The 69496-nt window shown below is 49.6% G+C and overlaps 4 protein-coding genes across 7 annotated transcripts in view; 1 reads left to right on the forward strand and 3 right to left on the reverse strand.

The window, feature by feature from the left end:
• Positions 1 to 533: 533 nt before the first annotated feature.
• Positions 534 to 6491, reverse strand: MGP (matrix Gla protein). Of its 2 annotated transcripts, XM_052774537.1 has the most exons (6): positions 6377 to 6457; positions 4559 to 4642; positions 3538 to 3688; positions 2701 to 2736; positions 1440 to 1515; positions 534 to 909 (listed from the first exon to the last, which is right to left on the reverse strand). In XM_052774537.1, exons 3-6 carry the CDS (start codon positions 3596 to 3598, stop codon positions 771 to 773), a joined length of 312 nt encoding a protein of 103 aa, XP_052630497.1. In that variant the 5' UTR covers positions 3599 to 3688; positions 4559 to 4642; positions 6377 to 6457; the 3' UTR covers positions 534 to 770. The 2 variants fall into 2 exon arrangements, with proteins under 2 accessions (XP_052630497.1, XP_052630496.1); XM_052774536.1 differs by lacking the exon at positions 4559 to 4642 and having other exon boundaries at positions 6377 to 6491.
• A 19996-nt stretch (positions 6492 to 26487) lies between these two features.
• Positions 26488 to 44777, reverse strand: ERP27 (endoplasmic reticulum protein 27). Its single transcript, XM_052774535.1, has 7 exons — positions 44654 to 44777; positions 44353 to 44450; positions 41378 to 41515; positions 37826 to 37939; positions 34721 to 34846; positions 27494 to 27691; positions 26488 to 26762 (listed from the first exon to the last, which is right to left on the reverse strand). Exons 1-7 carry the CDS (start codon positions 44775 to 44777, stop codon positions 26718 to 26720), a joined length of 843 nt encoding a protein of 280 aa, XP_052630495.1. The 3' UTR covers positions 26488 to 26717.
• A 508-nt stretch (positions 44778 to 45285) lies between these two features.
• On the reverse strand, positions 45286 to 53197 carry ARHGDIB (Rho GDP dissociation inhibitor beta). Its single transcript, XM_052774687.1, has 6 exons — positions 53078 to 53197; positions 49294 to 49482; positions 48639 to 48722; positions 47735 to 47811; positions 47010 to 47073; positions 45286 to 46080 (listed from the first exon to the last, which is right to left on the reverse strand). Exons 2-6 carry the CDS (start codon positions 49469 to 49471, stop codon positions 45881 to 45883), a joined length of 603 nt encoding a protein of 200 aa, XP_052630647.1. The 5' UTR covers positions 49472 to 49482; positions 53078 to 53197; the 3' UTR covers positions 45286 to 45880.
• Positions 53198 to 64808: 11611 nt separating this feature from the next.
• PDE6H (phosphodiesterase 6H) overlaps positions 64809 to 69496 on the forward strand; it is a 9119-nt gene continuing 4431 nt past the window's right edge. The window contains exon 1 of one of the 3 annotated variants that reach the window (XM_052774695.1): positions 64809 to 64929. The gene's annotated coding sequence lies outside the window, so the exon portion shown is untranslated. Of the gene's footprint in view, positions 64930 to 66314; positions 66549 to 69496 lie in introns of those variants that run through there. The other 2 variants (XM_052774696.1, XM_052774697.1) reach the window with 2 other exon arrangements.

Raw genomic sequence — 69496 nt, forward strand, 5'->3', positions numbered from 1 at the left:
CTCTGGTTTCTGCAGCTTTCTAGCACTAGCCAGAATCATTCCAGGTGGAAGTAAGGGCATGAAAGGGGATTCCAAAAGGAAATGTGAGTAAAGTCTATACCACACACTCCTTTCTACAGGAGCACCCTGCATCAAGGCCTGAGGGTAGCTGGATACACAAGATGCAGTTTACAGGCTTTTTCTGTCACTAACTCCTGCCCTTTGTTTTTAAGATTAAACAGCACCTTCTGAATTTTGTTTCCCCAGCTGAGGAAAGATTATAGATTTAATTTTCAAAAAGTGCATCTCACCCTGCCTTCTGAACACCACACCATTTTAAGATGTCTTAACACTGGGAACTGAAATTTGCCAGTGACCTCCAAAAGAAGCCACTTGTACAGCCTGGAACAAAAACACTGTAGATCCTTTCAAACTCATGTGATTGCAAGGTAGTGACTTTTTTCCATAATCCGCATCAGATTCTATGATAAACTCAGCTTCTTCGTGGAAAATTGCACACATACACACACAAAATACTGTAACTGATGAGAAGATAGTATCAAACCAGCAATTTATTGTGTAGTAAACACCCACATCCTGAACTCTCTCTCATCTCTACTATATCAGCTCAGCGCTAATTAACACACTGTAGGAATCCATGGCTACATGGGAGAGAAGCAGCAGGCAGGATAACATACAAGGACACAAGCAACTGAATATGTTTCAGAGCCATTGCATTTTTTGGGAGGATACCCTGGGCTCCAGCCCCCGGGGCATGGACAGGTCATGCTTTACTTAGTCCTCCTCCTCCCCATATCATGCCTATAAGCAGCAGCATAGCCATGTTGCAAATTGTACAGTTTGCAGGGGTAGTAGTCCTCGCAGTTCTCCCTCTGACGTTCCCGGGCCGCCTTATGACGCTCCCTGATCCTGCAAAAGTAGGAGAGATGATGGGTAAGTGCTGTCATCTTAAATATCTGTCTACGGCCCCTTCCTGCGCCACAACCCCCCACCAGGATTAAGGGTCCATCACCAGATTCCATCATCCAGCTACAAAGATCTTGGCACACCAACTTCTGTGTTCACCGCACCCAGGGGAGCGATGTGACTACAGCAGGAACGTTTTGCCTCCTCAGGTCTGAGGACTAGAACAAGATCTCAACCTGAGCTTCCTTTCTGGCCATCCCACACTGATGCCCTCTCCTTCTGTTGGCATTTCCTTCAGACAAATTAAGCAGAGCCCTCCCAGCACGTGACATGTCCTCAAACGCAAGGACTCGCTCTGTGCTGTCCGAGTTCTGGCTTCTCCCAGGGTTGGGGACTTCATGGGCACCTCACATTGAGAGAGGGACTCAGACTTCTCAGAAGTCACCATGGCTGCCACCCCTGGTACCAGCCTGTGCGTGGCAAGGAGGGACCTCTCCCACTCCCACCCTCGGCGTCCTGAGGCCATAACATACCTCTCCTGAAAGATGGCTCTTAGCCTTGCATCAGGTTGCATGAAGTCATTAGCTCTGCGCCTGTTGATGAAGGGATCTGAGAAGGCAAGGGGTTGTTCAGAGTAGATAGACACTTTTTCAAGGCCAAGTTTCAACAAAAGCTAGCTTCCGCATTTATAACAGCCTCCTCGTCTGCCCTCCCACACACAGTGAAAACCAGGACCTTTTAACATTCCCTGCTGTCCACCCTGCTGGTTCATGCACAGGCTCTCCCTCAGGCTTGCGCAGCCTGTACAAAGTGTACATGCTGCTCTAGCTTTGCTGTTACTCAAACCACCTGGGGTAAAGCTACCGTGATTTTGCTGCCGCAGCCCCTCTGCATGAGTGGAGCTTGGCCAAGAGGTAGATGCCAAGCTGCGCAGACCGCGGGAGGTCTCGGCATGCTCAGCAGAATTAGCAGAATATTGAAATTATAGGTAAAACCAGGGAGGGCCTCAATAAGTCTACCTGCCCCCAAGGTTAGGCAGTCACTGAGCAGTCTGTGTGGCAGTTTTGGACTGAGGTGCCTGAAGGTCCCTTCTGTCCTTTTTGAGAAACATCACAGTCCTATTGCAGAGTTCAGGAGTCTGTGGATGTCTTTGGCACTGGCTCGCACATGTGCCTTTGTGCTTCTGACTAGCTGCTTGTGAAGTCCCTCTCCCTAATGGTCTAATTTCTTTTTAGTTTCAAACCATCTGTTCTCTAACCTCTCCAGGTTATTGCTTCCGTGGTGAGACCCTCCACCCTTTCCTGCTTCTCCTGTGACACTAACTCTCTCTTCCAGACCAAGGATCCCTCCTGCCCACACATCCCACCTGCTTCTTCCAAGATGCTAGAAGTAAGGCTCTCCCTGTCCTTGGGGAAGTACAAATCATGTCACTGGCTTCTGCAGTGCCTCTTTCTGTGCTCACAGAGCTTTTTGAGCAATGTCTTTTTTAGTGCCACTTAACCTGTTTTAGGTGGATGCAGCAGGGATCTAAGTTCATGATTCTTTGTTTTCCAATTCCCATTATACTCTTTGCAAAACAAATTGGTATGCACTTGTGCCCGAACATGTGAAGTTGTTTCTTTTTTTTAAACTCTCTTCCTATTCATCCTGCAACTCCATCACCCACTAAATTAAATTTCCCTGGTCTCTGAGTGGTTCTGCCTATTTACTCTCCACAGTCAAGTACAAGGAAATGGTCTTGGAGATGTCTGTAGCACACTTCAAATTCAAGAAAATAGTAAAGCAGTCTCTTACTGAGATACTCATGGGATTCGATGCTCTCATGGGACTCTGGGGAAAGAAGGAGTAAAACATGTGGTAAGACACTGTATTGATGGGATTCACAGACTTTCACACACCACAGATCAATAGAAAATGCACACAGAAAGCAGAGAAGCCAGGTTTTAAGGCACCTGTTTAAAAGGAAGAGAAAGGGATCAGTGGCATGACCTAGCATTTATATGAGGAGTTCAGGGTGTTCAGGAGTTTAGAATGAAGCAACCTGCTATCTTAGCCAGGACTTCAAGGCTTGTGCTTGGTCTTCCAGTGTGTGATTCTCAAGCACAATTCCTCACCTTCATGTTCCTGACACTACAGTGGATATGATACCTCGTACCTTCAAAGCTTGCATGTGTGCTTAGGGAATGGATTAGCACAGTGAGATGTGTTTGACTCTTGCTGTTTCATACAGCATCTTAATTCCCACAGTATGGAACTGTGTGCCTGACAAGAAAAGGGAGCTGATATTACAAAAGGAGAAAGGGAAATCTCCCCATTAACAAGTAAGAGTTAAGAATAAGAACTCTTATTGTAGTCCAGACAACAGTCCAGAAAGAGGAGCAGCCTGAGAGGTGAGCTGGAACAGAGAGGAAGGGGCTGAAGCATCCTGGACCACAAATCACAATGACTGAAGCTGCCAGCTCTGGAGCAGGACTAGGAGGGTCTGACGCAAGGGCAGAAAAGCAGGCAAGAGATCAAGTTAAGGGGAAAGAAGACACAAAGCCACAAAGCTGAATAAAAAACATCTGAACAGACCCAAAAATGTCTGCAGGTTTGGAGGTATCTCTCTACCAAGTAAAAAAGGTCACCTACCATAGCAAGTAGCAGCCATCACGAAGACAGCCAGGAGCGTAAGGATGATGAGAGTGCGCATTGTGCCAGTGCAGGGAGGAATCTCTCACTCTGTCTCTCTTGCTGTGTCTCGCTCTCTTCCCACTGAGGGCAGCTGGAGATCCTGGGCCGCCTGCAAAATCAGCAGTGGAATGTTTATTATGAAAACAGAGCCAGGAGGGGGCCCATGAAAGAGCCTGGGGAAGGCAACGGCTGGCTGGTACACACTTTTTATGGAGCCATTACAAAACGTCCTCTATTAGCAGATTGAATCAGGTTTCGGGAAAGAGGGGGCATGCCCCCTTCCTCTCCCAGTTCAGGGCTGCGGCCCATAATTCACAGGCAAGCATGTCGCTAGCACTCCATGCTCAGAAAAGCTGGCCTGCGCAAATGGAAGGAATTTCAGGGGCTGCCGGGGGCCCAGAGGGAGAGGTGCATGCTGATCCCAAATGTAAATGTTTGCCTTTCTAATTTTTCCTCTGATCTGCCCTCTTTGCCCTCACCACCCTCTGTCTGGATACACCCAGCCCAGACTGTTCTGTCAACTTTGCCGACAGAGACATGGAGAATGAGGCTTCAAACGCTCCCTCCCCACTCGACCCCCCTCCCTCCAGCTGGCCCCCGCTTCAGTCCCAGCCTGCCAGTCATCAGAGGAGGAATCCAACCCTACTGTTCCTTCCCCTCTCCTATTTTACTGCTCCAGGAGTGACAAGCAGCAACCTAGAAGAATCCCTTCTGCTGGAGGGATCATGATTTTTGCATTGAGATTACAGCAGCACCCAGAACTCTATCTCTGCAGGTCCTCACTGTGGTTCTACCCCTACATTCCTCTTCCAGCCCAAGGGACAACATCTTGGGGAAGGCAGAGGTAACCATATCTTCCAGGACTGCCGCCTCTCTGGTCTAGCACTAGCAGTCCTTGCACCAAAGTCAGGTGTTAACGGAAGGCTTTTCAGGTGGGATGAATCTCCCAGGCCAGTAGTCTCTGGGAGCATTACCTCACCTTCTAGCACCCAAAGGGCTTGCCTGGGACCGATGTCATGGACAGCAGCGATGGACAAAAGATGGGGCGTTCCCCTCTTCAGCTCTGCGGTACAGTAGGAGGGAGTAAAAGAAGAAAGGAGTTACAGAGATGGCCATCCCTGCCCAGTGAAAAGCAAAGGGGAGTAGTTTGCTAGAGGCAAGACAGGAGGGAAGGTGGGTACCCATAGCCTACCAGCCATCCCCCATGGCAGTGCTGGGGCTGGGACCATGCACACTGCCTGGGGATGAGCCTAGGGAACAGCACCCACTGTTATGTCTGATCCAAGCTGTGGTGACCGCCTGTTTTGTCCATAGGTACATGCAGGCGTCAGGATTTCTCACTCACAGGGTGCTGTCTGAGTGCACTCTGGGCGCAGACCATTCCCCCCAAGCCACTGTGGTGGTGTCACTGCTGTCACCTGCAGAGGCTGGACTTGGGGAACCATGCTGCAGGTGACACAGCCAAGAACTACAGGGACAGCTAGCCAGAGCCTAACACTTCCCCAATGGGGAGTAAAACTTCAGTGGAACAAGATTACTCTGGGCTTTACAACTTACCCTTCCAATGCAAAATTCATGGGCCTTGCCTGAAACTTGTGGTCTCTGGGAGAGAAACTGAACAGGGCCTTCAACTTCAGACCAAAGAGAAAGAATTGCTTTTCTTCCCCATTATCCCACCCCACGCGGAGAGCAGCTGAGTCCTGCACCATCAATGCCCCCCAGACCATCCACCTCCTGCCTGGTCAGCACTCAGCCTGAGATGAGGAGGAAAACTAGGTTGTGCTGGGGCAAAAGCCAGAAGTATGCTATAGACCCAAGGTCAGAGGAGAACTGGGACTTTTCTGCCTTCCCTCCGTGGCCTGCCACTCTGGTCTCTTTAAAGGATTTCTCTGCTCTGGGATTGTTTGCATTCCTTCGAGCCCACGGTTTTGGAGTTAGCGTTGAATGTGGATTTTATAGGCTTCCTGAATGTCATGTACACTCTGGGAGCCCATGGGAGCTGCCAAGAAAGGGAAGCTTGAGGGAGAGGCTGGAGGAGAAAGCACAGCAGGAAAGCACTGGGGCACAGAGAGGAAGATGCTGGGAGTACTTTGGAATGAAGGTGAGGCTGCGCAGTGGGAAACTCCAACACATTTTCCAGCCAAACCCTCTTTATTTATCTGTCTTCACTCAGTGCAGAGCACTCTGCTCCCTGGAAGACTCTGCTCCCATTTCAGAGGGCTCTCATCCCAGAATGCCTGGAGCATACCCTTGCCACCAACCACAGGAGAAGAGCCACAAACACCACTTTAACCCAAGTGTTTCATTTTTCACCACAGAGGCAATGCATTTTCCAAGGGATGAATGAACATGCCAGCTGCACAGCCCTATACCAACAAAACTCCTTCGGGGAACACTTTTCCTTGCAAAAGTACATCTCCTTTCTACTCCCCCTGCACTCCATACTTCTCCAGCACACCTCTCCCCTCCCCAGCATCAGTGGGCTGCCCCAGAGGTAACACACCACACAGCACAGTGAACCCAATACCCCTGCTTTCTAGCAGCATCCACTAGTTAGAAATACAGAAAGAGGAGCTAAGATGAATTGCCTGCAAATGCCAGGGAAATCTCCGCAGTCCCCCAAATAAAGGGGAGAACAGAAAAGCAGTCCTCTGACCTGTCTCCTGCTGGAGAGGAGAATCACAATGTTATGCACGCCATAGCAACCACTCCTAACACTTTGCAGCTGTGAAGCACCAGCAAGGCATTAATAATGAGCAGCTGTCCAGGAAAAGCAAGGTAGTCCCTGCATACTCACTAAGACGTTGCTTCCCTGTCAGCCTGCAGCTCTTGTCTGAGGGGGCAGCTCTCACAGTGTCCTGGACCCAGGACTGAAGAAGATGGGCCTTTTATTTATTAGCATTGATCAGTGACTCCTCCCATCTTCTGTCTCCCACCCTCGATCCACCCCCAGGCCACCACCTTCTCCGTCAAAAACACCTTCTGCCCACAGCCAGGAAACGAACAGCCTCAAGGAACTGAGCCAGGAGGGAGAGGAGGGAGCCAGAGCGGACACCAGGGGCCGGTGGGGGCACAGCCACAGCCCGGCTGCTTTTCTGTGCCCAGGAGCAGTGAGTGGGCAGAGGTCTGAGGACAAGCTCCAGTCTCCCCCCTTGCAGCAAGACCCCCCCTCTTCCTAGAGGGGCTCTAACTAGAGCCGTGCTGCTGGCCAGGGCACCTGTTCTGCCATGGGGAGGAGGAGGCCAGGCCCCTTCTCCCATCTCCTTTCATGCTGCTTTTGCAACTCTCTGATCCCCCTGCTTAATGGCAGGCTAATGTCAGACTGAAAACTCACATAACAAAGGTGTCTGCTTTTGGAGGCAGTTCTGAAACCTCCAAAAGCGACAAACCCTATGAGGCAAAGAGCTGGTTTACACAAACCCAGGCTCCTGAGATGTCCCCTCACTGCTCACACCAGACCCACAACAGTGCTGGACAACACATCAGACAACCCAGGACGTGTGCTTGCTGGACTGGGCTCCTGGGCTTCTGGCCCTGCCTGCATCCGAGCCAAGAGCACACGTGCACCACGCTGGGATGCTGAACCCGTGTGAGCAGGAGCCCACAGCAGCGCTTCCTCGCTCAGCAGAGATCCACGCCTGTTGCATGCTCAGCGTGGGTGCTGGCAGGTCCAGTCCTTAAGTAAGGGTAGGCACAGCCTGAGGGACTGAGCTCAGCGGAGGTGAGATGGAGAGGATGAGCAGCTGCAGAATCAGTGGCTCAGGAGGTTAAGAAAGAAAACCCATCACATCTATTCACTAACAAAAGAGCTGGTGAGTATGGCTTGTCTGGTCCAGAAAAAGATCCAAGTGTGGCCTGACTTACAGCCTTGGTTGCAAAATGAAAATAACAGCATAACCGTGGAGTTAAAGAACCACCAAATGATTGGGGCAGAGGTGGGATTTGCTGCACTTTTATAGGACACCTTGTCACCTTACAGCATTTTTGACCTATGTACTTTTGCCTGGTTCCCAAAGAAGAGTGAGGGGCTTCTGTCCAAGGGCGGGATCTTTAGCTCCTACAGTGCTCAACAAATTTGGGGAAAGTTCAGACCTACCTGTGGCAACAAGGTACCATGTTACGTGTGTCCTTGTACAAGGAGCTCTTGGCCCTGAGAGCCTGAGAATAGCAACCTTGAGCTGTCCTCAAGGTATAGGGCGCATAGTCATGAGCCACCTTTGAAAAGCAGGGCAAACAGGAGAACATTTCTTGCCCTTTTCTACCACCCTTCAGGGACAGCTGAATATTGAGCCCTGTGACATGCTGAACCCTGAAAGAAATCAGGACCCAGATCTAGTCATCCTCATCTACCTAGATATTGGAAAAGCTTTGGCCCCAGTGCCACCTGGCAAGTTTTCAGTTAGGTTGGAGAAAATGGGCATTAAAGCCATAACTGTGAGATGGTAAGGAACCAGAAAAATGGGGCGGAAGCTTGAGCAATGGAAAGGAGAAATGTTGAGAAATTACTAATTGAATTTCCCTTGGGACTACTTTTACTGAATTCTTCCATTAATGACTGGCTTAAAAAGGGAATACTTGTTGAGGAAGTTTGTCGATAACAGAAAGCAAGAAAGCAACATCAGTGGAAAGGAGGCTTGAGAGCTCATATGGGAGGAAGAGGATGACGTTGAAAGTTGGAGTAACAGAAACAGGGTAATATGCAATAGTGCAAAGGCAAGGGCTTCCATGAAGATTAGCAGTAAGAATCCTGCTGTAAATTAAGAGTTCATAAACTGGAAGTAAATGGGGAACAAAAGGAACAAATATGAACCAATAATCATAAAGGTCACCACAAAATACTGATTCTGAGATGTCTACTGAGAATGTGCCGGCAGAGATGGGCACCTGTTAGTGCCACTGGATAAGATATCAGTGAGATTTCAGCAAAAGTCCTCTGTATGGCCCAGGTCACCCATGTTCATGGAAGAAGAATTCCTGTAGGAAGTGGTGTAGATGAGGACTAACAAGGCGAGGAGATCTGCAGTTACCCCCAAAATGACAGACCTTTTCACCATAGCCTGTGGGATTCACCAAGCCTCTCCTTCCCTGTGTTGTCCACAAGGCTTTTCCAGCAGGACAATGGACTAGCAATTAGATTTTGTTTCCAGTACTCTTCCAGGGCCTGTTTCAGAGCCCACAGCTCTCCTGTTTAGGAGAAGTCCCATTTCCAGCCTCTGTGTCTTTAGGGCCATAATCCATATCCATGTATCCCTCACCGAGTGCCCAACTCATGCCAGGAAGGCTTCAGCAGAGTCTCTGAGCACTACGGCAAGGGAATAAACACTATCAGCTCTGCGACAGAGCAGGGTTTCCCAACCCAGGTTGCCCAGAGTATCAAGTAACTGGACTCACCGATCTGGACAGCCCTTTCCAAGCTTGCTCCTGTGTTTCAGGATGCAAGTTAGTCAACCACCACGTGGACTATGGCTTAGGAAGCGATTTCTCAACTTGATAAACAAGTGCTTTTTGGAACAACTAGTTCTACAGCACATGAGAAAACAAGACTTTATTTTTACTTTTTCATTTAGTCCTAAGTAATACCTAGGAACTGATCCAAGAAACAAGTATAATTGAGCCACTAAGTAACAGTGTCTGAGTATCCACAATATAATTAAAGTCAACAACCTCATGGAATAAATCGTGCTGAAAACTAGCATACTGACACTAAGCTTTAGAAAGGGAGATGTTTTTTAAACACAGGAGCTAGTCAAAAGACTATGAAATAAAAATAAACAGAACACATTTCAGACATTTAAAGGTCTTGATATACATATCTGAATGTGTGTTAGCTCTGGCAGCAAATTCACTCAGCTACCCGAAATTAACCCTAAAACTAGTTCAAAAGCTAGTTCAACCTGGGAAAAACAGATTTAAACACTTCAAAACTAGATTTTAAAAGTTCCACAGATTAAAAGAAAGAGGGAGAACATAAATAGGAGAAATCTAGTTTCATAGCCATCAAACAATTTTTTTTCAAAAGAACTGAAATTATTCATTTCCATTTCAGTGGTGGGGTGGGGAGAAAAGAGTAATTTCGTAACAAATAAGTGGGGTTTTTTTCCCCAAAAATACTTAAACACATATCTTTCTTTGAAATCTGTTTCCCCTGAGAAGAATTTTGCCCCCAGCATTACAGCTTTGTGCAAAAATAAAAGTTTCTAGTGCAAAAATATGTATTGGTTCTAACTGAAACTTCTTCTAACAAAGTGAATCTATGTGTAGTCTTAGGAGTGTTGTAGAAACCACCGTCTGAAGCTTACAGATAATGTCAGTCTCCTGTGGTGGAGGAAGGTTCCCATGCCAGCTTACAGCTATTTTCTTTCATGCTTCCTCCAGCGTTTTGGGCCAGGGTGCATTTTAGAAACTCCTCTTTCCATCCTGCGCAATGACTTCCAGTGACTTTCTCCTGCCCACAGATGCAGAGCACACCTGCACATTCAACCTGAGGGGTGTCACCGGACTCTGGGACAACTGGTTGCTCAGTATCCCAGTGCCAAGGAGCAGGACTGAAATTAAACACCATGAAAATGCCCAGATCCTTCCTCCCTGACCAAAGCCAGAGAGTGAGAGGATAATTCTTCTTCCACCTGCAGTGTCCTACAGAATTTGGGCCTGTCTCCACATTAGCCATGACCATAAGGAAAGGTTTCCAGCTGGTGAGCTGTGGGGTTTGGTTGGCTGGTTGGCTGATTGATTGGTTGGTAAATTGGGGGGGGGTTTAGCCACTGTATTCTGTTGGTAGTGGCAAATGTTTAACCTATTGAAATTCAGAGATTAGTGGCCAGACACAACCTCACAGCTATGGTCTATGGAGTTGTGATCCTCAAAATTATTCCTTGTAATCCATCAGACTTCAAAATGAAGCCCAGTGTCCTGGAAAAATCACAGTCTGGGTATAAATACAGGAGCATTTGGGGTCAGCAGTACAGCTAAATGGGAACTCATTGCTCTCCATTTCTGCTTGCTGCAAAAAGTGAGCCTGGCTCAAGCCTTCGACTCCAATACTCAGCAGTCTCCATGGGATATCACTGAGTTACTTTAAAGACTGACTCTCTCTGTTTGGCCAGGACTTCCCAGAACAGCTGTGTTTGGCTGAGACAATGAAAAAAGATTACTGGTAACGGGAAGTTCTTGAGCACAGAAGACTAAAATTTCACAGAAGCCAGACCGAGTTTATTTAATTCACTGAATAAAGCAACCAAAGCATTCAGGGCTAAGGGCTAACTCTGTCACTTCCTTTGGCTTCACCCCCACCCACCCACACATGTCCACATACACTGATCAGCCTATTTCTACTGCTATCTGGAAAGGAAGGAAGAGAGAGGATAATGTTAATATTATTTGGATGTTGAAAAAATTGGCAGAGGCTCCTGTGTAGGGATTAAATAATCCATACAAGTAAGCAGAATTGCTTGTACTTCAAGTATCCTATGAAAAACTGAGCAAGCAAAAAATTTGAACTCTGACTATAAAACCAGAGTGTGCTTCTGGGTTACACTCTTATGGGAAAGGGGAGCAGAAATCTCTCTTCCTTTTCCACCCCCACGGCCCTCGCTTCACCACATGAGCACAAAAATGTCCTGCCTGATTCATTCTTTGGGATCAGATGAGACTTACCCGCCTTATTTCCTGTCCAGACATGCAGAGTGATAAGGCGGCAGCTGTGGTTTCACTCTTCTCATCCATCTGGTAAATAAAAAATAACAATAATGCCTCTTTTTTCAACAACAAATTTAGATAGCATCTTAGATCCAAAATCTGCCAGTCCTTGTGAAGCCAAGATTGGACTGAAACATTTCTGTTCTGTCTTGAATGCAGGAGGCCACTGAAATATTTACAAGCATCCCTGTAGTGTTATATACGTTCCTTTGTTCTATCGCGAGTTCAGCATCTATAGTATCATAAATTTTGTCTTTAGTAAGTAAATAACTTTTTCTGTGGCACACCAAGCCCCTGGTCTTGGCCTCTCTTGTCAATATCTGATAGACTTCAAAGGAAGCCTAGGGGTTGGGGGGAAATGCACGATAGCCAGCTAATGGTGAAATACTGTTTACGGCAAGAAGACAGACATTCTTATTCCTTGAAGCACAAAATCTGATTACTCTTATCTTCCTGTGCATAACTACAAATCATATTAATGTTCCTAACATCACATGCTAGCCAAGTCATTTGGTATGATGACCTTCCTTCATAATGGATTTCACACACTAATTATATGCTCTTTGGATATATATTTATTGTTTATTTATATTAAATTTGACAAGTGATTACTTTTATTAAGAAATTTTGTGTTCTCATAAAGCAGGAAAGAATTTTAAAAGGAGAAGGAAAGATAAATTAGAACAATTTTTATTGTTTTTCAATTAGCTTTTCCTTCTTCCTAAAATGGCACTGGACTCCAGAAGTCCCCACTTTACCAGGGACATCTTTGCCATTAGTAGTCATAATTTCCTTTAAATTATAAAAGAAACAATAAGAATAGTATAAATGGAGAACAAAGAAGAGGTCTGGGTGTGGAAGCACTGGGAAGAAAGGCATAAGAAGGGCTACAAGAACAGCATATATTGATGGCACCTAGATTAGCAGATCATTAAGATGTCAGCATATCGACACATGGATCCTCTGGACACCCAGACTGGGAAAAAGAAAGCACAGTTTAAAACAAGATATGTCCTGAAACAAGGGACGGAGTACACCTAACACTTAATAAAAGGAAAAGTTCAAAACGCTAGAGATGATGGTGCTAAGATAAAGAACAGGATTGAGCCATAAGATACCTAGATGAGGAGACAAAACACGATGAGACCTAATGATACTCAGAGGTGCGAAAAGGTGGAGAGACAAAAGACGATAGTCACTGCCAGCTCCTGAAGGATGTGAAAGATGCATCTAAAATGAGTATATGGAGGTCAAACTAAGAGAAACCCAGCAGACATAATGAGGACTCCAGAGCCCATGCCTTGAATCCTCTATGTATTGCAAGAAAACCAAATAGTATGAACAACTGCATCTTGGTGCTTGTGAATATGTGGTTATGAGAGTCTTAGTCTGAGTGAGTGAAATCAGTGTGGCTTAAAATAAAGTAACCTTCCCTTTCTATAGTGTCTCATATTGACCTCTGTTACTCCAATATTGCAACAGCGTTTACTACAAAATGAAGTATCAAAAGGTAACATGAAGACTTTTTATGACGTCCTCAGTATGGAAAAGTCTTCATCCAAACCCATCTCTCATCATTCTGCAGCTTTGGCATTGGCCTGTGTGGTAAGAAGCTTCTTTCAGAGCTCTTTCCACTTTGGCTCATGCTCCTTTTAGCCAGACACTGGGAGGAAACCCTGGACAGATGCACAAGAAAAAGAGCAAGGCACCAGTGCTGTAGGCATGAGGTCACATTCTTGGATTCAACATCCTCCCTCACTTGGCTTGGTCAATGTTGGTTGGGGTCTGCTGTGCTGAAACTATCATCTGCCCTTTTTTCTCTCCATACCTGATAAAGGATGGTGTTTTAAGACTCAATACAGGTGCCAAAAATCACATAAAATCACACTTATGACTTATAGCATATATCAGTCCTAGAAGTTGCATACAGCTTTTTCCATAGCAGGACCTTTCTTTAAAGACTCTTGCCAATAAAGACACTTTTGTCCTTCCTGGGCTTTAACTGATGTTTTTTCCCCTCTGTTCTACTAACAGGATCTGCTTACAATACTTCCTGGCACCAACTGGGCTGTATTATTTGGGATTTCTCTTCTCACTGTCTCCCACCTACAGCCATGCCTGCACTGGAAAATGTTTCTGTACATTTATCAGCAAAATACACTGCATGAGTCACATATTGGGTACACAAGCATTTATAACTCTGCTGGCTGGCTAAGCTTAAGATTAATGAGGACATTGTTTAATACCATACATTTTCCTAAAGCAGACATTGTATGAGAATCTCTGCTGTGCATGTATTATTTACCAAACATCTGTACACATCTGTAGAACAAGACTTCCCCCATGTTACTTGGCCAACCATCTGCCTGTCACTTCAGCTCTCTGAGGCAGGTGTCTGTCTTGTCATTTCACCAGTGAACCTGCTGGAGAACCTAATAAATAAAATACCAATGCTACCCAATAAATAAAACATACTCACCAGCTCCCAGAAAGACCCTTGTCTATTTTGAGATCTGAGTGTACACCTGAAATGAACGGCTAACTCCAGTAAGGACTGCAGTCAGGACAGTCATTTCATTACAGTCCCCCAGAGACCTCATTAGGTGTAAGGTCCCATTTGTGCCAAGTGCTGTACAAACCCCAGAAGGGAGAGACCTGTGGGTACGTGCCTGTCCTCGCCCCTCCATAGGAGAAGAGGCCTGTCTGGCAGGAGCACCTTCCTCAGCCAAGGACCCCCTTATCACTGCCTGCCCTTCCCAAGCCTGGGGCTTGGTGACGACAGATGATACACAGGCATCCCAAAGGCTCAGACATCAAGGTCACCCTCTTTTTCAGCCCCTGGAGCTCTTCTGCATTATCTGATATCTCTGGCCCCCTCTGCGCTATTGCTCTAATGATAATCTCTTGCTGACCCCCAGCAACTATTGCAGGCACTGGGCTGCTAAACAGAAATCTGCTGTCATTATACCCTAGCTGGGGAGATCTTGAGATAGTAAGAACATAAGAAAATAATTTATCCCCCCGTTTACACTTCCAGAGAGGGGCACCACCAGTAACACAGCAGCGGGAGTTGTTATGAGGAGCTCTGTACAGCCACTGAAAAGAGAGATCTGCAAGGCTGGAGTCACACCTGAGAGCTTGGCTTTAGCTCCTTCCCTCCTGCCTGAAAGCAAGCACCCGAGATTGCTTTGGTCAGGTTTCTGCCTCCTCCGTGCAACACTCGGCGCTGAGGCACAAAGCTGACCTTAAGCTGCTCCTGAGGAAAAGGCTCCTGCCGGCTTGCTGCTGAGGCCGTTTTCTGCCCATCCCTGCCTGCCTGGTGGCTGCTGTCCTTCGTTCCTGCAGCCTGCTGCATCGTGTGAGCTCCCTGAAAAGCTGCTGGGCACCAGAAGGGTTTCTTCTGCGCTGCTATCCTGCAGCTGCTCCTGCGCTGACATGAAACCCCACCACCCGAGCCGATGTCCAGCAGTTGCAGTGGAGAAAAGTGGCTCAGGAGATGAGGGAAAAGGGCACAGGGACTTTCTTGGCAGCCACCAGGTTGGGATGACCACCGTAAGCGAACCCACACGTACGTGTCTGAACTCCACTTGAATTCAGCAGGCTTTGATTTTGTTGGGAAATAAAGTTGCTAAATCAGAATGAAGTAACAAAATATCCTTTGGGCCTGAACAGGTAGAAGAAGACACGGATTCCAGTTAACTAGCTAGATCAAAATCCCCATATCAAGGTCTCCAAGGTATCAGAGGGAAAGGAGCTGCAAGGAGGATGCTGAGGGCTGCACACAGCAGCAGGGCCATTCCCCAGGGAAGAAGGACAGACCCAACAGTGACCTTGTGTTTACAGGAAATACAAAACAAGGTGAATGTCCAGATCAGCAGCTCTGAGCAAGGCAAGGATGCTAACACCAGCCACAGGGACCAGCTCACCCACCCAGCCTGCAGAACAGATGGGCCCATGCCCTGCCTTCAGCTGCAGGACGTGATGGGGTCTGTCTCACCTGTCACATCGCCGGTCCCCTGCGACCCCCCTCACCGCTCACTCGAGCACCCCAGCTTCTCCCACAATAGCTGCATGTCTATGTGTCCTCCTGAGCATGCGTTTCTTCTACCTGATCTGCCTTGCTGTCCAGAACCTGACTCAAAAGGCAGAGGGACACCCAGAGTGTACCCCCAGCCCTTTTCTGTCTTCAGGGTTGCTGATGATGATGGTGAAGTTGAGCCTACGACTGGTGCTGGCTCCAGGACTGGGGTCCCAGTGCTGCAGGGAGCCGCAGCGTAACACAGGAACGGCAGCCCCAGGCAGGAGAAGGGTCAGGCTCCTCACTCTGCACCGGCCCACCATGCTCCAGCCATTGCAGCTATAAAACACAGTCCACAGCCAGCCTCAGCTCCCCCCATCCCGATCTGCTTCCTCTCCTCTCCATTCTTGCCCCACTTGGCCAGTGGGACACACGATGGCACCAGCCCCGTCCGCTTCTCCAGGCTGAATGTCCCCTCCACCACAGATCTCCCACCTGCGCCAGGCCCTGTTCCACCCTGGGGAAGAGCCTGCAGGAGGGTGCCACGGCCGGGGGAGAGTCATGGAGAGGGGCTCCAGCTGCTGGGGAGAGGGGCAGGGGGAGCACGCACAACCAAGGCCAAACGACAGAGCAAAGCAGTTGCCAATAGCAGCTGCATAACCCACGAGGAAGCTGTGGTGGGTTGACCCTGCCTGGATGCCCCAGGTGCCCACCAAAGCTGCTCTATCGCTCCCCTCCTTGGCTGGACAGGGGAGAGAAATTATCACGAAAGGCTTGTGGGTCAAAATAAGGGCAGGGGGAGATCACTCACCAATTACCATCATGGGCAAAACAGACTCGACTTGGGGAAAATTAACTTATTACCAATCAATTCAGAGTAAGGTAGTGAGAAATAAAACCAGATCTTAAAAGCCCTTCCGCCCACCCCTCCCTCCTTCCCAGCTCAACTCCACTCCCTGTTTTCTCTATCTGCTTCCCTCCAGAAGAGGCAGGACAGCCTGCCTCACCATGGTCTTCCTCACGGACTGCAGGGGAATCTCTGCTCCGGCGCCTGGAGCACCTCCTCCCCTCCTTCTGCACTGACCTGGGGGTCTGCAGGGTTGGTTCTCTCACATGTTCTCACTCATCTCTCCGGCTCTGGTTTCTGTTCCACAGCAACTTTTTTCCCCTTCTTATCTATGTTATCCCAGAGGTGCTACCGCCGTCACTGATGGGCTCAGCCTTGGCCAGTGGCGGGTCCGTCTTGGAGCTGGCTGGCATTGGCTCTGTCGGACATAGGGGAAGCTTCTAGCAGCTTCTCAGAGAAGCCACCCCTGTGGCCCCCCTGCTACCAAAACCCAATCCAGAAACAAACTGCCATGCAAACCCAATACAGAAGCAAACTGAGGTCTTGATACCCTGGTGTCTCCACTCTCCATTTGGGGCAGATGACCTTGCCAATCCTCTCAGCCCCCTCCTTGCTGTTAGTGGGAGCCTTTGCTGCTTTTGTCAGTGACCTTGGGGAAGAGGCCTCCCTGGGAATTTGCTAAGTGGTGCTGAGGCTCGGGAGAAGCAGAGGAGGAGGGTGCTTGTCCGGAAACGGAGCCCCCTCCCACACATGCCCGTGGCACATCTGTTTGTCACAGAGAAATTTGCAGAGACAGGTTTAATACATTAAACATAAACAAACCAGCGCCAAGCCTTTGGCTGCTCGTCACGGCTAGAAATAGAAGCCAACCACTTCAGGGGCTTTGGGTTTGCATGCTCGATGGATTCCCAGCACAAGGACAGATGTTCAGCTAACCCCAGCCCAAATCACAGTAAACACTCCTGCCTGGATTCTCAAGAAGACAGCACAGAGGTGAGTCGGAGAACATCGGTGCCATTCAAGGCAATGGGCAAGGAACAAGGAGCAGCTCCCAAGCAGCTCATCTTGGGGAGTTGAGGGTCCCAGCAAGGACATGAAGGCATGTTATGAACAGGACCAGAGTACCCCTGGCATAACAAAGCTAACAATGTAGCTCTTGGGAGTTGCTTCCTCTGCGCAACACGTAGTCTTACAAAACCAGTAGCACCATAATACTTTAGAGACCACTGCCCTGTCAGGTGTGTCTGAGGATTTGGAAGGGGAGACAGGACAAGCAGACACACAAACCACCTCATTTCCATAAGAACAGCCACAGAAATAATCCTGTCCTATCATGTGAAATGCTGGTAAAGCAGTTTCTCAAGTTCTAAATATCCTGGATACAGCTATCTTTATTATTAAAAGAAAGAAGGTTTTATTGTCCTAGGTCACGGAGCCAGACCTGCCAAGAAGGACTCCACTGAAATAGCAGTTGCAGGACTCAGAGACCAAACAGAAACCTTCAGATGAACAGGGCCCCCAGGGCAAGGCAGCTAATCCATTCCCTTGTGTTGCTAAAGTCTTGCTTCATCACCACTCTGATGGAGGGTGCCTCGTGGGTTCTCTCTGTTCTCCCTTTGCGGGGATATTTGTTCTTTTTAAAAGGGAGTGCCTGGGGCATGTGCAATGTGGCAAGCACCTTCCCTTGGGAGCAGCAGGGTTATGCTTGGGACGGAGCTGCCTCCAGAGCATGGCGTGGGCAAAAAAAGAAATAAAATCACAGCAAGGGTCAGAGGGCCTGTCATTCGCACAGAGACAGGGAGCCAGAGGGGAGGAGGAGGGTGCACCCCTATCCTGGAGTCTGAGAGGGGCCATGTGGGGTGGTTTGTACCCTTGAAGGTCTCCACGCTGCTGGACAGACAGAAAGGCAGAAAGAAGAGACCCAGGTTTGGGATACTGACGACAACCCTAATGGGACGATTCTTAGGTCACCCTACTCCTGCCTGCTTCTCTGTGGGTGGATTGCATCTTTCCAGAGTGATTTGCATCTCTGTGCAGTGGCGGTGAGTTATCAGGTCACAGGAGAGACACCAAAGACATGCTGTTTCCATGCTAGGGAACTGCAAGACAGAAGTAGTTGGAAGACCCATTAACTGTGGCACCATCCAGCCTCCTGGATGACAGAATGGATCTGTGGAAACAAGACTGACGACCCCTTTGATATAAGCATTGCTACCTCGGTTACAGCATCAGAAACAGCCTTTCACTTGAACAATCCCTTCCTTTCTGCCACTGTCTTGCCAAGACTAAAATGTACCAAGCAGGGGCTCATTCACATTTTCCTCTCACCTGCCATAGATATTTTTTTAATATGCAAAGGCATCTTCTTAATATCTTCTTAACAAAGTATTTTCCTTACTGCCAGAACCTCAACAGGGGAGAAAGCCTGAAAACATTGCTACAAGATGGGGTCTGAAATCCAGGATGCCCAGTGATCCGAGAGAGCACTGCAACTGCATTGGGAAAGCCACGTGGCAAGGGAGCACATTCGCCATTGCACCCCACAAGTAAAAGGCAGTTGCTCCAGGAGGAAAGCTCTCACTGGCAAGGAGTCAGAAATGGAGAGAAAACAGTGATCCAGACCTGTTCAGCTTCAGCTGTGCCAAACTAGAGCAACCAAACAAGGCCGCCTTTCATTCATGGCAAAAGACTGCCATTTTGACTTAAGAAAATAGCCCTTGGGACTCAGAGGGAGATGGAGGATGAAGAAAAAGCATGGCCATGTGGCTAAGGCTCAAGAGATCTGGATGCAGGAGATCTGGGTTCTCTCTCCAGGTCTGCTCACAGGCTTCCTCAACAATCTGGGATAAGTTACTGTCTGTCTCTTCTGTTTCTCAGCCAAAGAACAGAAATAATTGGCCAAGGAAAATAAAGTCTTGTTTACAATGGGAAGTCATGAAATAGCCTAGGGTCAACACCCACATTGAATTCTAAAATGCCAAAGAATACTCAGAGTACATCAGATTTATACTGAAAGTACCACAGTACCAGTTGTAAAATAAATACCAGTTAAATACCAGTTGTATTTTAAAACACAACCTTTTGGGCTGTTCTGGTTTCAGCTGTGGTAGACTTAATTTTCTTTCTAGTAGCTGACATAGTGTTATGCTTTGGGTTCAGTCTGAGAAGAATGTTGATAACACACTGATGTTTTCAGTTGTTGCTAAGTAGTGTTTAGACTAAGTCAAGGATTTTTCAGCTTCTCATGCCCAGCCAGCAAGAAGGCTGGAGGGGCACAAGAATTTGGGAGGGGACACAGCCAGGACAGCTGACCCAAAGTGGCCAAAGGGATATTCCATACCATGTGATGTCATGCCCAGTATATAAACCGGGGGGAGTGGGGCTGGGGGGGTGGATCGCTGCTCGGGGACTAACTGGCCATCGGTTGGCAAGTGATGAGCAATTGCATTGTGCATCACTTGTTTTGTATATTCCAATGCTTTTATTATTATTGTCATTTTATTGTTGTTATTATTATCACTATTAGTTTCTTCCTCTCTGTTCTATTAAGCTGCTCTTATCTCAACCCATGAGTTTTACTTTTTTTTCCCTGATTCTCTCCCCCATCCCACTGGGTGGGGGGAAGTAAGCGAGCGGCTGCGTGGTGCTGTTACTGGCTGGGGTTACACCACGACATGGGCATACAGCCTTGTATTATTCAGTGGATAAGAAAACAGATGAACAGTTTTTCTTGAGGTGTTTTTTCTATTGATTCCAGTGATTAATAGCAACAAAAGAAAAAACAGGAGAACTGCAAGATCCCGTCCTGCTCTCCTGCTAGGTGATTAGCAGACCCAAGAACTTGGCATTTCTCTGCAGTTGCCCACACAGATCAAGGAACCAGAAGTGGACTGCACCAATGCTAACCATGTCTTCTGGTACCTATGGAAGTAAAGACTGCTATCTCCGTCCTGTCCAAGAAAGTTACAGATTGCAATACTATCAACGCCTCAGCTGCTAGATAAAAGGCAAGAAATAATGCTGGTGATATAGGCATTACACAAACTAGGTGACATGGGTGGCATAGAGTTGCACAAAGCCCCGAACAAGATGATGAAATGTGGACTCTGGCCTCGGAAGAGAGGGAGGTGGGTGACATGAAGGGTATATAATACCCATAACACAGGGATAGGGAGAAACCTGGAGTGCACACACAGCCCATGAGTTTAGGCTGGAAAGTGGATGGGTCTGGCTTTTCACCCTGCACATGGACAGGATGGGGGGGGCTCCAGGGGCTGCTGTGATGCACAGGGGGTTCAAAGGCTTGAGCCCTGGTGAGCACATGGGGAGGAGGACACAGTGCTGGTTGCAGCCGTGATACAGAAGGCAACTGCACAGCTGCCATATGTGGAGGCCTGGGGCAGGCAGGGAGACAGTTATCTATGGGTCTTTCCTCTAGCCTGGAGAAATGTGCTGCTTTGCAGCTCATGGGACTAGCCTGGCTGCCTGTATTTGTAGGTATATTAGCAGAGAAGTGAGAAGTTCAAAGGGGAGAACAAGTACTTTCTTCTTCAGTGTGCATCTTGTGGCTTTGCCGGTTTTTCCACTGAGAATATTCCTCTGAAGTTTCCTTAGTGACTGAGCAAAAATGGGTCAAAGAGGTACTTGATTCACAGCCCCAGAAAAAACACTGCTATGTTCTCCTCTCCATCATTATCAGTTCCCTGTGGTACCCACCCAGCACCTTCCCTCACTGACCCTTGCCTGTCCCTGGCCACATCACCCCCTGGGCAAGTCCTTTCCTCCTCCCAGACCAGCCTCTGGCTCTTCCCTGCCCTCCTCTTTCACGATTCTGCAAACCACTTCCCCGGTCACATCCTTCAGACAATATTTCCCCCTCCTGTGTCAACTGCCCACCCTTTCACCAGCCTGTGGGCTGCTGTTAGTTGTACTGAGGGGAAGCCATCCTGTGCAGAGGTGCAGAGTGACTCAGCCCTGCAGTCTGTCTACCTGCAAGAGAGGGTTTGCTTCTACTATTGCTGCCCAGATTTATTGATTCCTCTTCCTTCCAGATGAACAGAGGTGTCAGACAGCCGTGCCCTTCGTCCTTTTATTATAAGAAGGGCATCAGTTCCTACTATGTCTTATGCTAAATCTTCACTATCCCCTCCCCCTCCTGGGAACTCCAGCGCAGCTCAGTGCTGGACTTCTGTGCGTGGGATGGGATCTGACCCGAGCACCATAAAGTTCACCCTGTGACAGCTATTCTGGTATATACCAGAGAGAATTTTTAAATTTTTATTCAAAGTTGGCAGGGCCCTGGTGCCTAGCACGGTCCCTAGAAGAGAGGCAGGAGGTCCAGTCAGGACTTCAGCCGGAGAACAAGCCAGGCAGCCTCGCTGCACTGGTGGCTGTCCTGCTCCTCTGCACACATAAGGCACCTGGGCTGTAAGCCCTGGGAGGTGTCTCTTCCCTTCATGCTGGCAGTCAGAGGCCTCTCAGCATCTCCCAGGTACCCCTGAGAGCAGGAACAATCCTGACCAGACAGACTCACATGCAGAGGCCAGGGGCCGGCTCCTCTTCTCCGGTGCGAATGCTGTTCTGGTCCTTCTCCTGCTGGGCAGACTCCCTGTGGCTTGGCCAGACCCAGCGCTCTGTGTGCAGGGGACTGGAGCGACAAAGCTGAGGCGCAGAGATGTCCGTACTGAAAGTCGTGGTTCACCTGCAGCAGATAAGGGCTAGTTCAGAGGTCTAATTCCCTTGCATCCATTCCATCCTTGCATTCAGACTTTGATTTGGGCCCACACTACACAAAAGGGAAGAAACAAATTCTGTGATCAAGGACAGAAGTGAGCAGAGATGGCAAACCCAACAGCTGATACACCACACATACCATGTTGAAATCCCCCTTCCCCAAACAGCCTTGCCCAATCTGATATTCAGTATAATTTACACGAAGGTGGCACTGCATCAGCTGCTAGAAAAGAGGGAACAAAAGCAGCAGAGAGCTGAGCCTTGCCCTGTAGACCTCAGGACAGAAGAGCAGCAACTCTCGGCACCAACTCATCCCTCAGCTCTCTTGCTGCCCGGTGGCATTCCTATCCCAGAGTCAGACTCCTGAGGGATGTGTGTACCCAGGAGAGGTGCTGATGAAAGCTGAACACTGCATGGGGAAACACCCTGCCAACCAGTAGGAAATGCTGAGGAAAGGGCTGTAACATAAAACTCTGCATCCCCAGGGCACTTGCAAGTACCAAAGGGAAGTGCCCAAGAGAGCTGAATGGTGCCATTAGGACCTGGCAGTTGGTTTCTGCCCTGGTAGGGTATGCGGGGAGCACTCCTGGGCCCCAGCCCTCACCTCTGAGGAACATTTACTTATTTTATGCCACACATAGCAGTTTGGGGGGGGGGAACACAAAAATGTTAGTCCCCTTGCTGAACCTCCAGGTCTTTGTAATATTCTGCTTCTAGAGGTGTTCAAATCCTTTCTCACCAAGGATGAATGCATCTTCCACAGTGCAACCCAATTCCCTGTTCCCTGGGGTAAAGAACAGCAGCTCTTGCACGCCTCTGCAGCCTCGCTTTGCTGTCAGGCAGGCTCAGCTGCTCTCTTAGCTACTTTGAATGTCCCTTGAGTTCAGGCACTGCTGCAGAGCAGGGGCTCTCACACCACAGTATCTATCTCCACAATACTGAGGGGAAAGGGAACCCCCTCATCCTGCCTTCTGTCAGCTCGCATCCAGCACCTCCTCCCCTCGAAAACAAGCCCAGCTTCCCTGGCCAGCTCAAAACATTTGGGCCAAGTACATCACAAATTCAAGTCAGAGATAACACAACGGGGGACAAAACCCAAACTAAAGCAACAAACAAGAGATTGCCTCTCCATGAGATTCTGCCTGTGATTTCTACCTCGGACGCTCCATCGCAGTGACTAAGCCCACCAAAGCTGCATTGCAGAAGCCTTTGAGCACAGGGATTAATTAAGGCAGATCCCCTGGTTCCACAGCCTGCGCTGTCTGTGCCCAGGGCATCCTCAGTGCAGCACTCTGGGGCTGTCCATGCTGTGCAAGCCCTGGAGAGAACTGCAGAGCAGCTGGAGGAGGAGGAGGCTTTTCCTGTGGCTCCATTGCGGCTCCCAAGGTTGTTGGTTAGGTGCAGAGTTCTAGAAGGTGCAGAGGGAATTAAACTTCCCAGTGTACATAATGAAGCTCCTGAAAAGCTGTCCCTATAATTAGCTGTGTACACAGCGAACACAGCCACCGGGGAACATTGCTTTTGCTCCCAGGCTTGTTTGCAGAACCAGAGCTTCATTCATGTCCTGTTTTGTTTCCCTCCAGCACTGAGGAAAAGTCACGTCGCTGTGCCCAATTCCTGCAGCTGTTGTGTCTGCACAGGGCCAAGGCACAAACCTCAGACACCCATGCAGCAGGCCAGTTCCCCCCACACTGTTTTGTCTGGACCACAGAGGTGTGTGACACTGGAAACGTCTACGACGCCAAGGCTCCTCGCAGGTCTTCCCACTTTACCTTACTGCAGAGAAAGCAGTACAACCCTTCCTAGGGAGGAATGACCTATAGCCATAAAAAGCAGCAATTTTCCCACTGATGGAAAGCAAGTGGGGCTCTTGCTAGGAGATACAGCCCTGCATGTTCTAGGACTGGTATAAAACCAGGAGTTCAAAACCATTACACACCACTGACATGGGGATGTTGGAAGGCAGGTGTGCGTTTGCTCTGCCGGGGCTCTGGGCCAAGTGTGAGGCAAGCCATCTCTGATCCTCAAAGCTGTAGTGTGTGACAGAGTCTGGGATGAGACCCCGTGGCTCCCCAGTGTTTCAGAGGGGCTAAGCCCTGTGCTCACACCTTCACACAGCCATAGGGTCAGAGACAACTGATCCTCCCACCACCATGCCCCTCGCACAGGGCACACACAGGCCTGGCAAGCCTCATGCATTGCACGGGGAATTCCAACGCCAAAGATGAGGCTTCATTCCTGCTCTTCCAGTCCAGCACTGCAACCTCTGCCCACACGCAGGGGCTGAGCCAGCAGCCAAAAGCAGTGAGACACTGACACCTTAGACCCTTCCTCCCTCATTGGGGCTCAGCCTCCTGCTCCCAGCATCTTTCCTGTACTTCTACAGCCCTTCTTCAATGCACAAAAGCCACAAGAGCATCCAGCAGGATTCAGGCGTATATATTGCCACTAGACACACGCTCATCCAAGAGGTCACCTGGTGCAGACAGTTCTCTTCCCTGGCCCTACCAATGGTGAGGGCATGCGTTGCTCTGCCCACCACCACCACCTCCTGGGTGAGCTCACCAAGCAGGAGAGACGCTGCCGCGCAGCCACGTGATGCTAGCAGGCAAGGTCCCCCATGCCAAGGAGTGCCACCAAGAAGCAGTCTTCACTTGCAGCTCCAGGACTAGCATGTAAATCCAATGCACCAAACACAGTGGCAGGTATGTGACCCACCCTGAACAGTCTCATGCTTCAGAGAAAAAGACACTTAAGAGATCTGCAGTGGTGGCTCACTCCAGCTGTTATGTGAACACTACATCCATGGGCCAAACCTTATGGCCTTGTAGGCTCCAGCTGATGACGGTAATATCTCCACTTCTGGGACTACATGCTAGTGGCAGAAGGTCACCGTGAAACGGCTGCTCAGAAGACAGGACACCCGAGTACAACAGTTTTATGGGCTAAGGGCAGGTGCCTCCACTTTTACCAGCCTCAAGAAAGAAACGTGCAGCACGTAATGCCCCAAACTCACCTCTCCCTTGACATCTTCAGTGTTATTATCTAGCTGCATCCAGAAGCAATACCACGGGTTCTCATAAGGCCACATACAAACCAGAAGTTAGGGAGCACTCAGCTGTGACAAGGGGAAAACTGAACAGACAGAGGTTTGCCTCTCTCTCCTCTCCCTCTTTTCCTGCTCTTTTCTGAACTGCCTCATTTAGGAAACAACTCTTGGCTATTGCATTGACCATGGAGCTTCTGAGACCCCCTACTGCCTACCGCCCTGCCTCTTAGGGGAGAGCTCCCTGTGCACAGAGAGTTTCCCAGCCTTGCCAACACAAGGGACAATCCTGAATACAATGTTTTGGTCATACCACTCTTCCTTGGAAATGTGCAGCAATTTCAATCCCCCATACCGACTGTTACAGCATTGGGCTTGCTTTAGGTAAGCAGAGGAGAAGGGAGGGTAGAGCACTAAAGGAGGTAAGTCCAGCTGCATGGCAGACAGAGCCTTAGGGAGATGAAAGACATCAGCTTGATCCACATGGAAGAGGCAAGAGCTAATGCAGGGCTGGTACCTGCCTCTCTATTGTACTGAGAGCCCCCCCACCGTGGCCCTCATCATGGTGGCTGGCAGTTACTTTGCATCCCTTCCAGCTCCTGACTTCTCCCTCTGTGGTGGGGAGCTGCGTTTGCCTCATTCACAAGAACAACTTCTTTCTATTCCCAGTTCTTTGCCTTGGGCTAATCTCTGAGAAAGGGCTGAGGTCTCTCAGCTCTATGCCTCCTAGGCTCCCTGTCCCAAGCCAAGTCTCTCGAGCCCTGAGAGACAATGAAGTCACTGTTTGACAGGAGAATCCATACTTCATGCCAAAGGATGCTGAGCCAAGTATGAGGCAAGCCTACTGCATGCATGTAGTACAGCAGAACGGGGATGGCTCATACACCTCGCCTGCAAAGTCTCCATCACCCATACACCAGCACTGGGACCTCTGAGGGATGTCTGAGGTCAATACACAGACATTAGCTTTTTCCTCTAATGCAATGTGGAGATATCCCCTACCTCGCAATGCAACTTTCTACTGCCCTTCTGCCACAGCTCCCATTCCTCTTAGCCTCAATCTGCATCTTAGGCTCATTCGTTTTTGCTGCACCAGCTCAGACCTGCTGTACGCAGTGCTATTGTGAACCCAAACCTTCATAGAAATCTCTCATCCTGGTGGAAATATCTCTTGATGATGGGTCCAGTTCCAAGGGGAATGATCCTTAGCAACCAATCTGACTGGTTAGGCATTGCAAGCCTGGTTAAATTCAGAGAAAGGAGATTTTTGAGCTTGCTTACTCAGAAATACACACGCTTTATCCTTAAGTGAAAGACATGGGGAGTGGGAAATCACATATTTGCATAAAAATTCAGGCTATTCACTTTCTGCTTTATTTAGTAAAATAAATGGAAAAGTTCATGTGACGTCAAGCAACCAATCTGTTCATAGTGTCAGGAGAGGCTGACAGTGGATCCCAGCATGGCACCAAAAGCAAAGAGAATGGAGGAAACAGATCTCTGGGAACTACAAGCTTTATCTCTGATATTGCCATTTTGCTATATCACCCTTTGCTCCAACAGAGCTCCTGGAGTACTGAGAAAAGAGAGCTGGAGCCAGCAAATGAGAAGGGAGGAGAGATTCCTAGAGAGGACAGGCAGCATATACATACAAAGCATGGAGATGGGAATCCATGACTGACTTGGCCCCTTAATCTTACTATCCCAGGAATTCCTGAGCTGCGGGGCTCAGTGAACTCTTCATACACCAGAAACAGATGACTCTGGGCAGAGTCATCCTGTTGTCTGACAAAGAATCAGAGCTCCTCATTGAGGGTCTTCTCTTCAGGTTCATCTTCTTTCTAAAACACATTAGAGGCATGAAATCAGTTTTGATGTTGCTCGGTTTCTTAGCATAGTGATAAAAGGAAACAAACCAACTTAAATGCCTCCCTCTGCTGTCTGTGCCACTGCTCTGCCTATCCCATTTCAATTGCACAACACAGGCTCCTGACACACAAAGCCTCTGTGCTATAGGAAGATGAGCTTTGACAAAGAGAGTACTCTTAACACTGAATGAACAGGGAGGTTAAATTGTCCCTCTCCCAGCAGAGACCTCTGGTAGAGTCCTGACTGTATACTAGTCTGTATACTCTGTTCTGTGGCCTTCTTGATAGATTTCCTGCCTATCCATGCCACTGTCTCTCTGATCCTCTCCTATGGGCTGCCAGCCACCACCCCCATTCTCAGTGTCCAAAAGCACCCTTCACTCTGTCTCCCCAGCTGCTCTTCCCAGAACATAGACGCTTTGCTGAGACCTTCATACAGTTGCAGAGGTCAGTGAAGTCTTCTTGCTGTAGACTAGAAGGTAGAGGTCAATGAAGAAACAGGCTCTGCAAAGACATCCATCTCTGCTCTGCTCTAGATCTAATGCTTTTCTGATATTCAGGTGCACATGAAAATTAAAGAGGAGGTGGCAGGAGTGGGGGGGAGTTCAAGGAACTGAAGTCATTTTCTTCAAGAGCCTTGTGAGCAACAGCATCATCCTACAAGATCCCAGCTTCCTGTAGACTGTACAGGAGACTCCCTTTACCTTCTGCATTCTTTGTAAGAAATGATTACAGAAGTCCTGTACACGCTCAACAGAGACTTCATCCAGAGTCAACACATCCTGCTTCTCATCTGGTGCGTTGAATATAGCCAGAGCTGGCAGCTGGGACTTCTTCAGTTTGAAGAATGACACTGTTTGTTCATTGCTCTTCAAATTGCTGTCTACCAGGATAAAAAGAATCTGTGATGGAAATAGGAAAGGAAACGTGAGCAAAACAGAGACTGAGAGAAAGAACAGATCCCCAGACAGTGATCATAGGAAGATTAACAGTGATATTTTTATAAAGAGGTAGACTCTCTTAGGACAACAATTTCCTCTGCCACTAACTCCTCATGCAGTGCATTTTTCTGTATTTTATCAAGTCCAGACTTACACTACCAAACAAAATGTTTTCTTTCACCTTCTTTAACAATATATCTCCAGTATGGCAGGAAGGCAGTCTCCATTTCTATTCTCTTAATAGATGAGGAAACAAGATGTCTTTTATCTTAGTGGCACATGTAAAAGAAGCTGACTCCTCTACTTGCTTGTTATTTGGATAAGATGCTTACATCCATGCAAGACCCAGAGTGGCAGAGTAAAAAGGTGTTTTGCTGTGTGGAGAATCAAACTCAATTGCAAGAATGTGGGAGTGAAGTATAGGGCAGCGGGAGCCTGCAAGGATAAGAACATGAGAATACCAAACACAAAGGATGTATTTAAGTAAGTGAGCTGCAGTGAATAGAAATGAAGATGCAATCATTTCAGAAACAGGAGTCGTTGGCAAGACACTAATGTCCATAAAGCCCATCTCAGCGGAGGGTTGTTCAGACCTGGGGAGAGAAGTCCAACAATGAATAAGCCGGGATGAGAATGACCTACAGTTTTCTGGGCTCCCAAATAGTCTTAAAGAGCAAGAGCAAGATATGGATTAGGATTCTGCTGGGATGATTCAATAGTATGGATTTATCAGAATTGGTGACCAACTCCATGATTTTATTTTAAGAGTAAAGATCAACTGAGATCTTACAGGTGCAGTAGGAATTGGTACAAATTTAAAATTTTGGAATCTGAAAGATTATCAATAAAATATACAGCTATCTCAAAAATCTTTGTTAAATTATCTGTTAATACTAAACACAAACATTACGTATAAATTTTATAAAAGAAAGTAAATACAGCAACTGAACAATTTAATCAGTGACTGATTAAATGCAATCCCTTGGCAGGTGACATCCAAGACAATGAAACAAATATCCAGCTAACATGCGTCATTTTTTCTTCTCTTTATCCTGTGCAGTCTACTGGGCCTAGCATATTCAAGGTACCCATAGACATGGATATGACTTAACTTACACAAGGAAAAAAGATAATTTAAAAAAGAAAAATAATGCAATGTGAAGATGATGTGCCCAGTTCCCAGGCTGTGACTCATGTTTTTCTTTCTTTTCAATCAGGAACACTCAACTTTTTTCTTCTCTAAAAATAAACTTGGTAAATCTCAAATTCTTTACTTTATTAAATTTATGTTCTATAAAAAACCAAATACATCTGGAAATTTTCCTAGGCAACAGCCTATGGGAAGGAGGGATAGTTAGGCTGGTGTAAGGTTTAACTGCAGTTAATCACTGCAATACAGGGGCAGGAACAACACTTTCAATGGATATGTGATATTTACCACTTGCAATCTCTTCCAAAAGTCAACTGTACCCCAAGGGCAAAAAGCTAGTGAGCACACAGGTTGTGGGGAACTTCTCCCAGAGTGCTAAATTCATCCTTTTGCAGGATAAAACACGAAGCTAGAGAAGGGTTACAAATCTAAGGGTTAGAGGTCTAAGGACCTGATCTAACAGGCTTTCAGCTGGAGCAGCAATACTTATGTTTTAGGGCCCTCCTTCCAACTGGCAAGCTGGAAACAGAGGCTGGTGTTGGAGGGAAGCACTTTCAGAGGGTTGGTACAGGAAATGGTATCACATTTTCACCAGTTCATTCACCAGCTTTTGTTTTTCTCTGTGAAAAATCCACTAGACAACAACAAATCAAATGTTAAACAAGAAGTTAATTAAAAAAAACATTTAGAAAACCTAGGTTGTTAAATGCTGTCACTTTCTATACAAAATCTCCTCCACCTTTAAAACAGATGAATAGCATTTTAAAATAGTAATATAAATAAATGTTAGTCAACATTCTTCACTTTATCAAGCTTCCAGCCTTTGTTAAAATTCCCAAAACTAAAAGGCTGTACATAAGAATAAAAAGGTTGGGGTTTAGAACTCCAAACACCTTTTTCCTTACCGAAGAAAGCAAAAACACACAAACAACTGGCCCCTCAGCTAGAAAGGCTGAGATATCATCATTCACAGTTCCTAACTTGGATGTCTCTACTGACTCACATTTGGCTCACAGAGTTATAGGGTGCCAAAGTACAGCAAAAGTTTCCTTCCCCTATTCCAAAAAATACAGGAGAGACGGCAATTGTGTTTGTCCACTATTGCTCGAAAGAAGACACCTTAATGCCTATCATATGCGTTTTAGAATGACACATCCCTGGTAGGTGCTGTGATGTGGGATGAATCCTCCTTCAGCAAAAGGACAGGCCACGCACCCTACACTGGACGTGCTCCAGGAGTCCTGCCAAGGCCCGTGTGGCCTCAAAGTCACACCTGCGAGGCAGTCTGTGAGGTCTGTTGGTACCGAGGCCACAAGCACTGGAAGCCTGCTCCACTCAGCAGCTGGAAACCAAGCAGGTTTCTCAATGGGGACACTTCCACGAAAGATGCCGCCTGGTGGAAATGGCATTTTCTCATGAGGAATTTATTTTGTTCAAGGATTCCCAGCCAGCCCTAATCATAAAGAATGAAAGCAGTGACCATGGTAAATTATACTGACCAGGAGACAAGATTCACCTTGCTTAACTTCTGCCATCTAGATCTTAGTCTTGGCTCGGCCAGCCGTCTAGGTAACCTCTCCAATAAACAGTGACAAGCACTTTATCCCATCTATTTTAGAGGGGAAGGAAGGACGTGCCTGTCCTCCACCAGTGCTGAAAAGAGCCTAAAGCCTTTGCTCAGATAACTTACCAAAGCTATAATTCACCAAAACAAATCCCACTTATGATGCCAACTCTCACGTCACCGCTAGAAACCAGGTAGTTCCATCCCAAACTGAAAGTCCGTTTTCTATTTCATACTATCCTGTACAATAGCTGTTTTTTTCTTTCTGAAACCGCTTCCATGAAATTGTTTCATTTTGTAGCCATCTTCTTGCCTGTGTTCAGAGGTCTGCTGCTACAGGCACTGAAGGATCTCCTGCATGGATGAGGAACTCCTGACACAAATTCTACCCTCCACACATGGTATTATCTGTGCACTGCCACCTGCAATAAGGTCTCTTTCAGAAAATTTTGTACACTGGTGCTGTCTTGGTGTCTTGACAACTTGATTCCTAGCCCAGTGCTTTTAGAACATTGAGTTCCTGGTAAATACTAAGATATGGAATGATGTTACTGCCCAAGGAATTAAAGTTAACTGAAAATAGTACTGCAATAGTAGAAAAAAAATTGATGTTGCTTAGTTTTTCCTCTAACAAAGACAAACAGGAAGGATGATCAAGCCTCATATCCAGTGTTTGACTTTGAACTTCACGGAGCTGCAACGTTCATTCTTGGAGGAGATTTTAGAAGCAAAAAGATCAAATTCTGAAGTTTGAGTAATTTCATACATAGCTTACATAGTACATCAAAGCAAAATGAAAACATCAATCATGAATTAAAAAAAAAGCAAGCTATAAAATCAACTTTACTGCAGATATCTGTTAAGTGACATAGACAATCCATATTTACAGGTTCCCCTATTTATGGCTAAAAGAGGCATCTCTAAAGATTATCTCTCTCAGTTCTGGAGCCATCAATGCCTGACAAGAAAAATAAAAAGTCTATGAATGACTCTCTGCAAGAGAAAGGGCACTGTCCTTTCGTTTCCATAGAAGAACACCTGAAGGACTCTCAGGAGTTTCTGAGAACCCAATTCTAAATGGGCATACATATAAAGTAAAAGGGACTTTGCAAACATCTCTACCCAAATAATTTTGACATCGTAAACCAGTTATATCAGTTGCAGCAAAAGCTGCTTTTGTTATTCCCAACATCACCTTATTGAAACTTTTGCAAATACCCATGAGGTACACCAGCTGTAATTGTCATGCTATATTCTGACACTGTGGAAAGAAAACTGAAGATGCTTATGCTAGTTTGGCTCAGCAATGCAAATCCTGACATTTCATTTCCAGTAGAAAGCCTGGACTCTTGGCAGTACTTTCTCAAATAAGCACATATTTGATTGCAGTGGGATCCTTCCAAGAAGGCTGGTGGATTTGGTCCTGCAGCTGCAGTGCTCTGAGCTCTGCCTGTTCACTGTCACCCACCCACAATTGTTTCTCAGTGTCTGCTACAAAAGTACCATATTTCTTCTTATTCTTGTCAGCTCTTGCTGGCTTAGCATCATCTAACATTTGCACTTTCCTTTCCAGCATTTTATAGCCCCCAGGTTCCGCAATAAAGTCTAGAGGAATCTAGACTGCCTTCAGACACTCACTGCTGCTCAGGGCGCAGTTCCGGCTGTTTTCAAATAACAGTCCTCACCATACAGCCTCAGGGATCCTCCAGCCAAAAATCTCAGCTTCCTCTAAGGCAAAAATGAAAAGATCGTAAACCAGAGATGAAGGGACCATAACCCAGGAACTGGCAGGTGAATCACTTCCTCATGATCCATTAATGGTTGAACTCAATGATCTTAAGGGTGTCTTCCAACCTCAATGATTCTATGATTCTACGATTGTCTTCATTCTTTGGGGTCAGCCACTCAGCAGCAGCAGTTCCTCTTCATCACTCCATCAATCCAAGCAACGAGTTTCTCTTCTCCCTCCAGCTGGCGACGACAATGACAAGGACTCCTCTTCCCTCAGAGCGCAGCAGAGACGGGTGAAAGGATCGGTACCCCTTCTGCTGCTTGGGAACCCTCTCGAGGCTCTGTTTGTCTTCTGCACTGGCTTGTAGAGAAGTTGCAACACACGCCGCGTCTCCCCACTCTGTTCTGGCACTCTGCAATCACTGTACAGTGCTGCTGGATGCCGTGGTACATGTTCACAGGGAGCCTGAACACCTCTCCACTGCACAGCAATGATTCCTTGCTCAAACCAGTGACAGCACTAATCCCGCAGCACAAACAAGCCTTTCACCACCAGCCACAGGCTATGAATTATTCACTGGTAATCCTGAATAAAATTCAAGTCAAGAATCTTGCATTTATTCACAGATAATCTGCAAGCTACAAAAAGGCAAAATCTACTCAATACTTTACTTGTTTTGAAGTAAACCTGAGTTAACTTGGTAGTCCTGACAACAGGTAATTCCACTTAGGGAAATTAGCCAGCAGAGATTTCCATGGTATTGTGCAGTGGCTGCTTCTGATACTGAAACTAATTCATGTCTTTCTACATGACAGAGCAACGGAGACAAACCTAAGTGGGCATACCGCTCTGCTTACTCCTTAGTACCGAGATCTAAGACCCAAACAGCGGGATCCTAGCTCTCTCTTATTTCTTTGCAAGAGGGCAATTCAAACCACAATTTACTCCTCCAAGTGCCACTCCTTTGGGAAAAACAACTTATTAGACTCTAAGTCCCTTCACCTACATGTCCTGCAGTACCACTCCAGTAAGGTGGAAATAATTAGTCAAATCCCCACATCTTTAATCTCTGTATTTTATTCTGGCAAACTTCTTCTAGACTGATTGGGTGGGAAACTTGCCTGTATGAATTAAAAAAAAAATTAGATTTGGCTTGCTGGCAATTCATAAATTATCTGGACTTCAGTACAACATTTTACCCAATGTTTTGTGAAGTATTCCTAGAAAAATCATTCACATTTGCTCAGATCTGGGCATGTCACATGAAGAGAAAACTGCCTGCAGTCACGTCAGCAAAGGATAGTGATGCTAAACAGCAATGCACTGTGTTAGAAGAATTAGCTGCCTGGGGAGAGACTGGTATCAGACTCTGCTGCTTATGGACAACAGGAATAATGGTGTCATTATAGCACACACCTCACATGAGACGGTGGGAATTTTTCAGGTAAATGAGTTCTCTTTTATCACTATGTATTCATCGAAGCAAAACACTTTTGGAGAGACCTTTTGACTTTGATGGCTGGTTTCTGCCTGGTCTCTTGCCAATGGGTGGGACAGATGGCAAGGTCCAAAGTAGTCCTGCCATAAACGAATGTCAGGACTTCTGAGGGTGCACAGTTCTGAGGTGGCCCCTCCATTTGAAGATGAGGATATACTTGATTAATTTAATCTGACCCGTCAGTACCACAAACAGATGCATGCCGAAGTTCATGTTCTTAAACCCCAACTCCTTCCAGCTCCACTCTTCTCCCAGGAAGATCTCTTCCACTGCCTCTCAGCTTAGCCTTCTCCGCTGCTGTGATCCTCTGCCCCCTCCCATCTGCTGTTCTCCCTTGCCCCAAATGCCTTCCTGTTGCTCCCAATCCTCCTCTGCTTGCCAGTTCCTTCCTCTGTTCCCTAGACACAAATTCCCCTGTAATCCAGGTGCTGGCAGAGAATCAGCCATTACAAGATTTACTGTCTGGGGAGCTCTGCCCACAGAGGGGCGGGAACCAGGCGGAATTTCTCTGAAAGACCCCATCTATCCCATCACATTAGTGTGGGAAATCCGACAAACCCATTTGCAACTCCTTTAAAATTGCTATTTTCCCAGGATCCAACCAGAAGGCTAAGGGTTAAGAAGCACCGTGACATTAATTGCTGTCTTATATAATGCTCCTTGGCATCTTGCAGGCTGTACATACAACATCACCTCTCACACCAGTGGAATGCAACCATCACCAGACTGAAGTGCAGCAGCTGTTTGTCTTCTCCCAGTGCAAGGGAACAAAACTGGACCAGAGGCAAGGAAGTACATAATGTCCCACTGAGGGAGTACAGGAGTAGGATACAGAGGATATTTTCCCCACAAAGAGGCAAAATGGCAAAAGGTGAACAGATCCAACCCCTCCACTTAATTACCCAGCTAATCCTCTTTTCCTGCCACTTGGCCTTTGCTCCCCTAATGCACAGAGAAGGAGATTATGCCCTCCCCATCCACGGAAGCAATCACTGTTCTCCCTTTTTTCTCCCTAACGGCTCCCTTTCCTCTCTGTTTGGACTTACCTTCCCCTTGAAGAGCTCCGCTGCCGCCCGATATCTGCGCATTTGCTCGGGGTGCCTTGGGGACATCTTGTCTGTGATCAGGAGGAGGTGAAGCTGGAGTGAACTCTGCATCACACCTATTGCTGTCTGCAAAACACACACAGGCAAGGAGACTGAGAACATTCAATCTGCATTGGATGCACTGCCAGAGGGAATCAATCCTCATGTCTCAGCTAAGATTTCTTTGCAAATCAGCCTTGCAAGCAGGACAGCTTTCTTTAAAGGAGGAGGGATCCAATCTGGGTTCTTTGTGGAAGCGCTTAACCTCCTGGCTTTGCTTATTCCCGAGATGAGGGTCTGAAGACCACAAGGGTTCATCCCTGGCCCTCAGGATAGTCGGTGACTAGGCAGGGGGACTGCCTGGATACAGCAAGCTGAAGTCTAGAGGGGCAAGGAAGTGGAGAGGGAAGTCCAGCAAACACTGAACATCAGGGTGCCCTGAATCACTGAGGTCCAGCACTTGGCTGAAATGGGAGCAAGAAAGTGGGAAGGATTTGTGGTGTCAGGGTTGGTGTCTCCCCTTATTTCCTTCCTTTAGGGTTAAGCTGTGCACAGGATGGGGATGACTCCCGAGTTTCAGCAATCCCCGGGCCTGGGCATTCCAGAGTGCTGAGGGTTAAAATTGCAGTCCCACACTGGGAGAAGACCTGGAGCCGGCTGTCCCTCGTCCCCTGGGCAACGGCCAAGCAGGCAGCACACACTGGCCCTCTGTGAGGAGACAGGTCTGGCACTGCCCAAGAAGCCGCTGCACCATCTCCAGGCACTCACTCACTCACTCACTCACTCGTCATCTCGCTTCTCCTTCCACCCGCTTCCTGCAGCCTCTCCCTCAAACTAAACAGCAGCTGGGCCAGACCTGCTGCCTCCCCTGTACCACCAAAACCACGGAGGCACAGACCATGCAGCTCCCTGCCAGCCGGAGAAGAAAGTTTCCACACGCTCCAGGAGTAATAAGGAAGGGGTCAGGGAGTGCACGCCAGCAAGGGCCATGCACTGCAAAGCATCTAGTTTTTGGCAGCCGGGACTCTGCCATTAGCCTAATGTTTATCAGACATTTTGTATCCCTTCGCTTCTCTGGTGGTGTGCGGATGGGGCAGGGGAGAGTAGAGGGGATGCTAACCGAGGCTGGAGAGCATTAGAAGACCTCATGGGAGAGGACAGGGCTGAAGGTGAGGGTGAAGCCAGCCAGCACCAAGGGCCATGACAAGGCTGGGCTGAGAGCAGGCAGGGCTGGAGCAGCAGTTCCTCCAGCAGCTCCACACAAAGGCGTGCCTGTCCACGCAACCTTGTGCAAGAGCGATCAGCAGAGCTCATCAGCATGGCTGGGTTACATCTGACTCTCCTGGAAAGCCCACAAGGTAATCATTGCCTAAAAATGCCTAAAGTATGTGGGAGAAACAGTAAGGGCCCCAGGATGGGGAGAGAAACCCTTGGCAGCACTCGGTGTGATCTGCATGACCCCAGCCTCTGCTGACCAGCAGCATAGTTGTAAACAGCATATGCGCTGGGAATAAATATTTATGAAAAACCAAGCTACATTAGTGGAGCTGGGAGGGCTTTCGGCCGGAGACTGCAGGAGGCACTGTTAACTGCAGCACCTTGATAGGACTCCAGTGTCTGGAAAAAAACTGGAACAACATGTGTACTGCCAGTCAGGGTGGAGGGGACCTGCTGAACAGCTCAGGACTTCTTGGTCAGGGAGACAGCCTGGGTGCCGAACAGGAGCGAGAGCCCAAAGCATCAGCAGAAACACATGAAGAAAGAGCCATGATTGCATGAAGAACAAGCCATGACCTAATCAATTGCCAAAAGATGCAGTGGAGGCTCCAAGAGTTCAGAAGGCCTGGATGATTATAAAGATAACAAGAATATCCCCGGTGATGTGACTTCGGTGATCTCAAAGGGCTGTGAGGACAGTGGGGAAGGATATAGCTTTTCTGTCCCCAGAACTATTCTGTGATTTTGAAACGCATTTTTCACATCCCTTATTAAGTTGAAAAACAAATCCACTTTTTTTTTCCTTTTTTTTTTTTTTTAACCAAAAAACCAGAACTTATACTGTATTTCATTCTGGAAACAAAATGTTACATTTCCAAAACAAAATGCTCTCTCTACTGGTGGCCTGCACCTGAACTGGGAAATGTGTCAGCCCTCTTAGCTGATACTTGGCATCAGCTTGAAAACATATAGCTTTGAAACAGGTTGGGCCATTCTCCTTTGATTAAATCGAGCCTGGTCAGCACTGTTGTAGCTATCCAGAAGTCCACAAAAGACCCCATCGGCAATGACAAAGTCTCAGCCTTGCAGCCATCGGGGCTTTTAAGACCTATTGACTCCACAGCAATAAGCCCAGTGAACTGCTGAGATTTCAGAGCAGCCTAAATCCTTGGTCACTCTCTATAGCAGGGAGGAGCACTGGGACCCTGCCACTGCCAGTCAGAAGGGTGAGCTAATGAGGGTGGCCAACATGGAAGCATCCTATGTCTGGGGTTTTTTTTGTTGAACTGATGAATTCTGGAATAAGGGATAGAGGGGATGGGAAAAATTTTGCTTGGGAGGTTTCCAGCCGGCTCTTGAATATGCTTTCAAATAGCCAGGCTTATGTCAAGCCCTATGTGCTGGTTGATGAAGAAAAGCCTGCCTTCTGGGAGTAGGTCACTCGAGTTTCCGTGTTTCTCAAGGCTTCTCAGCTAAAGAGAGGGGATCCTAGCTGAGCAGGGTCTGCAGGCATGGCACAACATGGCAAGTGCCCATGGGAGGAGGCAGCACAGCCAGCCGGAGTGGTAAGAAATGGAGCTCTCTGCCCACCAACACCCCAAATATACTGGAAAGCTAAAGGAATCCCCATGCCCCCCTTACTCCCCCCACCCCACCTGCACACGCCAGCACAGCATCTGCTTCCAGTCCCTGTATGGATTAGCAGCGAAGAGCTGCGTGGCTTCCCCAACGCCATCCACGCTGTTGCCGCAACCCCCGCACACATCTGGGTATGCCAACTCTTGGGCCAGAGGATGCCCATGAGGAGGCCAGGTGCCAGGGTGAGGGCTGTGGGGAGCTGATAATTACCACAGGGTTGTACTCTGTGACCAGGCGGAGCTCATTCATCCGAATGAAACGAGTAATCTTCTCGGCATCAACATCTTTGCTGTTCATATCGAGATCCCTCCGGTCATTGTCTACCTGAAGACAGGCAAAGAAACCTACAGTCACAGCTGTCCTCTCCTCTCAGCACCCGTTCCAGGGGCACTGATGGCACTCCCTCACAGAGACATCCATCCCCTGGGACACCACCATCCTCTCTCCCCCCCACCACGTAATCCCCACTTCTGGAGGTCCAGAACCTACAGAAACCAGCCTGCACTTTGCGACAACCATCTTCCACCCTCCTTCAGTCTCCCAGTGACACAGCACGCTCATGGCATAACAGAAATCACTGAGGACTCCAGACATCCCTACGGTATCAGCTCCTGATGCACTGGAGAAAGGGAGGATTAGCTGATAATTCTAGGCCTTGTGGGGAGAGATCATTAAATAGCCTAACTCCTCACATAAATTTTGGCTTTATAGCCCCTTTTAAAATCTTCATCTGCTTATTCTTTTACTTCTACAAGTAATAAACTTTGGCATGGGCTCGTATGGATTTCCTGGAAACATTGTGCAAGTAGGAAATCTCTCCAATAAAAAGAGGATTATTTTTTTTCCAGTACAGCAGAAAAAAAAAATAATATCAAGAACAGCACATTTTAGCTTTAGAGGAAAATTCATCCTGCTACACATCTCCCCACACTTCACTGCCCCATGCAAACAATGTGATTTTATTGAGGTTTTCATGACCTGGTAAACAGAAAAAAAAGCAGGCAATCACTGAACGACAGCTAAACCACCTGAAGAGTTGCTGTGCAGTAGCACCGCAGGACGTGACTGAGTTGAGCCATGGGGACGCTGGGCTCTGACACGCAATACGATCAAAGTTTGGGATTTGCAGGCCTTTGATACCCGTGTTGAATGAGGTTCTTGGGGCTGAGGAAAGGTCCACATGCACGCCCCAGATTTTATTCTCTGCATCTGTACAACCTCTGAAAGTGCTTGTGTTAGTTTTTTCCAGTGGTGTGCAGACATCTAAAGCCCTTTTTGCTGTTCTGTGGTCATTGGCAAGGTCTTTGATCTGGTAGCGGGGCACAGTGCCCTGTCTGGCAACCCAAACTGGTGCTTTTCAGACTGTGTGGCCCAATTCCTCTCACAGATTTGCTCCTGCATAAAATGAAAGGGCAGCTCTACTCAAGGAAATGAGATCAGGCCAGTGCAACACCGGAGATCAGACAGACCTTGGGAACCAATCTAAAGCACCCTGGACTCCCAAGATAGTCTTCTCTTGGCTTTCATGGGCTTCTGGAAACACCTGATTTCCATTTTGGGATAATAACATCTTGAATCTGCGTTCAACATTTATGATTTTAAGAAAATAAGGCTGGAAAATAGCCTGCATCTAATAGTTGAAGCTCTAGTCAAAATGTCTTTATCACTTCATATAATTAGCTTGTTAGCATCTGTTAATTGTGTTCTTTTTAGGTCTATCAGGCCAGATTCCTCACTAGAATAAATCAGTTTTCCTCCACTATATGCAAAGAAGTCACCAGCTGACAGCAGCCCCTCCTACTACTGTAATTATGGTTTAAACTTCTAAGCATTGAAAGTGTTTCATACTCTGCAAAAGCAAAGAAAAAATGAGTTTATGCCTCTGATTCACTGCTATCCTGGTCACGCATCTTCGTATTCTTCAAATGAGTATTTGATTCCAAGTTCTTGTCTCTTTTCTTTTTTCTTTTCCTCTTTATCTCTGACCCCTTACTCCTACACAGTATTCAGCACAGAATAAAAGGAAAAATAATGTGTCTGAATAACTTAAGAAACACTGACAATTAGATGAGCGAATTGTCAACCACATTTGAACCTGACTAGCATATTACTTTCTTGGTTGTTTTTTTTTCCTATTAAACAAGAGTTCAGCTGCAAAAACTGGACTGTGAACAAAGAATATTCAATACAATCCAAATTCCAACAATCCAGACACTTTCTTTTATCAAATACCCTCCCAATGCAGTCATCCTCGCTATCTGCAACAGCGCAAAAACAAAGGAAAATTTCAGTATTTTTGGAAGAAAACCACCATGACTAAGAACCAAAACTGAGATGGGTGTTGCTTCAAATTGCAACATGTGCACATAGCAAATAAAAGGTTAAATAAAAGGACCTGCCTACCTATTGCTCACTCTTAGATCATTCTCTTTGAATTATTTGGATTATGCCAGTGGTAAACACCGTGCAGGAAATGATGAGAAAGAAAGGGGAACAAACTGGCTTTGTCCAATCTTTGTACAACCTGGGTCTAGACCTTGGGCAAGCTGCCAGATTTAGTTTCCCTGTGTCAGTGTGTCCTGTCCACCCCCACCCCCCCCCATGTGCTTAGAGCTGTGGTGACACAACACTTTGCGGGCTTTTAGGACATCTTGTGCTACCTAGGGCCCCTCTCCTCCTCAGATACACCTCACTCTCCAGTTTTCAAGTGCCACACTTGTGTGAGAAGGGGCAACACAAGGAAACGGATATAACTAGTAGAATACTTGCTCTTAGCTTTTGTTGGTACTGTTGAAGCGAGTACACGGCCCTTCGCAGTATTGTCTCCTTAAATTTCAGCAAACATAGCTTCAAATTCAGTGAGGCACCAGCACTTACAGCTGGAGTCAACAAAGATTTGACTTTGCACAGCATCCATCCCTAAGAAACTGCCAAGTAACATTCTTAATGGGCCCATGCCCAAAGCGTATTTAGGGGATAGCTCTGCAAACCACAGTGTAGGAGACAGAAGAGAGCGTTTGGGATTTCTTTTGGTGGCGGAGCACCTGTAACTGCAGAGACCCAGTCTGGATCTGCTTTTGGTCACGATGGAAAAGTTGTGCACCCAGGGAGATGGCCTTGCCTGCCTGAAGTGACACCTGGCAGGATTTGATATCTAGCCTGCTGCGTTGATCCGTTGTAACACAGCCTCTAGGTGCTTTCTGCGCGTCTCGGGAGCCTTTCCAAAACCACAGAAACCCCATCCAAGTGACACTGAGCTCCAGGCAGGTCACTCAGAGACACAGACACTGTTCTGCGCAAAGCTCTGCGTGCTGGACCAGATCCATAGGGCAAACACTTAAAATGGAGAATCTCGTCAGGTGTAATAAACGTCGCGCGTCTCAGTGATGGGCAAGCGAAAAGCGAAAGACCTCTTTGGGGCGGGAAGCTCTACAAACGTGCTTTTAGGTGGGCAGGCGGAGCGACTCTCAACAACCAGCCTGTTTTTTTCATTTTTTGGCTCGCTCTAAGGTGAAGTGCCCAGCTTTAACCCTCCTCTTCACCACCACCACCCGCAGATGCCTCTTCTCCTGCCCCTTGACGGCGGGCAGTTTTCAGGCCCTTGCCCTACAGCCTCTCCCACCCAAACCAGCGGCCAGGGCGACTCCAGAACCCACAGCCTTCCTCCGGTAGATTCACCTCCCCGCGCGGTTTCCCCGGGAGGGAGCTGCTCCTCCGGCCACGGTACCTACACCCCCCCCCCGGCCCGCCGGGCCCACGCACCCTACGGAAGAGCGTGAGGGTGTTCGCCGCCACGCCGTAGCGGGACAGGACGGCGGGGCTGGTGCTGAGGCCGAAGGGAACCTCCGCGACGCGGCCGGCCGCCCGCTCAAACTGGGACGCTGCGGGGCTCCGCCGATCCTGTGGAGAGAGGAGGAGGAGGAGGAAGGGCGGCTCTGAGGGGGAGAGCGCGCGCGCACAGCCCCGCCCCGCCCCGCCCCGCCGTAGCGCGAGGGCGACACCTAGCGGCCGCCGCCGGCCCCGCTCCGCGCCCCCCCCCCCCCCGCGGTTGGGGAGGGGGGAGAGGGACGGGACCGGGACCGGGACCGGGACCGGGACCGGGACCGGGGGGGGGGGGGGGGGGCAGACGAAAAACGGGACAGGACGGCGGGGGGCCGGGGGAAGCGTCTTTTTCTCCCGTTGTCACCTTGCCTGCGGGGCTGGGATGCTGCAGAGATATCCCCCCCCCCCCAAAAAAAAAAAAAAAAAAAAAAAGGATAAGCGAGCAGGCGGCGGTGCCAAGCGGGCTGTCGGTGTCAAAGCCGCGGCGAGCAGGGGGCTGCGGCGGCGGGGGAAGCTGGCCCTTGCCTTGCCCGGACAGCTCGCTTCTCTCACGGGGGGCGGCGGGGTGATGCGAAGGCCTGGAGCTCTCAGAAAGGGGGGGGGGGGAACCCAGAACCTGGATGGAGCACGCCCAAATACACACACACGTGTGTCTGTATAAAATAAATACATAAAAAATACAGGTTTTAAGGTAACAGTGATTCTAGAGTCAGGGGGTTACAATTGTTGAATACCTTGCATTCGCAGTGCCCTGGTTCCTTTTAAAAAGGTGCCTTGGACATATCCTTTAAAAAGTAGTGAATGCAGACGCATGGAAGGACAGAAATGTGCAATTTCTCCGTGACTTGAGGTCCATTCTCCTTCTTGCAGTGAGAGCATTAGCTACGGCCTTAGCCCATATTAAAGCCTCCCTTGCTAGTCCCATTCCCGACTTTTCTTTTGAGTGATGTATTTTTGATACTTCTACTTTTTGGATTTAAATTCTCGAGACACAGTCTCTGCTTGGAAATTGGTTTGTTTTTCTTTCTAGTTTCAACCTTCAGCTCAGCTGTTTGCGAGCCCAGAGAGAATGGAAAACAAAATTCTTTCTTCATTCAAAAGAAAACCAACTCTTCATGACCTGTTTTGGAAATGCCAGCGCATCCACATGGCTCTGGAGAGAGTGCTAAAGCCTGGGGTGGGAATAACCTCACTGAGTTTTGGAGCATTCCTGGGAAAACTGGGGTTTAATCAGGCCAAGCATGACCCTTTCTTGCAGACACGCAGGGTTTCTGGAGCAGCGTGCTGTTTTTCCATCATGGCATGCTGCTCCCAGCCAGGGAGGCCGCGCTCATTATACGGGGAACTTGCCGAGCCGCGTACCGCAGTGAATCGAAAGGCTGCAGCAGAGGAATAATTTAGGGCGAACGGAGAACATGGACATTATTTGGATGAATATACTCTCAGGCAGAGGGCCACGACAAGCCCTCATGGCACACATACGTCTTTATCTACCGTTTAAACGCAGCCCTGTCGTGCTTCAGGCGTTGAACGCCGGACGCGACGCTGGCTGCTGCCTCGTGCTCCTGGCAGCCGGGGCCGCATGGCAGCAGCCTCCCGCCTGACTCTGATGAATGAAATCCCGCAGCGGGAGGAAGGCCGCGGTGGCCCGAGACGCCGGCGGTCATGCCCCCCGCGCCGCTTCGCCCAGCAAGACGCCGCAGTCCCTGCCGAAGCTGGTGGGGAGGCTCTGTGCCCCCGGGTACGGCGCTGCCGCAAGCCCAGCCAGCTACTCTGGGGGAAGGAGGTGTCTCAACACTTTCGTTCTGCGTGTGCAGATTGCCTCGCTGGTTTGCAGGACTGTAGCTCTGCAAAAGCAACCCTCCAGGAGCTCCGAACGCCTGCAGGCACCAAAGGCGGAGCGGCTGGTGCTCTGTGATCAGGGCTTAGCATGGCTCCCAGGGCATCAGCCTCCAGCGCTCACGCAGCTCCTGCTGCCCCACCGTCGGTCCTCACTCTGCGGGGGGCTGCGAGGTGCCCTTGCCCTATACCGAGGGCATGATGACCTCCCTAGGCTGCCCTCCGGCCCCAGGCATCGGGCAGAAAGAGGAAGGAGCTTGCAGAAAGGAGCTGTTTTTCGGAGGCTGAAGTCTTCTCTGGCAGAAGCCACGAGGCAGTGTGTGGGCAGCAGAAGCCCAGGGGAGAGCTCAAAGAAGAGGGGGAAAAAGGTGAAACTTGGGGGCCTTAAAAGTAATGAAGATCCTGTCAAAAAGCCCTCTGTTTTATGGTGCTCCCGCTCAATAAATATTTTTATCTTGTTTCCTAAGGAAAAATATTCATGCCATTTTGGGGGCAAGGGTCGCATACCCATCACTCACCTTTGAATTCAATTGAATTTAGACACAGAGAGGCAGAGATCTCAAGGGTATCAACTCTGGGGAACAAAGCAGCGAGACAGAGAGACCATGCCTACACCCTCCCTGGGAGGAGGCTGCAGCTTGAGCCCAAACCCCCTTGGACTTCGGAGGACCGACACCAGCACTGCTCCCTGAGACCTCTTCCTCGGCCCCCGTCACGCAGGCAGTGCCTTGCTCTGTCTTTGCTAAAGCAAACAACTGACGTTCCCACTCATCCCTCACGTTCCCACTCATCCCTCACCAACGCTGTTTCTCTGCCACCCACATTCCTGTTTTGCTTCCCCTGCAGCATTTCCCTTTCTCCTGCTCCAGGGCTCCTACAACCTCCTTCGCCTTCCTCCATCTCCCTTTCCACACACGGACCAAATTCCCCGTGTTCTCTCTGTGGCCTGTCACAGCCCCTGCACCTCTGGGGACAGGACCTGCCTTTGGAAGGTGTTTACGCCACTTCCAGCCCCACGCTCTCGTCAGGGTGGGATAGGGCTCACAGCTGGCGGAGGGGAGGTTCTGCCAACACACCTGGAAGAATCCAATGACCGCCACCTCTGCACGGCTGACGAAGGCTTCGGCGTCCGCGATGTTGTTCAATAGGATAGGCTTCTCTGCGCCTGGAGAGGAGAGGTCAGGGTGGGACAGAGGGTGCACAAAGAGCCGCTCAAAGAGGCTCCCCCCGACACGCAGGCAAGCATCCCACCCCTTACAAGCTCACCCACACACGTCTCCTGCAAGCTCGACACAACGCCTGTGCAGCACACCCTGGCTCAGGAGGACCCCCCCGCGGCAGACCCAGCCTTTCCCCGAGCCAGGAGGAAAGCTCACTTACTGTGGGACGCGGAGCTGCCGTCTCCAGCACAACCTGCTGGGCATCCCCCGGCCAGCAGGATAACGAAGAGGCACGGGAAGACGGAGGCGCCCATGGTACCAGCTTGCCCTCTCCTCCCCATGCCACCCTGCTCCGGTCCTCTCCGCGGCAAGAGACACGTCAGCCTTGGCGGGGGCCCACGGCCACTCCTGAGGCGGTGGGAAGGGAGCAGCTGGCCCAGGGCGAAGCCTTCAGCTCCCGAGAGAACCGCCCGGGTGGGAGAGAACCCCTCTCTGCTGTGCGGGCACCAGCCCCACAGACCCTCACCGACACTGGTGCGTAAGCGTTAAACGCGAGAAGGCCATGTTATAGCTCCCTGGGCTCATTCAGTCGCCACCCGGGATGAGAGGTGGGGGCTGTCTACCCCTGGAGTCTACCCCCATTGCGGGCCAGACTTTGGGATTCAAGGAAGGATTCATGAAACCCCTGAAGGAAGCAGCTCTAAAATAATTTGCCTATAGAGCGAGGCTGATGTTTTGATGGAGGAGGGCTATCTCCCTGCTGAAACATGCTCTCGAGCCTTCCTATAACGCATTCTCCACGTACACGTCACTGAAGAACATACTCTAGAAAAGAACGTGACACTCATGCAGAAAAGAAGAAACCGATTTTATTCTTGAAACACTGAAGTCTTGTTACAGCATCTAGCTGCATTCCCCCTGACTGGTTTTGCCTGCACAAGGATGGATTTTAATGGGGTAGGGCACCAGATACAGACCAGGAGACCATCACGGGAGGTAAGTAACCATTTACAATGAGTCAGAGCACATGGCAAGTGTAACTCGGATAGGGATTTTCCAGGGACCAGTCCGCCCTGCCAGGTGATCTTGTTTCCTAGAAAAGGCACTTCTGGGACCGGAGTTGGTACAGGAGAGACGGAGGCTGCAGGAGGAAGTACTGGGAGAGAGGGAGGGAGATGCTTCCCAATTTAACCCACTGTGTGTCACGATGGGGCGGTGGTGAGAACGGGCGGGTGATTTTCAGTGTATCAGAAGCAGCAGCAAAGGCCGCCTGCAGGCCTGTGCATCGACCGAGGCTGGCACAGAGCCCCGGCGCCCGCGGGAAGGGCTGCCAGGGCCGTGGCCGGCTGCGGTGGCAGGAGGGAGCAGCGTGGTGGGCATGGCCCACCTGGAGACTGGTGCAGGAGGCAAGGGGATGGGAAGGGGGAAGGCAAACTGGGTGAACTCATTCCGTCCATTCCTTCTTGATGGACAGGTTCCACTCCCAGGTGAGATGGTCGTGCTTGTCATCATCCGTGAAGAAGGACTTGTTGTGATAGGTGCCTCGAGCCAGCATGCCCTTAGGAGCCTCCTCAATAGGCGTCAGGAACTCGTACTCCTCTGGCCGTGGCCCGTAGCTGCCAACCATGAACGTGGCTTTGTCCACTAAGAGAAAACAATCCACAAGGGATGAGCCCCTTAGGTGGGGAACGATCAAGGAGACAAGCAGCCACGAGCGTGAGCACAGATCACAGACAGAAAGGAGATAGTGGGGAGAGAAAGGGACGCTCCCTGTCAGCAAGGGGAACAGAATCAGTGGAAAAAGTGGGTTAGTGAAGCACGAGGACAGCTGGAAGGATAAGCGGATGGACAGGCAGATGGAGAGGCAACTCAGTCTGTACCCTCTCACATGTATGTGCTGCTGGAAGGGAGTGGAACCCAGCACATGGCTCGAGATCTCTCCTGATCCCTGCTACTTCTTTTTTCTGGTGAGAAGACAGTACTTACGTGTGCTGAACAGAACGCTGGAGCCTTAGAGGTGGTTGCACGCAAAAATGCACGTGGGATGTGCATGCGCACAAAAGGGGGCTTCCCTCTGCCTTGCCCCGGCAGGGCAGCACTGCACAAACAGGAGAGGCCATGGGCAAACGCAGGGCTCTGCACGCAGCAGGCAGCTTCGGAGAGCAGCTCCGAATTTTACCAAGTGCATCTGGCAGAGCTTTCAGGGGTGGGAAGCTCCACACAGGCTGAGCCACTCTACAGGGGCTGGAGGGGAGGCGAAGAGCTCTGTACGGAGAGGAAATCTGTGGCAAGCACTGTCTAAGCAGCGTCTCTGGGGACTCTGCTGCTGCAGACGCGGTGCAGCGTACAGACACCAGAGCTGGCTCGTACCGAGTTCACGCAGGCACAGGAAACACTTGGCCTGGGTGATGCGGAGTGCAGGCTAATGCGCTCTGCCGAGGAGTCTCACCTCCTACGTGGGGGCACGGCGGGGGGGACCTGGGCCAGCCCAGAGCTGCCGGAACACTTCTTTGAGCAGAGGGAACACAGGGCTAGGAGCACTGGTGTGCAGGGCACGAGGGGCTCTTACTCACCCTTCACTCCTGTCCGGTAAGTGTGCTGCACATATTTCAGTCCCGACACAATGTCCCTGTTTACCTGCAAGAAGTGACCAGGCGTAAGTGTCAAGGGAAGGGATTTGGTTCTGTATCTGCTGGGTTTCTTTCTCCTTAGAGACATACCCATCTTGGCCCCCTACACCACTGCTCTCAAAGGCTCAGCACAGGACACATTGTGGGGGGTCCTAACATGACTTCTGCATAGGCACCGGGAGACCTACAGCATCCTCTGTGCATCTCCTGCACTTCCCCATCCTCTCCCTGACTTTGAAGCTGACCGGAGCACATCAGTCAGCTCCGCAAGACAGGCTGATGAGGGCAAAGAAAAGCGAAGCAGGTAGTTCCCAGCTAATAATTCCCACATTGAAAACCAGACATGGGTGACTAGAGTCATCCCTCCAGCACACCGGTGGCTAAAAAGCCAAGCCAAACTCAGCCAAAGCTACCCATCTGGCTTCCAAACCACCTGTTGTTCACCATCGTGAGTGGACAGAAAGCAACTTCTTCCAGGGGCAAGCAAGCAGAAGCAATTCCCTGGAAATGCCCAGTCCCTTGTTGGGTAGAATGTCACCTGAACCTAGGGCACCTTTACAAGGGCCCAGCTTTTGGGCAGGCATGCCGCCTGGCTCTAGTTATCTGACAGACTGCGGCTGACTGGCCTCAGCAACTGATAAGAAGCAACAGGGAGGAAACCAACTCACTCTGAAGTGGATCTTAACTCTGTATTCCACTCCTTCCTTTAATACGAAGGTCTCTTTCTTGAGTGCTTCAAGGTCACCTGTAAGGAGAGGATCAAGCCATTAGCTAGAGGTCTCACAGCGAGAAGAGACCACGCACGGGGGGCTGGCGTTGGTGTCGGAGGCGAGCATCCCTTGGAAGGACGGCACACCTGCAAAATGGGTACGTATAAGCAATTACACCAAGAGCACGCACACAGAAACACCTGGGTGTACGTATGCATCCGTGCCCACATCTGTGAAGATAATGCCTAAACAAACACAGGTCTGGGCACATATACACGAAGATATTTATGCACAGACTCGCCGTTAGGCATCTCCTGCAGGAGCGTGTGCGTGCTTCTACCCATGCCCAGCCCTGGTTTGGGGAGCGGAGCGCGTTTCACAGCCCCTGCCCGGCTCTGCGTGTTTCGGTTGAACAGGAAGCCTCCCCGCTCCTCTGGGCCCAGCTTCCCCTTCTCTGCAGAAAAGCCCATATAAGGTGAAGCCTGGTTCTCTCCCCATGTCCCCAGGAGCCGGAACTGCAGTATTGCTCGATTCTGAAGTTTCAAAACAGCCCGTTACCCGAGCACATGCACATCACTTGTGCTCATGAAGTCTCATTGAAAGGAAACAAGAAGAGAAGGCAGGAGAAACCCAGGAGCTCCTAGAGCAGTCTAGATGAAAAAGACCCTTGACATTTTCCTCTGTTACATCTCCTTTTCTTTTTCGCACGTACATACCTTAAAATAAGAAACAAGGCTAAGGTGCCCTCAGAGTTCCTCTAAAACCCACTGTAGCATCCCAAGGACAAACTCCCTTCCAACTAGAAGCATGCCAGGGCCTTTGCTCGTACCCCTTCATGCCCAAGGACAGAGTCTGTGCCTACCTGTAAGGTCCATAGTGATCGGTCCCGGAGCAGAGTCACATACCAGGGTCAGTCGGGTGACCACCACATTGGGAGCTGTTGGGTCTGCAGGTAGGAGAGTCAGGGGAAGCTGTCAGCTTGCAAAATTAAATGCAGGGGGAGGGGAACGACACTGAAGAAATGGAGTTGCTTTCCCACACAGAAACTGCGCTTCGCGGAACACCCAGCTTCTCTTGGCACAATAGGACCATGCATCTACCCTAGTCCTTCAGCACAGATCCCTCCAGCCTCCATCCCAATACCTAGAGGAGGTCTTTCCACTACAGGAGACTCCCCTGTTAAGATCACTCCGAGCAGCAAGACCCCCTTTCAGCACAGACCGGTCCCCTCATGTTTCTAACCCCCCAGGAGTCCTGCAAGGCCCGCACACATCCCACCACAAGTCCCTTTCCGATGCCAGCACCCCCTCGTAACCTTACATCTAATGCTTAGCGCATCCTCCCTGCTTCCTTTAGGCGCACCTCTCCACCTGCCCTTCCCCAGCCCTCCAGCAGAAGCAGTGCATGTGCCTGGTGAAAAAAGCTCCCTCTTCTTTGAGGCCACCTTGCCCCATCCCCGCAGCACACCGGTGCGATGCATCCCCCCAGTCCCTTCCTATCAGCGTGCCCCAGCCTACCTACTACCACAGGTCCATCTCCCAGCAGGGACTTCTTGTACTTAGCGAGGCTTTCATCGTCCTTGTCCAACTCTTGCAGCTCCTGCAGTGTTTTCTGGGGAGGAGGTTTGTAGTTGAGTTTCCCATCCAGCTCATCATCATCTTCCTCCACATGAGGTTCTTGGGTCTTCTCAGTCATGGTCGCTTGGTCTGGGTTACAGAGGAGGGGACAGTCAATGGGATTGCTCTGGAGGGGGGTCGCGTCCCCGGGGGGACTCGCTCTGGCCACGGTTTGGCTCGGTCCCCGTGGGCAGGCAGGCACCCGCCCAGCGCTGAACGCAGCGGGATCGTTACAGGCGAATGGCGACGGCGATCGGCTGCGATCCCGACACTGCCGTGCTGATATTCTGGCTCGAACACAATCCCCCTCTGCCCCCGCTCCTCTCCCTGCAGGCACCACGCGCACACGCAGACCTACACCATTCTTCCCTCCCGGGGAGGAGGTGCGGGAGTGGAGGCTGAGACCGGAGTGATTTACAGCCACTCTGCAGCACGGTTGCTGGCCGGCAACCCTGCAATTACAAGCCACCGAACGAGGTTTCAGCGCTTGCCAGCTATCTTGCACAAAGAGCCACTGCCACACACAGACGTGAATAAAGCCCAGGCCAGAGGTTTCATGCACCCTCTCGTAACAGGTTAGAAGCCACGGTCAGGCAGCATTTCATACAAAGATCGAATACCTGACAGCAACTCCCTTATATCAGCAAATTAACTGAAGCCCTCAAGGAAACGCACCCGCTACAGTCTATCTGCTGGCGTTCCCGGTGCTTGCTCCCAGGAACAGCTCACTTCGCGCACCCATCAGGTCTCCTTCCCGCTGAGGAAGGAATGGTGATGGTGATGGTGACCGCATCCAGCCTGGCTGCGGAGCAGCCCCGCGTACCTGCGCTGCATCGGTGGGGCTTCTCGGAAAGGAGAAGCAGGATGGCTGGAACCCGCAGCCAGCACGGCCGGTACACGCGCCGCTGAACGCAGGAGAAGCTCCTTGGGTGGCATCCCAAATGGGAGCCAGAGCGGGGAGAGATCAGCTGATGGGCAGCCAGGCAGAGGGCAGGGAATGGGGAACAGGAGACAAAGGCAGGAGAGGTGAGCAGAGCTGTGCCAGGTCCCCCTTAGCCAGCTGCCTGCCTCACGGAGCCAGCCGCGTGGTCCTAGCCACCTTCCCACTCTTCAGAGGACGGCTGACAAACGGAGCAGTGCCCTGGTGCCGTGACGGTTGTCGTAAACGGCCAAGCCATCTTGCCGTTTGGCAGCAAGGACATTTGGTCGAGCTACACACGTCATTCAGTTCACTTCAGCTTATCCTTACATTAGCTCCTTCTCAGAGGCTGTCCCTGCTGAAAATTCCCCTTTTGCCTGCTTATTTGCAATTTCCCCAGCAAGCCCTTTAACCCTCTCTGCAGCTGTGGCCTTAACATTTGCCCCTGCTCCCAAAAGTTAAATTGGGAGCTACCAGGATAGTTTTCTCATTCATTAAAACAGAAAGGAAATACAAAAAAAAAGTATATGCAACAGTTCAGGGTGAATCAGAAAGTGTCATCAGGCAGCAATGCGTAATACGCAGACCTCCCAGTGCAATCCCAGCACGGGTGAGACCCGTGGAAAAAATTCAAGGAGGGGTATATTGGCGTGGTACAGAGGGACAGAGAAGGACGGAGCAGCACAGGAACAAGACGACTCAGTCAGGCACGGTAATGGACAACGGCTCTGATGCAAGACTACTTTGCAATGGCATTTTGTGGTGAGTCAGGAACTAGCGCAGAGCGGGCAGCTGGGAAATAAAAGGCAATCCCAACTCACATGAACGGGAAAGGAAGCATGTCCCAGCAGCTGAATAACCTTGGCTGAGTTCACGCTCAGCCCTAGGAGCGCTAAGGACTTACGCACCTTGGGAAAGGCCCTTGAGCTTGTCCTCATGAGGAAGGAAACCAGAAGCTCCCTCATGAAAGCAACGATTGCTCAGGCCCCACCGCTCTGCAGCCCCGGCGCGGTCACCTTACAAAGCCTCGCGATCCCCTCAGTGCCATCCCACGCTCGGCACAGGAAGAGGACGTGACGAGCCACGGCACCCGCCGCCGCGTCTTGCCTTCCACTTGGGCTCCAGCTGCAGATCTGAGTCATTTCCACTCTCCCAAAATCTCTCGTGATACTAGGTTGCATCTGCCACCGCTACAACCACTGAGCAGAGCTGCCTGCCTGCCCCCATCCTCCACGGGGTTTTTGTGGTTTATCACAGGAGAGGGAGAGACCCAGGCGATGGAGAGAGACATCTCTGGCCACATGTGGAGAAAAGGCAGAGAGTCAGGGCTGGACCAGCAGGTTGTTTCCCATCCCTCAGACCTTCCCTTTGCATCACGCATGCCGCAGAGGCTTTCCCTGCCAGCCTGTGGGGGTGGCTCGCTTGAGGGAGGATGCTTTCAGGCTCTGAAAACCTCCCACAGAGGTGGACAGGCAGCCTGCAGTGCCAACAGCAAGAGCCTGAGGGGAACGGGACCGGCCAGGGTGTCTGGGCTGAACAACCCCCCGGCTCACACGTGTCTCAGGACGGCACCGATCAGACCCCGTCCTGGCATTTCTCCCCAGGTTGTGGACCTGACCCTGCCTCCCTGTCAAATTCCCAGGCAGCAGGTGACCAAGAGGAAAGCTCCCATCTCAGCTGTCCCTGCTTCTGCTCCCTCCAGCTCTGCGACTGGTCCCTTCTGCAAGCTTAGACGTGCTACTGGGCTCGGGCACCAGCACTTCCCCGGAGCGAGCACGTTGGTACCCAGCTGTCGGGGTCCCTGGGCTCCTGTGTCACTGCCCAGGCCAAGGGCTGGGCTAAGACCGAGACCCCCTACGGCCTTCAGGCTGCGAGCCTCATTAAAAATGAGAAAATTAACCTATAAATGCTCTATACAAGGAGAAACCTGGGTGATACCCCGTCACGTTTTTCCCGTTTCCTGCAGCCCCAACCCGCAGCTGTGCGTCACCTGCACCCCTGAGGCCCGGCAGCACCCACACAGCAGCACCGAGAGGGGCAGGGGCAGCGCTAGGGACCCCCTGCCAGAGGGAGACCTGGCTGCAGGAGGCGAAGGAGGAATCATGCCCTGCGGAGGGGGGCGAGCGGCTCTGCCTGTGCCGGGGGTGGGTGGCTGCCCTCCCACCCGCAGCAGGAGGGGAAGGGGGGGGCAGCAGTCAGGCTGGATGGTGGGCACCTCCTCGCCCCCCCCCATGCCACCACAGGGCACAAATTGGGGTGTCACAGGAGGAGCATTTTATTTGCCCTCGCTCTGTGCATCACTCCCCCAAAGCGCACACACAAACGCCCCCCCCCCGCCCCGATCGAGGGCTTCTCTCCAGGAAGCGGGTTTGGCAGGGAGCAAGCAATTTTCCTCCATGGGGGGAGTAACCCCCCCGCCCCCACCAGCACCCCTGGCCCCGACCTCCCCATCCCACCCCCCTGGGGTGCGAAGGCAAAAAGCGACCCTTACCGCCCAACCACCCCGGGGGACCGCCGGGTCCGTGTCCCCCCCCCCCCGGCCCCGGGGGCTGCCCCCTCCCCTCCATCCCAGCGCGGAGCCCGACTCCCCCCGGGCTGCAGGCAGGGCCCTGCCCGTCTCTCCGGGCAAGGCTGGACAACGGGAACAAAGGCGCAAAGTTGCGCGGCGTCAGGGGAGAAGGAGCCGGGGGGGGGGGGAGCCTGTTCCTCTCCCCCCCCCCCCTCCATCCCCGCCAGGCTCCCCCCGCATCCTCCCCTCGTACTCACCGGCTGAGCGGTCCGGGGTCCTCCGCGCTGAGCGCTCAGCTTTCAGCTTTGGCAGTTGGAGCAGGAAGGAAGTTGGTGAAGAGAGAGCAGCAAAAAAAAAAAAAAAAAACAAAAAAAAAAAAACACCACTCACAGGCAAAAAAAAAAAAAAGCAAAGCAGCCGCCGCCCCCCCAGCCCACTCGCAGAGGAAGCCCTGCGCGGTCCCGCATGCTGCGGCCCTCCGCCGGCTGCGCTGCCCCGCGTTGTTTGCGCGCCCGCCCGCCCGGCGCTGCGCTCTTTTTGCGCGGGGGGGTGCGCAGGGCTTTGTCTGCGGGCGCTGAGCCCGGCTGGGGACGCGGGGGGGGCTTCTCCGTGCGGGGCTGCGGGCTCTCGGGGCGTGCTGCTGTGCCCGCCGGCGGGGGGGGGGGCTTTGTTTTTTCAGCCCTGGTCTTTATTTTGTTTATTTTGCCGGTGTGATTAGGGTCCGTTTCAAAAGCTGGCCCTGATTTATACCGATTAAAATAAGCGGAGAATCAGGTTGAGTGTATTTCTGCATACGTGGGGGGATATGGGGGTGGGCGAATGGGGGTTATTGCTGACGAACCTCATTTTTCCTGGTTAACACATGCTACCTGCTGTACTTAATCAGCTAATTGTTCCCAACTCCCAGCCATTTTCACGCAAGCAGTTTCAAAGATCAGCTACCTCAGGAAGAACAAGCTCTCATTTCCCAGGGATGCTTAAACGATCAGAAAGATTTTACAGCACTTCCTTTCTGAAATATCAGCATATTTTCTCTTTCTTTTCCACTCACGGAGTGCCCACTTAGTTCTTCAGTCACATAAATCCTTCACACACACAATCCTCGGTGCACAATTTAAGAACAAATTAGATCATTGGTTTGCAACCAGCGAATCTGGATCTGCGATGACTGATAGACTGCTCTTAATGCACTTGCAGAAGCAAAATAAGCAAAGCAAATCTATTGTCAATGGGCTTAAATTCACTGCCCCACATCCACATGTCCATTAGGAAACATTTATCGTACACAAATTTTTAAAGGTTGCAAACAACTATGTAAGAGGGCTCTCCTTCAGGGATGGACAGATCTCGGACGAGGGGGACTGATTTTCCCAGCCTACCATAGCTTTCATTTAGGATGCAGGTGGCACTTTAATTCTGACCCCATGCATTTCAAGGGACAAACAGAGCATATGTCTGGCTGGCAGTGGATTTCCATTTAGCAGGGGCTGTAGCCTCAGAAACATTTTAAGCCTTCATGAAATAGCTTCACCACCAAGAGAAATTATTTTATTCTCTGCTGCTCTTTTTCATTCCTACGCTAACACTCCCCATGGGCCAGCACAAGAGAACTGAGCTGAATACAGCACTGAGCTGAGCTTAAAACATACCTGACAAATATATGGAAGCAAAGCCATAAGTATATACCACTGAGTTTTAAACCCAGATAGGTTTCCCGATCCTTGTTCATGATGGCCAAATGTGGCTCAACCCTTGTGCCAGCACAAGGGAAGAAGCTGTGTGGGATAGGGATGGGGAAAGGACAGAGCAAATTCTTTCAGTGACAGTGCCATGTTATGGTGGCTCAAATTTTTCATGTGAACAGTCCTGGCCTGGCAAAGGTGTGAAGAGTTGGATGTGTTAATTATGGGGAGCTTTGAGGAAATGGTCTTGTTAAGCAGCCTCTGCGTCTTGTACATCAACTCCTTGTCTTGGTTCCTGTGCTGTCTGGACTAACCCTCTGATTTCAGTAGACTCCCCAGTTTGTACTGGGAGACCAGAACACCCTTTTGGCTGGGAGGGTGTGTGGGTTGAGGTTACAATTTGCTCATGGCTTGGCTTGAGATTTCCTTGGTTTTAGTGGCTGTGTACAGACACACCAATGCAATCATAACTCTAGCGTCATTATGATCATTTTTGCTGGACGATAGTAGGGTTTAGCTTTCCCTCGTGTTTTTTCAGTTGGAGATAAATACCAGACTGCCTGTGTCTTTGTGTAGCTATTTGCACACTATTTCTAAATGTGTGTCAGCATATGTCAAGACCAGTATATCCAAAAATGTGCATAGAGGTATAGGGGTGTATAGCTGTGTGCCACCATAGGTATGTATGCTCAGCCTATATTGGCACGTCTGCCTAGCACGCAGGCAAAACAGATTTTACTCCTAGATTAGAAATTAGCCAGTATGTAATCACGGGCAAATCATGTCATTGCTCTGTTCTTCATCTTCCTGTTGGTAAGAGGGGTGAGAATGAGCTGCAGACGTTGGATATGCACCGTGCCGAGCGGATGGGAGCTTAGAAGCCAGGCATCGTCCTTTGGGTCAGCATATCCAACATCCTGCTGGGGAACCACGTCACTGATCTGCTGGAAGAAGGGCAGGTTTTGAACCGCGTTGGAGCAGAACAGCACTGAAAGCAAATCCCTACCACCGGGTATTTAATCTCTGACAAACTGATGCCATGCAATGAAGATCATCTCTTGGCAGACGTTGCCCAACCCCAGCCAATTCTTATGCCTGTGACAGAAGGAGGCAAGGACAACAGCTAGCGAGTACCTGCTTTATTGCAAAAGAAACCGTAGTATTTCAAATATGTTCTTAGTTGGAAAATAATATTTTCTGCTTAAAATATTATGATTAGGTCTCATTTACTTTGACCTCACTGATCACAGTTGGTTGTACAATTAGTTGATCACATTAATATGTGTGATCAGTCGCTAGTGCCTGAACTTATTTCAAGTAAATAGCTAAAAGTTCATGCAAATTTTTAAATGTATATCCTTCAACTACACAGCCTTTCCTCTCAACAGTCATATACCTTCTGCAGCACCTCGTTGGACCCAACAAATCTTGAGATTTCTTAAAAGTTGTAAGATTAAAAAAAGGAGGCACGGCATTTTTTTTCTATTTGAGTTTGGATTGCTGCCATAAGCTGCCCAGCATTTCTGGATTTTAATATTTTAGATTGGTGGTACACTGCTGCTGTGTGCTGCTAAATGTCTTCTCCATCTTCTGCAGAAGAGGTGGCTGCGTTTGAGGCAAGGAACTATTTTACAGCCTTCAGAAGTGACTAATTCAGGAAACCCTCACCTGCTAGAATCCTTTACTTTCACCTACTCTTAATTTCCAAAACTGTCTAATTTGGAGCTGAAATTTCCCAGGCTGGAAGCTCTGAGGGGAAAAATAAAAAGAGATTTCAGTCCAGGCAGGGAACCCATTTTTGTAATTTTAAGAGGCCCGATAGTGTAATATTTTTTAGTACTGCTCTTGTAAAGTGGTTTGGTTTGCAGCTCCTCATTTGCATTTGCACTGAACTCGGTACATAGGGTTACTAACTTAGATTTCTCTCTAATGAATAATGGTGCCGAATCCTGTCACTGTGATGACATTTACCTGCCCCTCAAGCTTTTTGCAGTCTCCAGGAAGACCGCAGGTGGTACGTGGGGAAGACAACCCCACGGTGCAGCAAACTCACGTCAACAGCTGCTGCGAGGTAAGCGTCAGTTTTGGCCATGGGTGTCCCCGGGTGGGTGTCCCCAGATGGTGTCCCTCGCTACGTGCGGAGACCCTTTCTCCTCCAGGGATGGGAGGAGGTAATCCGGGCCTGAGGCAGTCACGGGGTGATGAGCATGGGGGAAGGTGACAGGTCAGGGAGCTCGGACAGGAGGCCTTTCCTTGCCGTAGGAGGAGGCATTCACTGCATCACGAGGTGCCACCCAACTCCTTGGTAAACCCAGCACTGCCTCCACCTCCCAGTTAAGCGGGATAAACAGGGAGATGCAGCCAATGAAGCAGGAATTCATTCCGCATAAAAAAACAACCCAGGATTTGCTTTAAAAGGCAATCCCAAGGTTGATCCTGCCGTGCCTAGCACACATGGAGCCCATCTTCTTCCTACGCGGTGCCACTCACCCCTCCTAAAGCGCTGCAAAGGAGTGGGGTGGGAAGGGAGGAAAGGGATGGGGGCTAGGCATGGTGCCGGCCAAGGGAGTCAATATTCAGCATGGAGAGCAAGGAGGAAGAAGGCACTTTGGGCTACAGCCCCAGAGCCCCTGGTAAGGGCTCAGCTGGGTTTCCCACCCCCTGATCCCATGGCAATCCCTTCAAACCACCCGGCCACAGGACTTGAGGGCTCTCAGCTGGGTGAGGAGCTGACCCCAGAAAACGTGACTGGGTGCGCCGTCTCTCCAGCTCCTCCAGAAGAGATCTCCCTGAGAGATGGAGAGAAGATTGGAGATTTAATGCTTGTCTAAGCAGCTTTCGGGCCGGTTAACGTGCTAATCCCATAACCCCCATCTCCAGCCTGAAGGTGCGCAAAGACTTCACATGTCACTTCTGGATGACTCGACTCCCCTGGGGGAGCAAGGGGAACGGCAAGAGGGAGAAAGGAAAAGGATTTGGCTGGGGATGAGAGAGTGGGGGCAAAGCAGAGCCAGTTTCCTCCAGAGGCTAGTCCGGGAAAGGCTGAGGATGGACAGAGCATCCCAGTAGGGGAGAGGGAGAGCTAAGGGAGTGGAAGGGGGAGAGTGGGAGGACGGGGCTGGGTGAGGGGAAGAAGGTCCCTGCCCCCGGGGAGCAGGGGTGTCTTCTCTGCCCCCCCTGCACTCCAGAGCCCAGCATGGAGGAAAGCAGCTTTTGCTCTCCATCCCTCAGTGGATGTCGTGGTGGGAGCCGCTGTCTTGCAGGGAGCGGGGTGCTACCGAAGTCACCCACCGGAGCTGGATTTGAAAGAGGACTGGATTATTTTAGGACCTCTCAGAAAACAGGTGGTTATGTAAGGTCGAATCTCAGCAAGTGTAATCAAGTCTCAGCCCTAAGCTGATCACCAGGCAGGGTGTTAGGAGGTATTTATCCAAGCACTCCTCCTTGCGTTGTGACTTTCCTCCAAAACAGCCAGAGCCGAAGCTGGGACTAAATTAGGAAAGCTGTGGCATCCTCTCCTCCTCTGCTGGCCTTAGAAAATCTCTCTTGCCAGCTGCACCCTGCATTGCCTGCAATAAACACTCCTCTCAACAGAGACCTTGATTTTATGCCGGAATTCATGGCTCCACGTCAGGCTGTGTCCAGGCTCCCACTAGCTCTTAGGTGCCTGAAGTACCCTGGTGCTTTAGCCTTAGCGGTGCTCAGAGCATGCTGCTTGCAGCTACATAACCTCTCCCTGAAGCCTGGAGGCAGCAATTATCAGCGTCTCTGTGGCAACATTTTTCCTTTATTGCACTGGTGCTGTTCCCATACTATTGCTCTCCCAGCCCTGCCTCTGTAAACCCCCACAGCGTTATTGTGGTGGATTCTCAGGGAAAGCACTGGTGTGAGAACTGCCCCTCCTCCCTCTCCTTCTTTATCTCTTGTTTTGTGGACTTTAGTATAGAAAAGAGAAAAACAAGTGTGGTGCTCAACAAAGCAGGTAACAGCTATTTAAATTCTCAGTAAATATTATCCAATAATATCTATTCACAGAAGCTTAACAAGCAATGAATGTGCAACATTCGCACGCAATGAGCATTCTCCTCCCAGATCTAACAGAATCACAACTGGGAATAACCAATAGGGACTTTAAGTGGGTCCTGATGAAAACTGTATAATGCTAAGGCAAAGCACGGCAAGAAATCATCCTCCTCATCATTTTCACTGTCATCACCTGCTGCACTGGAGAGAGCCCTCTGAGGAGGATGCTCCTACGGGACCCCTTCATCGCCCTTCCCAGCTAGCCACTGGGGAAAGTTTCCCCTTCTTCTCTCTCTCCTTTTCCTTTATTTTCATTTTTCTCTAGAAATAACTTTCACCATTACAGTCGAAGTACACCATCAGCTGTGGACCCCACAAATAAATCTTTGTGTATATGAAACTGTCAGGACATCCTTTGTGCAACATGTGTTCGCCCAGCGTGCAATGATGGCTACTAAACAATTCACTTACTTCTTAGTACGTGATGTGTTTATGATGCTTGACTGGACCCCAGAAGTAGGCTGCAGTTTCACGTTCTTAGCACAGAAATATCCTTACAGCCTCCCAGTAAGAGGCTCTAATTCACTTTATAGAGGTGTGTACCTCCACTGGAAAGCAAGAGTGTAGAGACTTTAAATTAAATGAAAGGTCAGGATCTGCCAGTGAAAGGCTATAAAAAAACCCCAAACATTAAAACATTAAACCTTATGCATTTGCAAGATCCTGAGGGGAGAACAGAAAGCTTAGTACCTGGCAATACACCTGAGCAATAGGAGGAGAAAATTAAAAAAAAAAATTTGATTCACATTTTCATCCCCTGGCTTTTCCCCTTTCAGAGTTATTTCCACCAGGGATCTGCTATCACATGGCAGCTAGAGCATTTAGCATCTACATGTCTGGGAGGTGAGCAGCCACCCAAGAGACAAGATAATGGAGCAGGAAGAGCTGCCTCCTCTGCCCATTAGTTGAATGTTCCCAAGGAGAGTGCGAGATGCTCCCCAGAAGCAATCATTTCTGTTTGAAAGCCTCAGCTGTTACAAGAAAAAAATCATAATAATGGTGGCAGAGAGCTGAACTGAATGAGATTGCACAGCGGTGCTTTTATCTGGTAGGAGGAGGAAAGAAGAGTATGTCTGTAGCATGGTGTGAAAGCCATAGGAAGAGATGTGTCCCCTTAAGAAGAAGAAAGAAACATTTTACCAAAATGTTTTAGAAGAGCCTTTCTTTATTGGGCTGCTGGTTGCCAAGGAGAAAGAATTGATCGTTCAGAAAAAAGATGAGAAAAGGAGCTGTCAGGAAAGAAGACATCTGGAGCTGACTTGTGTACAGTTTCTTCTTCTTAGCCCAGTGACACTGAATCATTTGCTTCACTGTTCTAAACTGAATAAAGCTCTGGAATTATCTGATTTCCATTTAAATAAAAACACCCTCTTGCAGTCTCTTTTTTTGTCATTGGTTTTGTTTGTTTTAAACAAGGCAGTATTACTTCTCTCTTTAGTTCAATGCATGATCATTTTAATGAGTGCTAGTGCATCATTTAATCACTGTTCACAGGTATATGGCATGTAATTCATAGAGAAGGAATCAATTAGGGAAAAAAAAAATCTAAGACAGACCCTTGAGACAATACCGTGAAAACTGTGTTATTCACGTACATTTTTAAGAGCAACCACATGCTCTGCTTTCTGGCAGTCAGCAGTCAGATAGGTAACAAGATTAACTACGTGGGTTTGATCAAAAAAAGGGAAAAATGTCAGGTCATGGTTCACTATATTAATGTCAAGCATGTACTGTAAGTGGCATTCAGGAGAAAAATAATCTTATAAAAGAAAAAAACAGGTATTTTAACTGTGTATGAAGTATGAAAACAGGAAAGAGAGGAAGCTTTTTAAAATGATCTAACAAACAATCCCATTGCAGCACTACCAACAGCCTGGATGCAGACATTAAGCAAAGTTAGTGCAGGGAGAGGACACTCACTAATGTTACTGCTTTCTCATGGGACAACTCTGCAGTGAGCAGGGGGATGCTCTTAAACAATGAATCACAAAGCAGTTATAAAGCACTGAGCTTTTTGTGCTGCGTGGCCAAGCACATCAGCCCCCACAGCAGATGTCTGGATGGCTGGGTCTCATCTGCAGGTCTATGAACTTTCTGTCCAGCAGCTTCCATATCTACAAATAGGGATGATGAAAATTTAGCTCTGTGTTTTGAGATCTGTGGATGAAAAATGTTACCTAAAAAAAGAGAGGATCCATTCTGATTTTCCTTTTATTTATGCCCATCCGGGAGAAGTTCATGTAAGTTAAGAGTATCACACCAGTGTAGCAGTCTTGTGAGTATTAGATGGTAAGGCTTGGCTATCTGTTCCAAGAAAGGCCAGACTCACTACTCAGAAGAAAACGTAACTCTCTGGTAACTAATGAAGTATATGACAGGCTATGAGGTTTTTATATCATCTGCTATAAAAAGCCCCAGTGTGTCCTAAAGCATTGGTGCCTGAAAGCCTGGGGCCTGTAAAGATGTTCTGACATGCACAAATTGAGCACCCTTGACTGAATGAGAAAAGCAGGGACTTCAGTTTTCCTGAAGAAGCCTTGGCAATGGCCATTTGGCCTGCGGACTTAGTCATGTCCCCAGCACCGCCTCGTTTCTAACACAGACAGGGCCATTGCTGATAGTTCAGCTAAACCTTACAGCTTTATTTATGTTTCCTCAAAGGACCCTTTTCTCCAGACTGACCTTGGAAATCTCTCCCTAGAGCCCTGGCAGTGGAAAAACAGACCTCAGCCTCTTTAATCTCTGCCCCATTGGCAGAGCAGCCTCCAGGGCACGAGTGGAAATGAGAATCGAGACCAGGCTCTTTTGCAAGCTGAGCTCGGAGACGCTCAACATAACTGTTGTACCTGGCAGCAGGCACAGATTCCCAAAGTCAGCACACCCGGTTTATTGCAGGTTGTTATAGATGCTTAATCCTGACACCAGAATAGTGGTGCATGATTTCCTGAAGGAAGAGCGATAAAACTCTCCAGGAGGATGCCTTCTTCTCTGCATCTTTGATGGACTAATTTGCATGTATTCAAACAGCTAAATATCTGTGCCAGGCAAAGCCCAACCCTGTATATCTGTTTCTCTTTTTTCTCTAGCACACATGACAGACAGCTTAGGAACAGGATGGCCGTTGGGGAAGGAGGGTTGCAGCATGCAAATCTTCGCTTGCAGGCACCTTGGTACGCTGAGTTTCTCACCAAAATGCTGTTGACTTGACAACCTCTCTGACCTTCTACAAGACCAGTAGACAATCTCATTCCAAATCCAGGTCCTACTGCTGTCCTTCTCTCGCCAGGGATTCAGAGGCACTTGGTAGGCTGCCTGTCTGCAGGAGGGAAACCGAGGTTTAACTGCAGATGCCTGGGAAACTCCCTGCTCGTTTCCAGTCAAGTATGTCTGTGTGGCAAGTGATAAAGCTCTATCAATAAGGCACAAAGTCTCCCAAGCACCTGGCACAAGCTTGTACAGATAGATTTCAAACGAGTTATTGTGGCCCATGTCAGCCACAGCCCTCATCTGCTGCATCCCCGAGTCTGCGCCCCGGCTGGGATTTCCTCCCACAGTCCCATGAGCTCTGCCAGCCCCTGGAAAAGTCACTGTCTTGTAAACTTGTGTTTTCTTTGTCATTCTAGGGAGCTGCTATTTCTGGTATAACTACAGTTACCATGGCTACACCAGCTCATAAATAGGGTCAGAAACCTTGGAGATGTTTTTAAGTGATTCCTTGCAATAGGGAATAAACCGGCCAGAGGTAACGAAGCTCATAGGTTTCCCTTTGGGGCCACAAGGGCTGCACCCCTGCTACCGCTTGGACCCCATGGCTTCTGGTGCAGCTCTGGTCTGGATTGGGCAGCAACTGATGTGGCCCGAAAGGCCGGTGCTGGCTTTCCCGGGACCAGGGGATGAAGACCCTGCGCAGGGGCAGGGAGGGACAGGGATCACGTACTTGGTCCATGGGCAGAATTCCTCATCCCTCTGGGGTGGCAACCGGGCACCAACACAAAGCTGGCGCCTGTTGCTCTGCAGAGGAGCTGCACACCCGCATCCCCACGAAGCAAATGTCACCCGCTTTGTGAGGGGAAGGGAGAGAGGGAGGATGGACGGAGAGAGAGCAGGAGAGGGGGGAATGGCCTGATAAGCACAGGAGATAAGAAAGAACATGATAAGCAGGGCCCTTTAGGGAGTTTCTGCTACGTTTTGCCAGTGGCCAAAAAATAGCTTCACGTGACACCATGGAAATTTTTCTCCCACACGTCCACTTTTGTTAAAGAGAAATGAGCCAGATTTCATTGGGAAAACAGGAAAACAAAAGGGGTGTTTTGAAAACAAACAGCCTGAAAATATGTAAATTTTTAAGGTTCAGAAAAGAGGAGCAGGGGGTTGTAGAGCCAATCTCCCCGGCAACTCTACCTACATAGGAGAAGGCAGAAGGGGAGGGGGAGCCCCCGGAAACCTGCCTGCAGCAGATGGAGGCATGGGAATGAGCAGCGGGGACGGGAGCGGAGTCTGTTGCCAGCAGGCTGCACCTCTTTATATCCACACAAGCAGGTCCCTGCCCACAGTAATCACTTCTGCTGTCAGGAGCTGCTGAGCGCAATCCATCTCCACGCATTTGTATACAAGCTCTAGTCGTCCCAGGGAAGAGACGATGCCAACACAGTGCTGCCCCCGTCCTCTTTCCTGTGCCCAGAAATTATCGCACAAGCCTCCGAAAGCTGCGTGATCGCCCTCAATCACGTGGGAACGCGAAGTGTGTTTGCTCCTTCTCTGCTAGATTGAAAGCTCCTCGGCTGTATCTAGGATTTACTTCCCAGCTTCTCTGTGCCCACTCAAGGGCTAGGACCTTATCGATTTTTTTAAATGTAAGCTAAGAGTCTCGCTGAAGGATTTATCTCATCTAACTTCAGCCATCTGAAAGGCCAGAGGCCTCGGCTATGGGGCTTTTGCTCAGCACCAGAGCGGTGCTGGACTGGTGCCCGCTGCCAGGGTCTGTCACGTCAGAAAGAGCCGGTCCTTTCTTGGTCAAGTGCGGTCACACTGGCTGCCATGGCTGCTCCAAAACCCCCTCCTCCAGCCTCACCCAAAGACGAAGCCCGTCCATCACTACACAGACCCACACCTTGGTTTCTTCTGCACCACTCTGATGCTCCTAGCTCTGATGCTCTGTTCTCTGGGACCATTTTTGGCCCTGCCAGCCCTGATCTCTTGTTGTGCGCTGGTTGCTCAACAAGGGTAAGTGAGCGGTGCTTCCCCAGACCCAACAGACCCCACGGGATTGTTAACCCTGTGGTTATGCCTCAAGCCAGACAGCTACAGCCTGTGACTGAGGTGCTGCTGCAGCTGAGGATGAGGACGATCTTCCAGCACCTTCTAGCAGGGCCCTGGACCTTCTCTTTTCATCCTGAGACTCCGCTCACTTCTTCCACATCTCTGACACCCATCTCCCAGGCAGTCACAACAGGCTATTATAACACATCAGAGATACAAAGCACCTGATAAAACAGTGTGCATTACCATCCATGGAGTTTTGTTGGCTTGGAGTTTGGGCTGAGGCACCAGCTCTTCTCTTTCTCAGACAGCCCCTCACAGTAGCAATGCTACCGGTACCCAGACGTGACCTAGCTCGTACCCTCAGCCCAGCGCCTCGGGTCCCAGACGCGACTGGCCACCCCACCGGCTGGCCACACACGTGCAACACAAAGGTTCTCCCTTCTTCCCCTGCCATCCCATCTGCTGGATGCAATTAAATATTCACCGGGGCCCTGTGCAGCACTCCAGCAGCATTTCTTATGACTCCCTTGAACAGACTCAGCCCTCTCGGCACCGGGCTGACTGCGTGCACCGCTCTGTGAGGTGCGTCTTGTCCCCTGCGGCACCGCTGGGAAGTTTGCTGGAAGCCTCTCCATGCATTCACCAGCACAGGGGAGGGACCTGGGGGGATTAGGACCAATTCCTCCCTTCCCTGCATGTGCAGGCGTGTGTGTGTGCGCTCACGAGCAGCGGCATCGCTCAAAGGGCAGGTGATTTCTTTATTCCTCTTTGCTTCTCTAGAGACCTCCCCCCAAGGAGCACCAAAGAAGCCACAACCTCTTCTTGCAGAAAGGGGCACATCACCCCTCGGGAGGGTGTCGCGGCTCTGCTGCTCCCCCAGACCTCGCCGGAGCTGTGCCTGCAGAGCCCCGAGGTCACGGCGCTCCCCGCACGTCCCCCCCCTGCACCGTGCGGGGGCCTGCCCACGGTCGGCACCCTGACGTCACCTGGTAGCAGGGTATATCTAGAGGAGAAAGGACACCTCGAGACCCTTTCGACGCAGGCTGGGAGTTGGATGATTTGCAAGAGGAGCCCTTGGCACTGTGAGTATTTCCCAGCAGCTCAAAGCAATAATGAGGGTGGCAGGGAGATGAAAGGGGAACCGGCTGCAAAACCCAGAGGAGAGAAAAGTCCTGATAAAACCCCAGGGTGGGAAAATTCGGATGTTTGTGCTTGGAGAGCGTGAACAGACCCAGTAGCTAAGAGAGGGAGTCGTGGTTCTCGCGTGGTCGTTTTCTGTTTCCTCTCACTATTAGGGCAAGTGCTGGAGCAGTGCCTCGTCTCAAAGCTCCCTGGCCGTGCGAGCAGCTCTGCCCTCCGCGGGGCCGCTCGGTTCCTCGTGCCCAGCACCCCTCGGTCGGGGCTCCCCGGCACCCCCGCGGCTCCTGTCCTCGGCTGGCTGAGCAGTGCTGGGGGGGCTCCTGAGGAGCGGTCGGGACAGGCAGCTGGTGTTTCGTGGTCCGGCGCCCAGCCGTAGATGCGGGGCACATCGGTGGGGAGTTTGTACCGTGTGATGCTGTACCTCCGGCGTTACTGAATCCCTTCTTTCAGCTGGGATAGTCATTCCAATGATCCCCACCCGGGAAGCAGTTGTGGGAATGTAGTTCTGCTTGAGATGAGTTCTGGCTTTTAGAGCGCATCCTCTTTCATCGGTTCTTGGTCTTAAAACTGCTGCTAGAACGGAGGCTCTCAGATCCTGTGTAAAACACAGGAACGGAAAGTGCTGAACCTGCGTGGACTTTTTCCATCACTGTGATTAGCCAGCTCAAGCAACTGAGACTGGAGCTGTGAGGCTCCTCACAGGCATCTTACACTGGATACAATATTCCCTGACGAAAGCCTGGCTGCAAGAATGATGCTAGTGGCTCTCGTGAGGTCAAGAGCTGAGCATGCAAGAACCCCATCAAAAGGAATGTGAAAACAAGGATATTTCCTCCTGCTTGCTGTCTACTCCCAGTGTATCCCTGCATGGCAGGCCACGGCTCATGGGGGTTCTGTGTCTGACATCCCTGAGGCACCACGAAGACAAGTGCACACGGAGGAGTCTGTATTTTTGAACGTTTCAGACAGGGGAAGATGAGTTCCTACACTGAATTTGTCTGAAGAAGGTCAAGCAAGGCATCTGCATTATCTGTCAGGGAAATTTTCCACAGAGAATCAGAGATTAAGGAGAGGGCGGATTAAAGAGTCAGCATTTGTCAGTAGTATTCAAGTCCCTTTAAGTTCAAAGAAAACTAAAAGAAGGATGATTAACCTGGCCAGCAACCCAGAGGTGGGATATCTGACGCAACTGAGATAAGCCCATTACCATCTATTAGGTATAATTAGCATTCGGACGCAAGCAAAGCTCTTACCCAGAGGATTAAACCCTGGAGTGAGCAGAAATGCTGTCAGGGGTGATTAGTTAACACCTTGTCAGAGGAGGGGGCAGAGGAAGTGCGTGGAAGAACATCTTGTTCTTCAACAGCCTTTGCATCCACAGCCATCAGCTCTCCCCCGGGAGCTGCATCCCAGTGCCAGCGGCAGCAGAAGAGCTCTGGCAGCCCAGGAAGCACTGGGAGGAGGCAGCATCTTGCAGAGATCTAGAGAAGGAGACTCAGTCTCCTCGACGTTTCTCAAGCCATCTGTTCGGTGTGGTACCAAGGACTATCCAAGTACGCAGGTACGGGGAGGCGAAAGGCTGGGAAATTCCCCTGGGAAGCTGCCGTGGGAGTTTCTTTTGCATCTGTGATCGCGGGGTGCCTGCCGACCCATGCCTGGCAGCTGGTTCCCGAGGTGTGGGAACTGGGGCAGCTCCCGTGCTGCGGGGCAGGGCCCTCTCCAGCATGAGCGGAGACATCTTTGCCTGCGTGTGATGGCAAGCCAGTCCCACCAGCTCAATGGTGGGAGGGCAGCTTGATTCCTGCTGCAGGACGGAGGCTGTTATGTGTCATTAAGGCTGCTTTCTGTCCTCTGCCATTTCTTTTGGTGATGCATGGAGAGAATAGGTAGAGGAGGTTGGTAAGGAAGAAAGATTTGTCCCTTTTAGTTTCATTGAGTGCTCTTTCCTGAATTCATGCAGGTCAGAGAGAGGATGAAGTGTGATTTGGGCAGATCCTTTTTCCTACCAAATCTTGGGTTATCAAGTAGCTAGTAGGTGGATGCAACTGTTTCAGATTGGGGGAAAAGGAAACTCCAAGGACTGAGTCTTCCCATTATCTATTTCTTTGTTGAGTGAAGGCCAGGGGCAAGGCATGGATTCAGGGAACTAAGAGGAGTCGACCCTCAAAGACATTTTTGTGGTTAAGGTACCACGCTGGCACACAGCAGGTCTTGGTGAAGCAGAGCAGGAACTTACTTGGAGATGGAGCTCAAATGCATCTTACAAGTTTTGGATGCCAGCCCAAAGGGTTGGATATCTGTTAGCCGGTTTGTTTCTTCTGCTGTACTTTTGGGAGTAGCCCTTGAGAGGGGTGTCAAGTATCTTGGCGTGTCAGATGAACATGGTGCTTAGAAGTGGATGTGTACCACTCGTAGTTCAGGAGGGGTATCTAGCACTGAGACAGACACCCTACTGATGAGAACTGCACCTGGGGCAGAGGCATAATACTATATTTCAGGGCATTAGCAGACATGCCATGCAGCAGTTTTCTGATGCAAAGCATTTTGTTGTAGGGCAGTACCATCTGAATTCCTCACTGGTCCTGAGTAACAGCGAGGCACCAAATTCTCTCTTTGGTTTGGAGCCAAACTACCTTCAGGTCTCAGTTTGGCCCTAAAAAACTGTGAGTCAAAAGATTTTGTCAATCCTCCCAGCAGTGCAGTCCAGGTCATACCGATCACTGCACCTCCATTCCTATTCTGTAAAAGATGAAGGTGACAGTGTTTGCCTGTCCTGCCACCGTGCTGTGAGGATAAAGCTGTAAATACTGGGTGATTATTTAGGTGCTGCAGAGATGGCAGCCAAATAAGTAACTTCCACGATTTGAGCTGATCTCTGTGTTTGTGGGCACAGTGTGTGCTTAGGAAGCGTTGTGTTACAGGCGGGGAAATAGCATCTGTGCATACTTCAGCTGCAGACACAACCATCTGCTGCTCCATTTGGGGCTGCTGGAACCTGTCCAGTCTCCTACTCGAGATATTACAGCTGAGACAGGAGCCCAACCACAAGCGACAGGAGAACTAGCATGCCTCTAGGTGCTGTCATTAGGATCCATCCTACTGTCAGCACAGATGGAAAGATGTCAGGGGTGAAGTATTCCCAGACTGCCACAGATACAGAACGCATTCGCCTTGCACTGATGTGGAAGTGACATGGGAGGATTGCTTGGATGGTCTTTCTCCTTGCATCTTAGGCTTTGCTTTCCGGCACTTTGGCTATTTCAGGACTGTCAAAGACATGAACTGTCTTCCGAGTAAGGAAAAAAAAAAACCAAACCCAAACATTTTTGATGGCATTTATAGTTCTGAGATTAAAAGTCTAGAGTGTCACTGCAGGTGATGTTGGGGATTAGGCTAGAGCACTATGGTGACCTAATGAGATTAGCCTTTAGTTCCAAATCCTGAAGTTAATTCCATCAGCCTGGCTGCACGGGGATGAACACCTGGAGATAGGAGTTATATAATGGTCATGGGGAAGAATGTGACCTCAAGGAGGGGAGTGAAAAATGGCATTTATTTTTGTCCATAAATGCACTTGCTCAGACCATTCTAGCATACTAATTAGCACAAAATTAGATAAAGGGCTGGAAGGTCCCCCTTGGGCACTGGTGAGAGTTATTGCTGTCCTCTCTGGGAAGGAAGCAAAGGGCTCTGAATGCAGCAGTTCTGCCCTCTGAGGCAAGAGAGATGTCTCCCACACAAGAATTACTCCCTAATAACTATTTAGCCCCTGTGAAGTGGAGTTTGGCTCATGTGTAGTGTGGTGCAGAAGAGGTCAGTGCATGCCATATAATGCTCACAAACACCAAAATGGACATATCCTGGGGAAAGTTACAGGCTTTACTCTCCTAAATCCTGAGAAATTAATTTCTGCCTAAAAGACAGTCTCCAATGTTTTGCCTTAGCCTTCTTTACAATCTTTCAAAGATTCTGTGCTGTAAGTTTGGTATTGATAAACATGAGGCCCAAATTGCAGCTCCAGCCAGACTAAGGGGCTATGTAGCTCAGCATCCCATCTCCAACAGTGTCCAAAAGGTAACGCTTAGGCAAAAGTATAAGAATAGGTGACGTATATCATAATGATTCCCAAGGATAGGATATTTCTCTAAGCTGTAAGTGTGTCTTTGTGGGTCCTAGTAGTCATGTTGTGAACCAGTAAGTAAAAACATCAGCACTGCTGTTCCAAGGCTAACTAGAAAACAAAAAAACATTGGCATTAACCTTCCTATTTTACCCAAACTGCGGGGCAAGCTGCTGCAGCAACCTGTCTCCAAGAGTCCAGCTATGTCTGAGAAAAAAAAAGGTGTGGGTCTCTGTGACTCTGCAAGTCATTGCACTATGGGGTTAAGTGTCTTTTTGTCCTTAGCTCAAGTGTCCTTTGTTTGGCCTCCTAATTCTAGCATGCCAGATGAAAGACGGTGCTATCCTGCTTACTTTGTATGAATTACAATCTTTCTTTATGTTTACTAT

This window comes from Harpia harpyja, chromosome 23, assembly GCF_026419915.1.
Source record: "Harpia harpyja isolate bHarHar1 chromosome 23, bHarHar1 primary haplotype, whole genome shotgun sequence".
Lineage (NCBI taxonomy): Eukaryota > Metazoa > Chordata > Aves > Accipitriformes > Accipitridae > Harpia > Harpia harpyja.

Bases quoted from the DNA above. Each gene is read 5' to 3' on its own strand.
- MGP (XM_052774536.1), bottom strand. From the start codon at position 3,598: ATGCGCACTCTCATCATCCTTACGCTCCTGGCTGTCTTCGTGATGGCT. The intron at 2,737-3,537 runs GTAGGTGACCTT...TTCTTTCCCCAG, and splicing joins GATGGCTGCTACTTGCTATG to AGTCCCATGAGAGCATCGAA. The intron at 1,516-2,700 runs GTAAGAGACTGC...TTGCCTTCTCAG, and splicing joins CGAATCCCATGAGTATCTCA to ATCCCTTCATCAACAGGCGC.
- ERP27 (XM_052774535.1), bottom strand. From the start codon at position 44,777: ATGGGGAGGAGAGGGCAAGCTGGTACCATGGGCGCCTCCGTCTTCCCG. The intron at 44,451-44,653 runs AGTGAGCTTTCC...ACCCTGACCTCT, and splicing joins CAGCTCCGCGTCCCACAGTA to CCTCTCCAGGCGCAGAGAAG. The intron at 26,763-27,493 runs GTAAAGGGAGTC...AATGTGTTTTAG, and splicing joins TCTTACAAAGAATGCAGAAG to AAAGAAGATGAACCTGAAGA.
- ARHGDIB (XM_052774687.1), bottom strand. From the start codon at position 49,471: ATGACTGAGAAGACCCAAGAACCTCATGTGGAGGAAGATGATGATGAG. The intron at 48,723-49,293 runs GTAGGCTGGGGC...TCCTACCTGCAG, and splicing joins AGATGGACCTGTGGTAGTAG to ACCCAACAGCTCCCAATGTG. The intron at 46,081-47,009 runs GTGAGTAAGAGC...GTTTTCTCTTAG, and splicing joins TTACCGGACAGGAGTGAAGG to TGGACAAAGCCACGTTCATG.